This window comes from Musa acuminata, chromosome BXJ2-1 (genome assembly GCF_036884655.1).
Source record: "Musa acuminata AAA Group cultivar baxijiao chromosome BXJ2-1, Cavendish_Baxijiao_AAA, whole genome shotgun sequence".
Taxonomy (NCBI): domain Eukaryota; kingdom Viridiplantae; phylum Streptophyta; class Magnoliopsida; order Zingiberales; family Musaceae; genus Musa; species Musa acuminata.
Genome location: NC_088338.1, coordinates 3,331,913 through 3,399,345, shown reverse-complemented (window position 1 = coordinate 3,399,345; position 67,433 = coordinate 3,331,913). Strand labels below are relative to the sequence as shown.

At 42.6% G+C, this 67,433-nt stretch overlaps 11 protein-coding genes across 14 annotated transcripts; 6 read left to right on the top strand and 5 right to left on the bottom strand.

Moving 5' to 3' along the window:
- The first annotated feature begins 726 nt into the window (after positions 1-726).
- Positions 727-7,757, top strand: LOC135585527 (ABC transporter G family member 36-like). 2 transcript variants are annotated; one of them, XM_065092285.1, is made up of 24 exons: positions 727-1,149; positions 1,257-1,377; positions 1,465-1,553; positions 1,645-1,729; positions 1,809-1,968; positions 2,062-2,138; positions 2,286-2,339; positions 2,471-2,561; positions 2,689-2,990; positions 3,080-3,361; positions 3,438-3,754; positions 3,838-3,998; positions 4,113-4,216; positions 4,305-4,461; positions 4,565-4,690; positions 4,766-4,911; positions 5,003-5,335; positions 5,422-5,712; positions 5,812-5,895; positions 5,974-6,107; positions 6,190-6,417; positions 6,533-6,704; positions 6,836-7,090; positions 7,179-7,757. In XM_065092285.1, exons 1-24 carry the CDS (start codon positions 824-826, stop codon positions 7,452-7,454), a joined length of 4,371 nt encoding a protein of 1,456 aa, XP_064948357.1. In that variant the 5' UTR covers positions 727-823; the 3' UTR covers positions 7,455-7,757. The 2 variants fall into 2 exon arrangements, with proteins under 2 accessions (XP_064948357.1, XP_064948356.1); XM_065092284.1 differs by having other exon boundaries at positions 4,565-4,911.
- A 1,792-nt stretch (positions 7,758-9,549) lies between these two features.
- LOC135598464 (photosynthetic NDH subunit of subcomplex B 3, chloroplastic-like) lies at positions 9,550-12,884 on the bottom strand. 2 transcript variants are annotated; one of them, XM_065092282.1, is made up of 6 exons: positions 12,340-12,884; positions 12,135-12,248; positions 11,990-12,043; positions 11,488-11,550; positions 11,256-11,321; positions 9,550-9,787 (listed from the first exon to the last, which is right to left on the bottom strand). In XM_065092282.1, exons 1-6 carry the CDS (start codon positions 12,550-12,552, stop codon positions 9,752-9,754), a joined length of 546 nt encoding a protein of 181 aa, XP_064948354.1. In that variant the 5' UTR covers positions 12,553-12,884; the 3' UTR covers positions 9,550-9,751. The 2 variants fall into 2 exon arrangements, with proteins under 2 accessions (XP_064948354.1, XP_064948355.1); XM_065092283.1 differs by having other exon boundaries at positions 11,256-11,318; positions 12,340-12,882.
- Positions 12,885-14,250: 1,366 nt separating this feature from the next.
- Positions 14,251-16,348, bottom strand: LOC135598014 (myricetin 3-O-glucosyl 1,2-rhamnoside 6'-O-caffeoyltransferase AT2-like). The gene is made up of 2 exons (XM_065091540.1): positions 15,729-16,348; positions 14,251-15,249 (listed from the first exon to the last, which is right to left on the bottom strand). The coding sequence occupies exons 1-2, from the start codon at positions 16,140-16,142 to the stop codon at positions 14,377-14,379; spliced, it is 1,287 nt and encodes a 428-aa protein (XP_064947612.1). The 5' UTR covers positions 16,143-16,348; the 3' UTR covers positions 14,251-14,376.
- Positions 16,349-16,904: 556 nt separating this feature from the next.
- On the bottom strand, positions 16,905-18,080 carry LOC103985755 (protein SODIUM POTASSIUM ROOT DEFECTIVE 2-like). Its single transcript, XM_018823784.2, has 3 exons — positions 17,726-18,080; positions 17,573-17,648; positions 16,905-17,499 (listed from the first exon to the last, which is right to left on the bottom strand). The coding sequence occupies exons 1-3, from the start codon at positions 17,933-17,935 to the stop codon at positions 17,378-17,380; spliced, it is 408 nt and encodes a 135-aa protein (XP_018679329.1). The 5' UTR covers positions 17,936-18,080; the 3' UTR covers positions 16,905-17,377.
- Positions 18,081-22,100: 4,020 nt separating this feature from the next.
- LOC135598463 (uncharacterized) lies at positions 22,101-27,463 on the top strand. 2 transcript variants are annotated; one of them, XM_065092280.1, is made up of 3 exons: positions 22,101-22,531; positions 24,737-24,817; positions 26,709-27,463. In XM_065092280.1, the coding sequence occupies exons 1-3, from the start codon at positions 22,373-22,375 to the stop codon at positions 27,105-27,107; spliced, it is 639 nt and encodes a 212-aa protein (XP_064948352.1). In that variant the 5' UTR covers positions 22,101-22,372; the 3' UTR covers positions 27,108-27,463. The 2 variants fall into 2 exon arrangements, with proteins under 2 accessions (XP_064948352.1, XP_064948353.1); XM_065092281.1 differs by lacking the exon at positions 24,737-24,817.
- A 7,968-nt stretch (positions 27,464-35,431) lies between these two features.
- LOC135598461 (protein QUIRKY-like) lies at positions 35,432-39,143 on the top strand. The gene has a single exon (XM_065092278.1). The coding sequence runs from the start codon at positions 35,790-35,792 to the stop codon at positions 38,844-38,846; it is 3,057 nt and encodes a 1,018-aa protein (XP_064948350.1). The 5' UTR covers positions 35,432-35,789; the 3' UTR covers positions 38,847-39,143.
- Positions 39,008-44,589, bottom strand: LOC135598462 (ATP-dependent Clp protease proteolytic subunit-related protein 1, chloroplastic-like). The gene is made up of 7 exons (XM_065092279.1): positions 44,240-44,589; positions 40,655-41,665; positions 40,382-40,558; positions 40,237-40,276; positions 40,037-40,093; positions 39,283-39,373; positions 39,008-39,195 (listed from the first exon to the last, which is right to left on the bottom strand). The coding sequence occupies exons 4-7, from the start codon at positions 40,240-40,242 to the stop codon at positions 39,110-39,112; spliced, it is 240 nt and encodes a 79-aa protein (XP_064948351.1). The 5' UTR covers positions 40,243-40,276; positions 40,382-40,558; positions 40,655-41,665; positions 44,240-44,589; the 3' UTR covers positions 39,008-39,109.
- A 1,127-nt stretch (positions 44,590-45,716) lies between these two features.
- Positions 45,717-47,741, top strand: LOC103985790 (histone deacetylase 19-like). The gene is made up of 4 exons (XM_009403627.2): positions 45,717-46,262; positions 46,565-47,005; positions 47,089-47,319; positions 47,700-47,741. Exons 1-4 carry the CDS (start codon positions 45,717-45,719, stop codon positions 47,739-47,741), a joined length of 1,260 nt encoding a protein of 419 aa, XP_009401902.2.
- A 3,651-nt stretch (positions 47,742-51,392) lies between these two features.
- Positions 51,393-57,808, bottom strand: LOC135598460 (glycine dehydrogenase (decarboxylating), mitochondrial-like). Its single transcript, XM_065092277.1, has 14 exons — positions 56,220-57,808; positions 55,884-56,129; positions 55,690-55,767; positions 55,316-55,612; positions 55,123-55,248; positions 54,835-55,020; positions 54,365-54,478; positions 53,776-53,928; positions 52,820-53,008; positions 52,485-52,562; positions 52,274-52,399; positions 52,107-52,205; positions 51,822-51,939; positions 51,393-51,728 (listed from the first exon to the last, which is right to left on the bottom strand). The coding sequence occupies exons 1-14, from the start codon at positions 57,414-57,416 to the stop codon at positions 51,634-51,636; spliced, it is 3,102 nt and encodes a 1,033-aa protein (XP_064948349.1). The 5' UTR covers positions 57,417-57,808; the 3' UTR covers positions 51,393-51,633.
- A 1,425-nt stretch (positions 57,809-59,233) lies between these two features.
- LOC103985807 (thioredoxin-like 2, chloroplastic) lies at positions 59,234-63,450 on the top strand. The gene is made up of 4 exons (XM_009403651.3): positions 59,234-59,590; positions 60,553-60,735; positions 62,617-62,781; positions 62,996-63,450. The coding sequence occupies exons 1-4, from the start codon at positions 59,429-59,431 to the stop codon at positions 63,131-63,133; spliced, it is 648 nt and encodes a 215-aa protein (XP_009401926.2). The 5' UTR covers positions 59,234-59,428; the 3' UTR covers positions 63,134-63,450.
- A 703-nt stretch (positions 63,451-64,153) lies between these two features.
- On the top strand, positions 64,154-65,704 carry LOC103985818 (phospholipase A1-II 5). Its single transcript, XM_009403663.3, has one exon. It carries the CDS (start codon positions 64,257-64,259, stop codon positions 65,604-65,606), a length of 1,350 nt encoding a protein of 449 aa, XP_009401938.3. The 5' UTR covers positions 64,154-64,256; the 3' UTR covers positions 65,607-65,704.
- Positions 65,705-67,433: the final 1,729 nt, after the last annotated feature.

Here is a 67,433-nt window from a genome sequence, read left to right as displayed (position 1 = left end):
CTCATGACCTTTGACGCCAACACCCAATTCCTCAGCTCGAAGCTTCCTTCTTCTTTGTTTGTTTCTTTGATTATTTTAATATAAGTAGTCTGTGAGAACATGAGATGGTTGATGTGCGTGTCTTTAAATTAATGGGCAAATATCCGGAGAAGGACGTAAGTGTATAATTGGAAGTTGATTCTTTAGTCAAACCTGTCGATCAAATGCCCAATTTGTACTTGAAGCACACCCAAATTTTCTATTACGTAAAATCACTATAATCAAACCGGTTTTACTGAATTGGATGGGCTGATATGCAAAGAATTACTCTGTAATTCCACACTTATTATGAAAAATAAGAGGTTTAATCTAAAAAAATAATAATAAAAAATTCCGAGGTTCTCTAAGAGTTAAATCGCTGGTGGATTTTTTGGGGGCACAGAATCTTCTTAATCACAATAAAGTTAATGGCGTACAGCACGCGATACGAATGACGTCAGCCGATCCTTCCTGCCTTAGCGGGCATCATTTCTAGAACCACATGCGGTTGTTCGTGAGTGCGAGCGCGCGCCACGGAGAGGAAGGCGACGAGGTGGCGGCGATGCCTCTAATAATTCAAACTCTTAACCTAACCCATTCAAATACTTCGGTCTCATGACAGCGACGCCATGATGCCCCACGTGACCCACCTCATCATCTCTATATAACGTCCCTCTCTCCAACGGAACCGAAGGACTTCAGACACCGCCTTCTTATCTGGTCTCTGCCTTCCCTCCCTCGCGTGTTCTTGTTGTCGTTCCGTCACCAACAGAAGAGAAGCTTAAACGAGAGAGAGAGAAAGAGAATGGAGGCGACGGAGGTGAACAGGATCGGGAGCATGAGAAGGAATAGTTCGATTTGGAGAAGGGGCAACGAGAGCATCTTCTCCGCGTCGTCACGGGAGGAGGACGACGAGGAGGCCCTCAAATGGGCGGCCCTGGAGAAGCTGCCTACCTTCGACCGCCTGCGACGTGGCATCTTGGCGCTCCCCGAGGGAAGTCAACGCCTGCAGGAGGTCGACGTCCAGCAGCTCGGTTTCCGGGAGAGGAAGGCCCTCCTCGAGCGCCTCGTCCGCGTCACCGACGAGGACAACGAGCGTTTCTTGCTCAAGCTCAAGGACCGGGTCGACCGGTGAGGACATGACCGCCTTCATCTCCAACTCCTCCTCCAATTCCCTTGCCGTGCCCTAACATCTTGTTTCTGCTTCGGGGTCTTCGTTTGGTTGTGTTCAATTGTAGAGTTGGGATCGATCTGCCCACCATTGAAGTGCGGTTCGAGCACCTCAACATCCAAGCAGAGGCCCATGTCGGCAGCAGAGGACTGCCTACCATTCTCAATTCCGCTCTTAACACGCTGGAGGTACAGTCCATCTTTACTTTCAAGATTTGAGTTGTCCAAGGGGCAAACTAAGATTATGCTTATATACTACAACGAAAAATGAAACAGAGCATCGCGAATTACTTGCATATACTACCGAGTAGGAAGAGGCCTTTGTCCATCCTTCATGATGTCAGTGGAATCATCAAACCTCGCAGGTAGGAGGCTCCCTTTTCCTCTTTGAACGACCCAATCTGGTTTTGAGTACTGCATCTGACCAGATACTAAAGCCTTCAACTTGATCACCAGGATGACTTTGCTCTTAGGCCCTCCTGGATCCGGCAAAACTACGCTGTTGTTGGCTTTGGCTGGAAAACTGAGCTCCGATCTCAAGGTAAAGGGAGACTCTTTGTTGTCCCTCATTTCCACTCACGATTCGTGGATCTGATTCGTGTATCTGGAAACAATCACAGGCCACCGGAAAAACGACCTACAACGGCCACGAAATGAACGAATTTGTGCCGCAGCGAACAGCGGCATATATCAGCCAGCATGACCTTCACATCGGGGAGATGACAGTCCGGGAAACGCTAGCTTTCTCAGCGAGGTGCCAAGGAGTTGGTACTCGTTATGGTAAGCATGATCATGAAAGGCTTGCTATATTTTGCTACTTTGCACAAGCTGTCAATTGATCCCAAATGAATTGGTTTTATGAATGCAACACAGAGATGTTGACTGAGCTAGCAAGGAGAGAAAAGGAAGCAAACATCAAGCCAGATCCTGACATAGATGTCTTCATGAAGGTGAAATCAATCTCTGTACTTGCTTTTCCTTTGTTCCCCTTTCCCCCCACATACTCGGCCTACTGATTCCAGCTAAAAGTTTGGTGCAAGATCAGAACAATTGTTTGTTACGATAATATTTAACTCTGTTTTCTTAATCTCTGACAGGCAGCATCCATGGGAGGACAAGAATCCAATCTGATCACGGATTATGTACTTAAGGTACTCTCCATCAGCATAATCATATGCATGAAGATGTTTGTAGATTGATCAAACCTAGTCTTTTGAGCAATCAGGACAATTCACTGGGAAGCAATAGACTGATCTCTTGTTTCTTCTTCAACCTGTCGCAGATCCTAGGACTGGAAGTCTGTTCTGACACCATGGTAGGGGATGAAATGTTGAGAGGTATCTCTGGTGGACAAAAGAAGCGTGTCACAACAGGTATATGATAACCGAGGATATTATCGATGACCACAAACTTTTTCATTTGATGCCTTGTGTATCATGTTTCTCGTGTCCTATTGCCTGACTCCGCTTGCTTCTGGTTCCACTTTTTCGCTTGATATAGGTGAAATGCTTGTTGGACCTGCAAGAGCCCTATTCATGGACGAGATATCAACTGGTCTGGACAGCTCAACAACTTTCCAGATAGTAAACTCACTCAGGCAGTCAGTTCACATTCTTGGTGGAACGGCTGTTATTTCCCTTCTGCAGCCTGCGCCAGAGACTTATGAACTTTTCGACGACATTATTCTTCTATCTGATGGCCAGGTTGTGTATCAAGGCCCTCGCGAAAATGTGCTCGAGTTCTTCGAGTCTATGGGCTTCAAGTGCCCAGAGAGGAAGGGTGTTGCGGACTTCCTGCAAGAAGTAGGTTATCCACAAAATGCTCCTACTATTTCCTGTTGTTAACTTTAATTCCTTTGGTATGATACTGAGTCTTGATTTGGGTTCAAAAGGTAACTTCGAGGAAGGATCAGCAACAGTACTGGACACGCCATGATGAACCTTATAGATATGTGCCCGTAAGAGAATTTGCCGACGCATTTCAGTCATTCCATGTTGGTCGGGCTATAGGAGATGAACTTTCTGTCCCATATGATAAGAGCAAGAGCCATCCTGCTGCTCTTACAACTTCTAGATATGGGGTCAGCAAGAAGGAACTATTGAAGGCTAACATTGACAGAGAACTGTTGCTGATGAAGAGGAACTCATTTGTCTACATCTTCAAGGCTACTCAAGTAAGTTAGCTCTACTTTGATCAATTGTTTTTATACCCTAAGCAGTGTTTTATGGATTGCAATTCTTTCTCTACAGCTCACCATCATGGCGCTCATTGCAATGACCGTCTTCCTACGTACTAATATGCACCGGGACTCTGTCACTGAGGGGGGCTTATACATGGGTGCCCTCTTCTTTGGAGTAGTCATGGTCATGTTTAACGGTTTCTCTGAAACTGCCATGACCATTTTAAAACTTCCTGTTTTCTTCAAGCAAAGAGATCTCCTTTTCTATCCTGCATGGTCATATGCAATACCATCATGGATTCTTAAAATTCCAATTTCATTCGCTGAAGTTGCAGTGTGGGTTTTCACAACTTATTATGTCATTGGGTTTGATCCAAATGTTGGAAGGTAAGAATGATTGAATTGACAATTCTTACAAAAATGAACTGTTTGATCCATGATGTAAAATCTCATTCTCATTTCACAAACAGGCTGTTTAAGCAATACATGCTGCTGCTGCTGATAAATCAGATGGCATCTTCACTCTTCCGTTTCATTGGGGCAGTAGGTAGGAACATGATAGTTGCAAATACCTTTGGATCTTTCGCACTTCTCATCCTTCTTGTTCTGGGTGGCTTCATTCTTTCACGAGGTAAGTAATGATTCCTTGCTTTGCTTCACATTAGACTTGGAAACAAGCCTCTACATATCAACAGCTCATTTATTGTGACAATTATGGAATAAATGAAATGTCCTTCTCTGGCAGATCAAGTGAAGAAATGGTGGATTTGGGGATACTGGATCTCACCCCTGATGTACGCACAGAATTCCATATCAGTAAATGAATTTTTAGGTCACAGCTGGCAACATGTGAGGACATTACTTTTGCAGAGATGAAGAAAGTGCTATTTCTCAAGCAAAAAGTAGTTTAACATTTTTGATGATTCTTCTGCTGCAGAGTCTTCCAAATTCAAGTGAGCCACTGGGAGTGTCAGTCTTGAAGTCACGAGGAGTCTTTCCTGAAGCAAAATGGTATTGGATTGGATTTGGGGCATTGATTGGTTATATATTGCTGTTCAATGCTCTTTTCTCTGTGGCTCTTACTTATCTCAAACGTGAGTATACTTTTCCATCATCTTAGCAAGAGACATCTAGTATTTTGTGACTTCAGTTTCTGAATTGAGAGCTAAGTTCTGATCATCTATGTTATAATTACAGCATTTGGTAAGTCCCAGCCACCTGTATCTGAAGAGTCGTTGAAGGAAAAACATGCCAATCTGACTGGAGAAGTGTCTGAGCAATCATCCAGAGGGAGGAACTCTGTTGATCATTCTCAATCCAAGAGTAAGGCCTATCAACATGTTAGTCTTATGCTGCATTTTCCTGGACAATCTCATCATGTTGAAGCTTTATCTGCAGAAGGTGCTGATGGATTGAGGAGGGATGGTACCTCATCAGGTTCCATGAATGTGGCTATTGATCAGAACAAAAAGGGAATGGTCCTTCCATTCACTCCACTATCCATTACCTTTGACAATATACGATACTCTGTGGACATGCCACAGGTAACTTTTCTGACATCACGTACCATATCTTTTATATGTTATAGGCACATCTGACTCCATGCGCTCCTTTTACAATATGATGGACATTTAGGAAATGAAAGATCAAGGTGTGGTTGAAGACCGTTTGGAACTCCTGAAGGGGATAAGTGGATCTTTCAGGCCAGGGGTGCTTACAGCTCTAATGGGTGTAAGTGGAGCTGGTAAAACAACACTGATGGACGTATTGGCTGGGAGAAAAACGGGTGGATACATAGAAGGAAACATTACAATATCTGGCTACCCCAAGAAGCAGGAGACTTTTGCTCGTGTATCAGGCTACTGTGAGCAGAATGATATCCACTCTCCTCACGTGACAGTCTATGAGTCTCTCGTCTATTCTGCATGGCTTCGGTTGCCTGCTGAGGTCAACTCTGCAACAAGGAAGGTCTGTTGGAAGGATACATTGACCGATTCATATATTCTTCAAGATTGGTCCTTGCAAAGTCTGATTTAAATAACTATTTCTTGCAGATGTTCGTTGATGAGGTCATGGAGCTTGTAGAGCTGACACCACTGAGGGATGCACTCGTTGGATTGCCAGGAGTAAATGGGCTATCGACCGAGCAACGAAAGAGACTGACCATTGCTGTGGAGCTTGTTGCTAACCCATCTATCATATTCATGGATGAACCAACATCTGGACTTGACGCAAGGGCTGCGGCCATCGTTATGAGAACTGTGAGGAACACAGTGGACACCGGGAGGACTGTGGTGTGTACTATTCACCAGCCTAGCATTGACATTTTTGAAGCGTTTGATGAGGTGAGAAAAACTTTCGGGTTAATTATCTTGCAAAATTTTGGTATATTTCATGTGTAAATAATTTGTGGTTTTAAAATTTTCTTTTCTGTTTGCTTGTAGCTCTTCCTAATGAAGCGAGGTGGAGAAGAGATATATGTCGGTCCACTCGGTCACAATTCTTGCCATCTGATAAATTATTTTGAGGTGAGAATACAGAATGTTACTATTTATACAATTCAGTTGAACAGTACAACTGATCATTTCACCAACTGTGTTCTCTAGGGTATCAATGGTGTCAGTAAGATAAAAGATGGATATAACCCTGCAACATGGATGTTGGAAGTGAGTTCACAGGCACAAGAAGACATTCTGGGGGTGAACTTCAGTGAAATATACAAGAATTCTGAGCTTTATCAGTGAGTGTCCTACTTGTCCCTCTAATGTTCCTTCAAGTTCATTTTGCTTGCATGTCTGATATAAGTGCATTCTGCAATATAGGAGAAACAAGGATTTGATAAAGGAACTAAGTACACCTCCTCCCGGATCAAGTGACCTTTACTTCCCAACCCAGTATTCTCAATCTATCCTTGTACAATGCATGGCGTGCCTATGGAAACAGCACTTGTCATACTGGCGGAATCCTCCATACACTGCAGTGAGGTTTTTCTTCACATTGATCATCGCTTTGCTGTTTGGAACTATTTTCTGGGACCTTGGAACCAAAAGGTACATCCTTCTTGAAGTTCTACAAGTACAAAAATATCTTTCTTCATACCTGAACTTTGAAATATACTTGATCAAAGTGATTCGAAAAGAATTCTAATGGAACCTCAAACTGCAGGGACACAAAACAAGACTTGTTGAATGCAATGGGTTCAATGTATGCTGCTGTCTTATTCATTGGGGTACAAAACTCTTCATCTGTTCAGCCAGTTGTGGCAATTGAACGTACTGTCTTCTACAGGGAGAGAGCTGCTGGAATGTATTCAGCTGTGCCATACGCGTTCGGACAAGTAATTTTCTCAAATCTACCTAACTGCAAGAAAAAGAAAAAAAAACTCATAGTTGTAGAAAATACATAATTCTCTTGAGCAAGCACATATACGTTTATATATTTTGTCTAATTACAATGTTCCATCGGCAGGTTGCAATTGAAATTCCCTATATATTGGTCCAGGCGTTGTTATATGGTGTGATTGTGTATGCAATGATCGGATTTGAATGGACTGCTGCTAAATTCTTCTGGTACATGTTCTTCATGTACTTCACACTCCTCTACTTCACATTTTACGGGATGATGGCAGTCGGTTTGACTCCCAACTACAACATCGCGTCAATTGTCTCTGCCGCCTTCTATGCCATATGGAACCTTTTCTCTGGGTTCATTATTCCAAGACCTGTAAGTTAAAAACTCCATTACTTGATCTTTGAAGAATTGCTTGCTTATTGCAAGACATCCTCTTATAATCAGCTTGGCTTGTCTACAGAGAATCCCGGTGTGGTGGAGATGGTATTACTGGATATGCCCCGTGGCCTGGACCTTGTATGGATTGGTTGCTTCACAGTTTGGTGATATACAGACTCGATTTGCTTCCGACGAGTCCGGTGAGCCTGGTGAGATTGTGGCCGATTTTGTGAGGAACTATTTTGGATTCAAACATAGCTTCTTGGGGGTGGTTGCCGTGGTAGTGGTCGCATTCCCGGTGCTTTTCGCTTTCCTCTTCGCCTTTTCGATAAAGACACTCAACTTCCAAAAGAGATGAAGATGGATCAGGAGAGAGAACAAAAACCTGCTTTCTCAATCAAACCAAATTATTTGTCGGTGTGGTGTGTGATGATTCAGGAGGATAAAACTACAGCCTTACTCAAAACCTGCACATTTGCATCACAATTCGACTATTTGCCTTTTGTACTTGCGAGATATTCGTTCTTGTGTTATGAAATTTTCTTTTTTTCTTTCACGAAAAATGTAAAACATATTGAATTTATTATTTGTTTATGTAGTGAATATGGCTTACTAATGAAAAAAAGTCATGTTATGACTTTGTGAGTTGATTTACCATAAAGACTTCAGACCGTCCAAATGTGCAGCAGGCCATCATAGTTCGACAGCCCCTTCCATATAGAGCAATTCTCCTGTCAGGAAAACAAACAGCTTCAGCGATGCTACTAAAAGCCACTCTGTTTGCAGCTTAGAAGAGCCAATCTACTGAAATATCAAATTAAATTTTATTATTGGATTAGAGATTGATGATGCATTGAAGGTTTTAGTTTGAGCGTCTCTGTCTTCCCCTCTGTCATTCTTCTCTATGATTAACATCATCTTCTCAAATAATTTTCTAACACAAGAGGCAAAGAGATTAACATTAACAATCAACTGATTTAGTTAAATATTTTCATTTAAACTAAATTTCTCAAAAAAATAACCATATGATTTATCTAAACCAAGTATTATATTACTTACATTTAAATAAAAAAAAACTAAGATTTATATGAATCTATGAATGAAGAATGATCGGAGCCACTGCACGACACTTTCGCTCGTAATAAAAAGTATTCGATTTGGTTAGGGAGGGGTACGAAGCTATCTCTCGTCATCCATCATTTGCCATTGTGCAAAACAAGAGGGATAATAGTTGTTTGCTCCATCTCTCACCTATCTTTGTTGCTGCTACCAACCTCCTATGCATTAAGAAGCGATGAGATTATAGTTTGATCATCTATCTGTGGTGGAAAATCATACTTGATATTGATATGAAATATCCTGTTAGTTAATTACCATCCGACACATAATCGTCATGTGATGTCTAGAAAACGAGGATAAGACGAAGGTCAACCCATGGATGAAGATCCAAAGCAAATAATCATAATTTTCTTTCTTACCCTTTGATGAAAAAAAGATAATCATAAACTTCCTTTTTATCTTTTATGATCATGAATATTCATCTTTAACATTATAAAATGAAACAAACTTATTATATTTTTTAGGAGATATTTTTTTTAGAAGGCTATGTGTTTGTACTTATACACCTCATATTACTAACTTGCGCGTTGTAAGGATCGACTCGAGAAACCTCTCTCGATCTTGATCTTCGTAGATAACACCTTAGAAGCTCGATGTTTCTACCTTGAAGACACCTTATATAACCCTATGGATACGGGTCCATATCATGTTGGGCTGATTAAAATGTCAACAACATTCTCTCTTAACATATATGATTTTTTTTTATAAAAAATATTGTAAAAACTCTTAGAATAAGTGAGGTGAATCCTACCGAGTTAGTCAAAGCTGAGCTAGAAGAATTTACGATGATGCCTAAAAAAAAGCTTCAAATTAGGAAACCAATAAAAAAAAAAGTGTCAAGAATATGCTCGATGGAGTCCTTCGTTTAGTAGGTTGACTGTTTCCTCTTCCTCGTTGTCCTGTCTCTTTTAAGACCTTGGTTCTCCTTTGGTTTCAAAAGCAAATTTAGTTTGTATACACCATAAATCGTAGTTCTCCTTTGTCAATTGAGGGATTTGTGTTGGGAACACACTTGAGGAAGCCATGGGTTAACTTGACTTTAATACCAATTGAATGAATAAAAAGAAAAACTAAGAACAAGATAATTTGGACAAGGGAAGAGGGGTTTCTCTATCAAAATGTATTCACTTGATACAACTCAATTGTCTTCACCACATAGTCTAAGACTCACAATACAGTGTCTCACATTTAATCACTTAGGAGTGAAATCCAAATTAGATTATTCCCATCTCTTGAACCAAATTCTGATTTGACTTGTTTACTATCATACCATGAACTTCTTGTGGATGTGAACAAGTTTAACACTCCAACATTACTAACAACACCTGCAAGGATTGGCTGAAAAATTCTTTGACTGAGAGAGAGAGAGAGAGAGAGAGAGAGAGAAACAAACACAACCTCCTCAAACATTTGTTCAAGTTGCGGGAAGAAGATGATCTTAAGTATCCTATCTTGGTGAATAGGATTCAGAATATGTACAAACAATGACAACAATGATACTGAGATTTCTGTCATCTCTGTTTCAGGAGTAATGAATCATGTCTTCCACTGAGGCGTCCGTTGAACAACAACCTGCAAAAGCCAGATTAAACGAATATAAGATGATGATGATGATGATGATCTTAAAACAAGTTGCCAAGCAGACACTTGTAGGATCTTAAAACAAGAGAATTCTTGGTGTATACAATGAAAAGTTCAGTAAATAGGATTCATCTATAATGTTGTATTCTCACCAAGACAAAATGTCTGCAATTTACATGCCATCATCATCTTAATTATCGCTAATGGCAATCTTATTTGATGGTTAACAGCTGAATCATGTTATAATATCAAGTGCATACACCATGCAATCAGTGTCTAGTATAAAGAAAATATTGGATGATATCCACTGACATGAAAATGCATCACTCGTATGATTACTGGAGAAACTCTAATACCAATTTTCTTCATGAAGAAAACAAGTTGTGGCGAGAAAGTTTCAGTGTCGCGCAATGTTTTTTGCAATATTATGGTTTGCACTTTCACTTATTGGTAATTATATTCACATTCTCCTTGTGGCTAACACTATTATATTCCCTTTTGATTGTTTGAATAGGTCCATGTACAGCCACAAAATGCTCTTACATTTCATATTACAAAAAAGTATGTTCACTTCAACACAAAATTATAATTTCCTACTCCACATGCCACTCTTGTTTATTGTCTCTTCTGCATCTCTACCTCTGCCCCAAACTATCTTCTTCCACATCTGGGAGGAGTCTGCCCTTCTCCCCTCCTTTTCCCTCTTTTTAAGCCCAACCATGTTCATAGTGAAGCACAACCTTACTGCCACTTGTTTCACAGTAAAGAGCTTTTGTGTTTAGTATAAATTAATACAAGAAGATAATTATCCGCTACAGAAATCATTTCGTGCTTTTAGCCTATAATAGAAGGATTTTCTATGATAAATAATAACAGAGATTTTAATTAACTAATAGTGACACAGTAACTCAAGGATGTTTTTATCAACCCATTGCTTAGGTCTGATTAACTAGGGGTTGACGGATGTAACGACAAGGGGCAAAATAAGATTACGTCGGGAAACACGGTGTGCAGTGTATGATAATCAATAAGGGAAAACATAGGGGACATACTGAAATTTTCTATGAGAAACAAATGTGTTTATAGCTCATACAGCCATATCAAATGGAGCAAGAGGACGCATATGCTTGAAAAAGGATACAGACATATCCAAGTTAAAGGACACTCTGAAAGCTAAGTAGAAAAAAATATCAAAGAAAAAGGAAAAAAATGGAACCTAATTGAAAATATAGAGGCACTAACCATTGATGTAAATGCAAATGCAAATGCAGGTAACATTGAAAGAACCAAAAAAATAGAGCTAAGTTTGTCAGGGCTGGTCATGACATAGGAAAAAGGGCAGAATGGATTGGAGACTCAGGCGGGCGTATGTAGTGCTAAAGAAAAATTAACTATTTAGTATTTGATCACATTCTAATAAAAATTGAAGATTTTAAATGGAAGGATTTGTGCAGCTCACCTTGCCCGAGTTCTCCTTATTCCCGACAATAGTTTGACAGGCAAGCCTCCAAGATTCAGGCTTCTGCTGTTGTTAGGAGAAAATATCAATCCATTGTTTTCCAACAAAAGAAAAAGGTAACAAAAACACCAAACAAAATTTTCATTGTGCCAAAAGTCTCATAAGGCACCACAGATTATTATCTCTGTAATTTTCTCGCACACATCGGTGGAAGAGATACAAGAAGACTTGCCTTCTTCAGATACCGTTGCTCAGTTTTTGTTCTCTCATTAAGCAGGTCTTTGCCATCAACAATCTGCAGCATTGTACCAAAGCAAAATAGTAATGATAAAGTGGAGATTAACATGCTCAAGTATTCCAACACTGATGGAAGGCAAAATAACAAGGGGAATGACATACAATGATTCTGTTACCTTTGGTTAAATGTAGCTTAACTATGGTACTCCTTGACAAGCATGAAAATAATTGTTGGAATAGGATCGCCAGAGATGAACACCCAATGTGAATTCAAGGAACCAAAGAAGAAAAGGTTGCTTGATCATGTCAAGATGGACTAATTTCTTCTACTTGCTTTCTACAAGGCATTTCCTTAATGAATTTTGTTTTCTTTGAGTAAAAGTTCAACATTCACAATTAGCTTTTGTGAACAGAGCATTGAAGAACTCAAAGGCATGGAGAGCCCTATAAAAGCCAATCCGAATTCACATCAAGCGACAGTTTGGGGGCAGATGTACCTCGACAATGCAAGTACCGCAGCTTCCACCTCCTCCGCAGTTCATCACCTTGCCCTAGTGGAGGCATAGGCGGAAAGGAATCATAGTTAGAAGCGTTTCAGGGGAGGATACATACCGGGGAAAAGGGGTAGAGGAAGATACGTACGTAGGCGGCGTAGAGCTCAATCTTGTTGTCGAGCATAATGTTGCGGAGAAGCTTCTCGCCGCTGACCGCGGACGCCTTGTCCACCGGGTACGCCCCGTCGGCTCCAGCTTTCGGCTGCAGCGCACCAGCAAACAGGAGGAATAGCATGCAAGAATTCGAAGGACGAAACAGCACGAGCGGTAGAAAGAGAGGGGAGGGGTGTTACGCCAAGGAACTCGAGCTCGATCTGGGGCTTCGGTGGCTCTTCCGAAGTCGTAGGCGTGGGGTTCGAGGAGGAGGGAGCGGCGGCGTGGGGGATGGAGATGGAGAAGGATGGTTTTTTTCGCGAAGAAGGAGGGTGGACGGAGGAGAAGCGACATGATTGTTGGGAAGGGGCGGGTCGGGGGAATAGAGAGAAGAGAGAGGCCGCGGCAGTCATTTCTTGCCTGCTTCCTTTGTTGCTTCGTCGTCAAAAAATGTGGGCTAGGATATAAGAAGATGGGCTGCGGCGGCACCACCACAGGCCGGCGACGATGCTGCTGGAATTTGGACGCTTCACGCAGTCGCTTGCGTCATGCTCGTCTCGTTCGGCCGCGGGCGGCGAGGGTTCGCTGGTTCTTCACAGCAGCAGCAGCAGCAGCAGCAGCGGCAGAGGATCACCAGCTGTGGCGGAGGAGTGGCACACGTCCTCAGCAAACACTTGTGGCAGCCGTGTGGCGTGTGGCAGAAACGAGAGCCGCGCGTCCGTCACACCCATCCATGGTCGCCGTTTAGAAAAGAAAATACAAATGTGAATGGAGAGTTCCATGCATATTTAAAATATAAATTGATGTTTAATATTTATGTTATATTATAAATATTGATGTTATCTTAGTATTTGTGAGATGTTAATATAATTTTTAAAAATGTTCAAAATGTCTTATAAATTTATTTTAAATAATAAAATTATAATTATATAATAAAAAAAATTTAATCCTCATGTTTTTCAACTATTCTATCAGCATAATTAATTTGCAAGATCAAATGACACTATTTTATGACTTGATTAATTTGTATGATCAAAATAATCACCAATTTATGAGAAATTTATGACATGATTTAGTGAGAAATCATTTATGCCTTCAAATTTTTTTTCAATATTTTTTAATATTTATTTAGATAATTATATATATATATATATATTATATTTATTAGATCATACGAAATCTTTTTTAAGATTACATTTATCTATTTTTTTTTACTTATTTAATTTAAATAAAAATATATTTATTTTAATAATATTAGAATATTAAATTCATCATATAATATTCAATAGACTTTTTAAGGATATTACTGTTAGAGTTGTTTTTTTTTCTATTCACAACCCTTTTATTATTCATAATTCTCTTAAAAATAAATAAAATAATAATTTAATATTTATAATTCTCTCTAATTCTATTTTTACCCTATTTGCACTCTACTATTGCCAGCTCTCCCTACCATCTACATAGAAGTGATGTTTTTTGGGTTATTATAGAATATACATAATCTTAAAAAAATAAATTATTACAATAACTATATAAAAAAATCTCTTATCTCCTTCTCATTAATTTTCAATTTATCCCATTTCATCATTTTTTTTTCATTTTATGCTTAAGAGGAGGAGGAAAAGAAGAAGATAGAAAAAAAAAAAGTAGGTCGTAGATAAAGAGTGAAAATTTTTATTAAAATTAAATTATAAATCAAGAACATATATATTTATTTACAAAATGATAATTTATGAAATTTTAAAGTCCTCAACATATAAATAACAAAAAGGAGTTTACAAATAGCTACTCCCTTTAAAAATATAATTTTATTAAATAATATTTACCTCAATGTATATTTAAAATATATTTTTTATCTATTATTTATCAAGCACTCAAAATATTCTATAATTACATATTCACTCCAATCTTTTTCTCTGTATGTATATTAAAAATATAAATATATTTTCAAATGTAACCAAAGTTATTTTTTTTAACCACATGCCGAGTTCTATTGATTGAGAGTATATATATATATATATATATATATATATATATAGAGAGAGAGAGAGAGAGAGAGAGAGAGAGAGAGAGAGAGAGTTTATTTTGACATTAAAATTAAAATGTATTGGAAACATACATATTTTTTGTAAGATTTGCCGACATTATTACAAGAGCCAACACAGTTGTACCTATCATTCATATATATATATGACGACGATAACAACTGAGAGACAAGCAAACAATTCGCTTATTCGTCAAGAACTTTGGCAAAACTCCATAACTTGATCGGCGAAGGCCGCCAAGTGCTCCTTGACGACGCATCTCGTCCACAACCGCACGCCTTGCATCGGCGCAGGCGGCCTCAGAAATATGCACGTAGCAATGAAGTCATTGTCATCGTTCAATGGAGCTACGCCTACGGGATCTCCCCACCCGTAGTCCACCTCCGAGAAACCAATCCTGCTCCAGTCCGCTACCACGCACGTCCCGTATTCCACCGGCACTCGGTACGGATCCTCCTCTTCCTCCCCCGTCACCCACTCCAAGAACTTGGCGGCCAGCCGCTCCTTAGCGTCCCTTATCATGCTCACCACCTCCACGAGCGACGCGTTGACGATTCTCCCGCTGGTTGCTGCGACGCCCACCGGGAACACGCAGTTCCCGTAGTAGCCGCCTTCCTGGGGCAGAACTTGGTGCAGCAGGTGACGGATGTTGGCGGCGAAGCCGAGGCGGACGTGGTGGGCCGGCTCCAGGGTGGCAGCTCGCGTCCGGCACTGCCACAGCATTGCAGTCACCACGTCGAAGTTGGAACACTTGCGGCCAGTTTCTTGCATGCACCGGTTCTTGATCCGGTTGATGCTGTCCGCGGGGACATCCAGAGCGCAGGTCACGAAGGGGAAGGCGGTGAAGGATGGCAGAAGACCTTGTGGCGGTGACGGTGGTGGTGACGGGAGATTGGTGGGGCTGGGGATGAATTCTCTGCTCCAGATCGGCGCAACGGTGGGTGCGGGAAGACCCCTTGCGATCTCTGCGACGGCTTTCAAGAACTGGGCTGCCCCGAGACCGTCGAACACTGCGTGACTGAACCTGACGCCCACCACGAATCCGCCGCAGGCAAACTGAGTGACCTGAGCTCAGCTATGACGACTGAAGTAAGTCTTTGTGGAAGATTTTAGATTTCATTTGGAAACAAAAAACAAAAATAATTCAAACAAATAAAAAAAAAATTGTATTAATCTGAAGACCAAAATAATTGAGGAGAGAGAGAGAGTGAAAAAGAAGACTAAAAGGGATAATCGATATATATATATATATATATATATATATATATATATATATATATATATATATATATATATATATATATATATATATATATATATATATATATATATATATATAGTGTTGATATATAGTTTAACAAGTTTAATTTCTTTTAGATTGAATTGGTATGGACTCTAATGCATGCTAATCATGATAAGATTGACTAAAAATCGAATTCTAACAATAAATATAATTAAAATTAGTACTATTACAAAATAGTAATCATCTCTCGATGGATAACACAAGCAAACATGTTCTTAGTTCGTGGAGGAAGAAGCGTTACCTGTAGCAAGAGGATCAAGCTGTCCAAGTCCACTTGAGGCGGAGGTAACGGGAGGAGGTCATCCTTGGGCAGCAGGCGAGGGAGCTCGAGGTGGCGAACTTGTTCCAGAGTACAGTCAGCGGAAGCTTCGACGAACCACACGCCGTCTCCGGTGCAAGCCACGTCGAGCTCGCCCGGCTTGGACGACTCCACGATCCGGCCGGCCACGGGGTAGTAGACGACGAGGGCCTTGGACAGTGCGCCCTTCAGGAGCTTCGCGGGCTGGTCGCCGCGCTCGTAAAGCAGCAGCAGGTCTACCAAGACCCTGACGGCCGCCTTGCGATCGATGGAGGAGAGGGGAAGGTTGCGGCCGGAGGGCGTGGGCTGGGAGGGAGACACCAGCGCCGGAGGCGACTTGGTGACGGTGAAGCCCATTCTGAGAGTGCCTTTGACTGGCTGTGGAGTGGCGAGTGCTGGGAACAGCCATAGTGGGCTTTATCGTCGTCGTCGTCAACATCATCAGCCATGGTGATTATACGAGTAATGTGAACCCTAAAATAATCTTTTTGGCCGCAATCACCGATCACATCATTCGGAAAAACTACACCTTCAAAATACGAAAAACATGATGTTGAGATTACATTTTTGATCGTCCGTCTGAGACACATGAACGATTGCAGTCGATCTTATCTCTTCCTGGTTTGAAACAGACTGCGTAATCAATCCTGGGCGAGAAGAGGCGGATCTTCTGCAACTGAGTGTAATAAAGTTGGTGTAGAAAACAGAGGGATGTCGTCGATTTAATTGGACTACCTCGCGATTCTTCATCCATCCTCTTAACATATCATCAACAAGGGAAGAACAATCTAAGATTACTTTGTTTTCTAACATATATGATTGGCGATCATGGAGATTAGTGCATGTCTTTCACATGATCGTGTTCGCACCTTATCATGTATATATTATTTAAGGTTTTTTTTTTTGTCTGCGGACAGGTACGAAGTCACTCTCGTCTTCTTGCTTTGGTGTTGATGGGTGGTATATATATATATATATATATATATATATATATATATATATATATATATATATATATATATATATATATATATATATATTAAACATGCAGTTGGATCAGTTCAACCAGTTAGATCCGTGATCCAAAACATGATCGGATTGACATATGATCCGATATCGATAATTATATCTGGCAAAAACCATCAGTAGATTTGCTGCGTTAGAGACGTTTACCCAACTTAGCATGATCTGCGATGGGTGGATTCTGACAAGATCCCAATGGGGGTGATGGGATAAGATGAACAACCAGCTTAGCACACGGCACTGCGGTACTGTCCCACTTAGAGCCACCCACCCTCGCTCTCGTTCGACTCTGCAAACAAAACCACATGCTTTGGCCCCCAGCGGCTGTGAACATGTGGTCGACATGGATGGACTTTTGCTGCCACTGCCAATCCTTCAGCATTGATTGAACCATGAAACCATGTTTTCATAGTCAATGAATCATCACCAACGACGATGACAACACCCACCACCATGTCTTTAGCTCTTTCGGTGCTTTTCCCCCCACATACAGTACAAAATGAAGAGGAAAAAGGAAAATGTAGAGAAGATCTTAGGCCAAATATCTTGCTGGATTTTGATGACCGTGTTCAGGTCAGCCACAGCTCTGCAAACTTGACCTTAGACACGCTTTTCAGGACTTCGAAGGGAGTGATGTCTCCCACCACCACCACCTTCTTGTTCGCCAAGTCCACTTGGAAGGAGGTCACTCCTGCGGATAGAATTGTGCAGTTGGCGTCAAAGATGGTTGAGACTAGAAGAAGAATGGGAAAGAAGCTACCTACCTTCCATCTTTGATATGTGCTTCTCAACCTTTCTCGCGCAACCATTGCAGTGCATCGACACCCTCAGCACTACGGTCTGCAAATTAACAGAGACGAGTTCCGAAATCTGATATCTCTATCACGTACGCGACTAAATGCGAGAAGAATTCCTACCTTGGGCTCCAGATGAAAAGCCAGCGTCGTCTTCCCCCCGTCAAGAACGTCTTTGATCTTCAAAACCTGCTCCACATGGCTTTTGATCAGTGACTTCTCCTCAAAGCCATCCTCCTCTTCCTCCTCCCAAGTGTTCATGCAAACACAAGAACCCGGGGAGACCGCGAGCGACAAACAATCCAGCACCCTCACAAGAGCTGATCTCCCCATCCGGCCTCGTCACGTACGGTCGCTGCAAAGCTACCAGCGATCGACTCTGTAAGAGCCAGCTGAAGCTTTCAAGAAACAGCCTCCCTTGTTTCATTTGCTTCCAAGATACCCTCCATTGAGAGTGATAGTGAGAGAGAGAGAGAGAGAGAGAGTTGGGGGGGGGAGGGAGAGCTCGACTTATAAGCATTTACCTCAACTTCAATAACAATCATTGAATCGAAGTGGGTTCCCATCACTCCTGGTATCCTAATTTTGCTGAATTAGATACAGTAGAAATATCTCTATCAACTCTTTTCATTCGGTGCATCAATTGGGACAGCTCACATGATCTAATGGTGACTTGAGAAACATAGACAAGCTTAATGTGGGGAATCTCTTGCCGGGGGGGAGGCATGTGGAGGTTGGCCAAAGGAAACAAATGGTTACAGGTGGGTTTGGGTAAGAATGCTGTGAGCGGGGAATGGAGGCCACATTGAAGTCATGCCGCAGATAACAATGGTGGAATATGCTGGAACAGGTATTGCATGTGTTCATCTACTTTTAGTCGTAGCTTTGTGCTTGCATCATAATGCCATCCTAACCATGTCACACACCCAGTCTCTGGTCACCTTATTTAATAGATCTCTGCTTTTGGTTTGTTCTGCCGGCCACCACAACGTGGATGCTGAAGGCTTTGGTAATGGTGGTGGTGTTGAAGAAGAAGAAGATGATGATGATGAGAAGCAATGGATTTCAGGAATGTGACAGGTTTGTATTGGTTGAACTAAAAAGGAAATGACTTGTCCATTCATATAGGCCATGGATTGCAAAGCTGTCAAGAAGGAAATGAAGTTCCAAGATGCAGCACACTGTACCAGTTTGGACACTAAAAGGAGACAAGGCACAGGGAAGAAAATAAAAGTTCCTTAATGGAGGAACCATCATGGAGAAAGAAGGAGGTCACAGACATGTTGCTATGATGCTTCAATGAGCTACTAATCAACATAATGGAAACAAAAAATCATGCTCAGCCTCAGCCATATGAAATCTCAAAAGTTGCATCTAAAGCACATTGGGGAGATGAATTTTCTTTAAAGAAAGATCCTTCTTTCAATTAAGGAACAGCTGCAATATTACAAAACTCAGTAGTACGATCTCAATTGTGTGAAACCCCACCAACTCTTGCAATGTTAGCAAGCTCTCAAGACATCTTACAAAGATTTCTCTGTTGCTATGAACAAGACATCGTGGCTTTGTTTGCAATCAGATGTTGCGTGGACTTTCCTGTTTGGCTCTCTTGAAGCCATTGCTCCACATTCGCTTCCTCTTTCTAATTCAAAGGCAGCAAGGTAAAAGGATGCAGCTATAAACCTACAAGAACAGGAAAACAATAAATCAGAAGCATGGAACAAGCCACACCGGAATTCGCTTATGTACTATCAATGTGATCTATAAAAATTACAAACTTTCTGTAAAAGTAAAAGACGGATGGTTAGTATCCTAATAAATTTTCGAGGTTATCATCTTTTTCTTTAAGCAACTAAGAAACATAGTAGGACTCTCCTTGTTTTGGAATAAAATTATGTAGGATCATAGTCTACTCTTGGTTACCTTCATCGGTCAATAGTTCTTCAATTTTCAAAGACAAATATATCATAATATGACTATCTAAAGCATGATCAAACAATAGGAATTAGGTAAATGAACAGAAATATAATTGTACTGGACAAGTACTATGAACAAGTTCAAGACATTTAGTGCAGCCCAAGCACTTACCAAGATCAACTTAGGTTTTGTATGTCCACTTAAATTCCTATAATTTAGAAGAAAATATACATTTTTTTTCACTAGAAAACAAAATTGGGAAGATTTTAACATTGGAATAATGCAGATCCAAAACTATCCAATTTAAATGCGCAACCATTTTCTAGATGATAAGTCCATATCCAACATCATAAAAGCTTTCCAACAATACTATGCAGTTTAAGATGCTACTGAAGTAACTCTTTTAAGTGCTGCTGCCGACAACATAAAATATGATAAACTTAATAACATAACCTAGATGTGAGCTTGATGATTCTTTTCACAAAACCTAACTAATGGACGAATAAGAAGCAAAAATAATAACAAACAATAATGGAGCTTCAATGTACCACCATACAATAAGACAAGATGATATTAACAAAAAAAATCCAATTCTGTAAAGCCAATCAGGAACAGAAAATTTACTACATGGTTGATGCTTACTCTACCCACTTAAGTTTTCAGCAGAACCATCATCATTACCATCGACATCCTCCTCCTCCCTATCATTTGTATCTTTATCATGATCTTCCTGCCATTGTTCCCAGCTTAATTTTGCAATATCCAGTTGTGCCTTTTCCAGAATCTACCTTCTCAGCAGCTATACATTCCTTTTGGAACTCCTTCCTCATCCTTTCCAGCTCTGCCATCTGCTGCCTCTTGTGATTCTGCATCTTCTCATAGATCTCATCAAACTTCTGAATTGACTCACATAGTATCTTAAAAGAAGAATCCAAACTCCCTGAGACATTCTCTATCTTCTGTGGGAGCCCATCAGAGTCATCCTCCTCATCACCATCATCCCCAGTTCTGCTATCTTCTGGACTGTCCCTTATCTCATTATTTCCATTACAACAATTCTGATAGAAGCTGGAGCTAGCAACGGCATACTTCCCCAAGTCAACGCTAAAGTTACTTGTTTGTTTTTGCATAAAGATCATGACTTCCAAAAAGAAGATAACAGCCCCTTTTTAGGGGTTTATTTGCGCTGCTAAAATAATGAAGGAAAGAAGAGGAGCACACAAAATCCCATCCTTGGGACAGATGAGAAGTTTAATGTTTTCTTTTCAACATGGGTTCTGCTGTGCTTCAGAAACCACTTACATCGTCAATCGAAAATATTGTGTCAATCAGTGGATATATCAACTTATTGTCCAAGATAAATCATGGCATGTTCACCACAAAAGAAAATATCATCCCAACCACTGAAATCATAAACATAATACCATCCTATTTGAATCCAAATACTGCCACTATCGCCTGTTCACTATCTGAATCCGGGTATATAGACAAGTGTCACGAATAATCCAAATACTGCCTTCTAAAATATCAGATCTTAGTATTCCTACTGCAGTTTCACTTGCAGAGTTGTAAGTAATAGCACTTAAAACAGCCTTTATGAGTGAATCATAGTAGGGATTTTGTCATCATTTACTGTAACATATTCAAGTTTTTCATCAAGAATGCGATCTACAATTAAGACCAAATGTACTATTCAAATCTTTTGAGGAAATGTGGCCTACTCTAAATTAACCTTCATAAAACTACAATATCAATCTGGAAAATAATCTATCACCTCTCCTCATGCTAAATCTTTTCTATTTCCCGTACAAATTCAGGTACTCACCGAGAAAACTATCACTCTTTATTTATGTCTTAAAGAAACTAAATTGGGCAGAAACTAAGTGCCTATCAATGCGAACAAAAGTGAAGCAAAGCCGAACAAGGTTCGAGCTTTTCTCAATTTCCTTCCCTGGTAAGACGCGGACCGTCTCAATGAGCTTCTCCGAGTCAGCGAACTAGGACCGCACCTTGACAGCCTGAAGAGGAAGAAAGGCAGGCTAAATGGTCGACAAGCTTCCGGGTGATGAGCCACTCGGTCACTCCTGCCCGCTCGCCTGCTCGAACACGATGTTGGGGACCCTCCGGCCTTCCTCTTATTGGCCGCATCGTTCTTTCCAGCCGCAGCGCGAGGATCCGCAATGGCCGTCTCCACGTGCTTCGAGTCGTGGTACGAAATCCTCCAGGTACTCGAGATGGTCCAGCGCCTCCTCCTATGGGGTAATCGCCGCCACTGCCGAATGCGAGAAGGAGCGATGGTGGAGGAGGCTGAGCCTTAGGGTTTCGTGCAAGCGGCGGAGAAACAACTTGCCCGCCTTGGGATTATGGAGATCGGTAGAGCCGATACGGAAGGCGGCGAGGAAAGCGTTGGCTTTTGGAGGGAGGGAATGGAACCGCGAGCTTTTCCTATTGAAGTTGTTTCTTGGCCGTTTGATCTCCATCATGGTGGTGAGATCAAACCATCAAGATGTTGCGCTTCTTCGAAGGTAAAATTGGAGGGTCCCAACCAGACGGTGGAGAGGGTAATCTATATAAGACGAGGGCAGCCCAATCCAGACGACCGTGGAACAGCAGGAAATCGCAGACGCCGAAGACGCGTCTCTACGATCCGTCGATTGTTTTGGTTCTTGTTCTTAATCGACAGGCACAATCTCTCTATCGATTCTTTTGTTCTTGTGGTTCTTGTTCTTTGCTTCTCCTTGGCGTTCGGGTTTGGATTTGGATTTGCATCGGAGAAACAGGTCGGGGTATCGTGAAGGATTGGGTTTCGTTTCCCTCTCTGGTCGATATCTGTCTTGCCCCTTGGTTCTATTGATGGCGAGGAAGCGGAAATCGGAGGCGATGGGCCTCGATGAGGCGGATCGAACGCTGTACTCCACCTTCTGCGCTGCCGCCAATTCGCTGTCGCAGGTTTACACACAGGCCATGAACCAGCAGAAGATCTCCTTCCAGGCCGGCGAGCGCCATGCGCTGGTTAGCTCCTCTCTCTCCCAATTCAGCATCTGTTAATCTGTCCCCACTTCACCGTATCTCTTTTTCCCATCCTTCATGGGTTCCTTCTAGTAGATCGTCGTTTTGTGAGCTTTAGGTTCTCAGATAGAATCGCCGTCTACGTTAGAAAGGTTTTCTTTGATGGAATTTGGCTACTCTTTTTTACCTTTCTATCGATGATACAGCGATGTTTCTACTCTATTAAATCCCTTTCTGGTGGTCAAATTCCCGCTGTTGTGTTTCCATTGGGTGGTTTGCTCAAATTTTCCTTTAGGCTTGTTCATATTAATTGTTTGCATTTGAAGAATACTCTTTGTGAACTCTTCAGTGGTTCGATTGAAGGGGATCTTTCATGTTGGTTGACTTCAAATCTTTTATTTGGAACACTTGGGAGGATCTGTCTCTGAAAATTAATATTTTGTTCTTGCTTGCAATTTGGAAAAGAAGGCAGCAGTTTATGCCTCCTAAGATTTGCAAATTTAATGTTGCTGATGAATTCATCCATGAAGGATTAGTTGACATGACTTTATATGATTAAGGCTTTAAATGAGGAAAATAATCTATTAGTGATATGAGAAGGAAGGAGACCTATGGCCAATATTTGAAGTTTTCATCAGAGTTCGCCCAATTTCAGCTACTGGCAAACTTGAAACACTTAAATCCTATACGGTTAGCTTCCTCGTTCATACTGGGTGATGCGGTTTATCCTCACACATAGGATGTAATTCTTGTCAGAAACTTATCAAAGGAGAATATGACTGACACTTGGCATTTGAATTCCTTAATAGATTAGTTGCTAAAATGGTAGATTCTCATAGATGTGGGTCGTAGATGTATTTTAATGTTTCGGAAAACAATTCTTCTATTGGCGAACAAACAGTTCAATGAGAGAAAAAGATCAACCATTAATGTCTTCTGCAGATTGTCTTCAATTTGACTATTGTCTTTACTAGTAAGGTGATCATCTTTTCCCTTTTTGGCAAGTAGAAAGAAGCATTTATTGCAATGGACTTTTTTCTCTTTGAAAGTTGATTGCTCGATTATTGCATACTGTGTGTGAATAATGAGATGGTGCTGCAAGCATCAAATAAACGAAATAATTAGATTTACATATGATGAATCTAGCTATCCCTATAATACTCTGCATTTACTTTGCTTTGTTGACTTAACTTTTCACAGACCTGGCTAAGCAAGGAATTATCTTGTATTCTATCTACATTTTAATTACCAGCCCAATCAAGGACTAGTTCTTAACATGTAGGTCAGTACCAATCAGTATTTATATTTTATATTTTATATTTTATATTTACTTTTTTGTGATACCAGACTGCGTGGGTTGGCATAATACTCTGGTTAATCATGGACTAGTTGTTAACACGTAGGTCAGTACCAATCAGTATTTATATTTTATATTTTATATTTACTTTTTGGTGATACCAGACTGTGTGGGTTGGCATAATACTCTGGTTATTGTTATGGTACCTATTTGATGTGTCATGATCTGACCTAGTAGGATAACTGACACATAAATTGATCAACCAATACCACCGGTTCAAAAATGCTTAAATCCAACTTACTGCCAGTTTGCTCATATAGCCTTATAAACAAATTCAATTTTCCTTGTACATCTGATGTGAGACTAAATGAAAATATAAACTGACTAAGACTAACTTATAATTCAAGAATATTTTACTAGGTTATTGGTTGATCAGCATACTCAACTGTGTCTCTTAATTAGATAAGTATATGGGAATTCTTTTGAGAAAGTTTGAATATGTAATAAGATTCCTCTATTAAACAAATAGTGCCAATTAAGGAAGTTATTAGGCACTTAATAAGTGCATGCATCTACCACAAATGGGTTACCACTTACCATTATCTTTTATTTCTTCTTTATCCTTGTCTTGATGTGTTTTTGCTATTCCCTCTTGTTTTCCACATTTGTGCTTATAATAATCTATGGTGATTCTCTGCTGTTGGTAAAAATTTAGTTATAATATTTATATATCCAGTTTCTAGGCAATGGCCTGTCAGTAGATGGTTGCTCTGCTAGCAAATCAGAGTCATGATTGAATGTTTCTCAATGACTGATATTTTCTTCTATAGTTAAAGATTTTTGCAATTGGTGCTTTTCAAAATATGATATTTCTTAGTTACGATGCTCTCCTTCATTATATGTTTGTGCAGGAGAAACTTTATCAATGGATTGTGAGAAACCACGAGGAAGGGTCAAGGGTTACCATAGCTGATATAGTTACACATATTCAGGTTTTACTAAGTTGGTTGTTCGTTTGCTTTTTTGTCATGTTCTAGAGTTTCAATTTTTCATGTTTTTGTTGTCTATTTAGTCTTATGTACTTTTATCACTAACAATTGTGATATTCTAGGCTAGACTCTCATCGAGTGTGGGCTGTAGTATATTAATTGCCACCCATTCCAAAGAGGAACATCTGAGTACTCCATTTAAGGTTTGGCCCGTGATTTTTTGGGCTTGGATTTGTCAAAATATACTGTTAAAGCAACCACTGAGTGTGTGTGTGGACCACATTAAGAACTACTCGACATCTTGGTGAATCAGCGGTCGTGGCGATGTGAACCATGCGTAGTGGCAACAGCATGATGAGTGATATTGCCTCTGAAATCTTATGCCATATGTGGATATCCTGGTAATCCATATGGGTTTTTTGTATGATATGTGTAGACAGAAAGGTATATAAGTGGGGGATAATATTATTCTACATAGAGAGTTTCACACTAGATGCAATCTGTGACTTAGTATATGAATCGCTAGACCCTACTTATCCTCATGTAGCACCTTCTTAGTGTTTCTTTTGGGGAGATTGATCCATGTGACTATGAGTTGAGACAGTGACAACATTTAATATGATTGTTCTGTTTCCTTCTTGTTTTTAGTTTATCTGATAATCTATAGTAATGCTGAACTTAAATAATTAGTTGTAGACTAACTCTTTCCTAGTAATTGGATTTGGACATGCATCATTATTCTCATGTAGCACGATGTGATAAGCTCTCTCAATTCATTTCTATATGCTAGATGGAAATGCATCATTTTGTTATTTGAAACTGTCTATATCAATTTTGTCTGGCCATAGCTGACTTGGCTTTTTGCAGAGAAAATTAGAGTTTTATCTTTTAATGGCTATCTAAATGAGCTTATGCCTGTGACTTTATACTAGAAAATGTTGTGTTGCATACAAATATTTGGCTGTTTATGCTTTTCACTGTCATGTATAGTAATAGCCATCTATTGTGATTGCCAAAGATGCACCTGTGCCTTATTAGTAATAACATGATAATTTTGTAAGGTGTTCTGCAAGGTATCAATTATTGTCGTTCTGGCTCCCTCTGATTGCTGTTGTTGATTGGAAAAGAAATGATTAACTCTTACAGAGTTCCATGATTTGTTCAATATTAAACAATACAAAAATGGTTCAGAATGCTATAAATTGGAACATTGGTCAGCAACATTTTGGTGGGTGCGGAAGATTGAATTAATATGCTACCGAAGGTTTCATATTGGTGATAAGTATCAGGTTTAACCCAAGTCATCGTAGGTGGACCTTCATCGACCCTTAATTAACTATGTAAATTTCTTTGAAATCCCCGTTAGCTAACCATGATAAATGTGAAACTTCCAACATTTGCAAGGACAGATGAGAGACACAGTGTCAAGGTGTTCAAACAACAACCCCAGTCATTTTCTTGGTGTTAAATAAAGTCCTGCTTAGAATGTTTTCCCTAATGAAATATGTGAAAATTGGATGAAGGTATGGTGCTGATTTTTACTGCCCTATTTTGCATGTGTAATTAATTCAACATGTTCGTTTGTTAGGATCTATTTTTGTCGAAGAAGTACGAGGTCAGATTTGGCTTTTTATGATTGAAGTGTTCTTTATACCTACATTACTAATCGACGTAGGTTTCGGGGAGTCCACTCATTTGGTGCATCTAGCAATAACTTTTTTCTTTTTGGTCTTTGATTGTATTTTGTTGTAAGCAGTACCCTCTTTCTCTTTTATTTCATGATCTACGGAAAGTCTATATTTTTAGCAGTAGTGTGTGTACATCATGTCTAGCAATATAAATATGAACAATATATCATTTCTAGAATTTGTTTACCGGATACTTCTTTTCACAGAATGAGATGGATTATGCCGGAGAAGGTTCATTAGTCTCCCCAAGGTCACCATTCCAACATCAGCACCACCAAACAACAATTCACTTAACAAACGCAGGCATCCAACCTGCATCTGGTTTGTTCGGACAGCCAACAGTCGGACTTGCCTCTCGAAGCGGTCACTCTGATCAAGCAAAGAACTCGGTTTTCTCAAATGCTCTTTCCAGCCCAGTGTGCAGAAGCCTTCAGCCATATCACCTTGCTCAGGGGAGTGGACTTTATGCAAATGCTGTCATACCAACTGGAACTGCAGGAGCAAGGAACCATGATCCAAATCAAAACCGGGATACTAATTCTCTCAGTTCCAATGATTCATCTATGGATATTCACACAGATAGCCCGCCTCATGAAGCATATTGACAAATCTCTCTGCTTTACATTTGTATATAGTTCAAGAACCTTAACTAATGAAGCCTCAAATCTCAGCTCTGCCACTTAAAGAGTTAGGTGGATATCAGAAAGGCTAGAAGAAAAGGTTTGAACCAAAACTTTCTTATCCACTCATGCTAAGTGATGCATGTGGTAACTCATGCAAGCCATAATTAGTGTGTGCTTTAATTTTCTTGTCAGTGTTGAATGTCTCATCTAAGTGCTCTTACTGCATTATGGACAAATATTTATAGTCTATGTGGTATAACCTTTTGTATCCGGTAATAGCTTTGTACATGTATATTTGAATAATATAAATGTATAATAATACATAGGCTTAAGTCTCACATTGGAAACCAATGAATATTTGAATAAATTTATGAGGGTTACACAGGAGACTAATTACATATTACCTCCTATAGTTAGTTACTTTTAGTATTTTTATTTTTATATTTTAAAAAATTATATTGGTATTCTTATAGGTACAAAGGTGAAATATTTAGGTCTCTTTACTTTAACCACGTCAGTTTTATTAAAAAAATATAAAAATAAAGAGTAAGAAAGATAATTTTAATGTTCGGTGGTGGATGACATTGGTGGTGGTCAACGATAAGGTTTGCTCTCATCGTGACCTCAGTCACCTCCATGAGGAGCGCATCATCAATCTTATTGTTGCTCGTCTCATGTCGTTCTGCATCTGCGTCGATGCTAACGCGATTGTCGAGCAGCAACTGCATTAGCAATGACGTAGATAGTAGTGGTCATCACAACGTCTATGGGGAAGATGGTGGTTGCCTCGTTGTTGACCTATTGAGTGAATCTTAGCCTCGGTTCGAAGCTGGGGTCGTTGGAGCTCCTATTGCTTCCTTCGCTACTGTGTCAATTCCGACATCACCTATTGTCGAGTGGCTCTTTTGTCGCTCAACAATTGCGTTAACAACGACGTAGATGCAGAGCAGTGAAAGGGTTGCTCGGCAAGAGGTGGTGTCAAAATTGATGCAATAGCAGGGGGGAGCAATAAGAGCTCCGGTGACTTCTACTTCCAATTGAGGCTAAGATTTGCCCAATGGGTTAGCAACAAGGTGGCCGCCATCTTTGTTGTAGACGTCGCAGTGGCTACCACCATTTGCGTCAACACAAATATCAAGCGACATGGGGTGAGCAATAATAAGATCGACGATGCGCTCCTCTTGGAAGCGGGTGATGGCGTGATAAAAGTGAATCTTATCATTGTCAGAGGCAACTAAATAACTATGTCAAAGTTGATGCTAACGGCATCGTCATCTGCTACCACCAACGGCATCGTCATCTGCTACCATCTTTGTTGTAGACGTCGCAATGGCTACCACCATTTGCGTCAACACAAATATAAAGCGACGTGGTGACACGGACTTAGCTGGTTTTGCCTAAGTCGTGCGGCACCCTTGCGTGTCCGTCCGCAAAGGTCAGCCTCCCCGAAGCCTCCCATTGTCCCTTAGGACCATCAAAAGAGAGAACGGGTTAGAGAGAACGCCTCAAACGGGATCCACAAGCAAACATGTCCGAAAAACACTTCATAGACCATGCAAATTACAAACAGACTTTACAAGCTCTGAACAGTGGCACAACAAAGGGTAAGATGGTCCATTACAGACCGAAAAGCTCTCGCACGTGTCCACATGACACAACCTTTATTTACAAGCCTAAAGAGGCCACCACCCAACTAAAATGGGACTTATAAGCCTTCGGCCGCCCCTTTACATTCTCTACAGGGCATGAACATGCCAAAAGACACGGACACACATAAGCATTACATCCAACATCTTGTTGAGAAGTTTGTCCGTGACATTCTCCCCCACTTATCCCTTCGACGTCCTCGTCGAAGCCTTTGTGAACACTGCAACTCTTCACCTTTGCTGAGTCTTCAATCTTCCGCTCCAGCTGCAATGCGCCTCCTGGCTCCCAGCTGCTCTCCGCTGCTGTTTTTGAGTAGTCGAACTTTGATCCGCCATGCTGCTTCAACTCACCAATGACTCTGACTGTGGTGTGGGGTTGGCTGAGTTGTGTTGATCCTTGTTGATTCCTGCAGATCTCCCAGATGAAGGAAAAGACCATCTTTACTACGCCAGTCCCTCAAAATTCCCACATGCTGCTTGAACTGGGTGGATGCTTGTTGGAGCTTTAACGAGCATCGCCTCGCAAACTTCTGAAGTTTTGGGTCCTTCCTCCACAAAATCTGCTCATTGACTCTTCTTTCAGTTAGTTGCCACATCCAAGTAGGTTCGCATCACTTCCGCTTTCGATTGGCATTTCGTTGGGAAATGAGGCGGACAATCTACTCTCAGTAGCACTGATCACCGTTGGTGAGGATTTGACAACTGTTGTCCTTCATTATCTTCGAAGGGTCTTTGAACTTGTGCAGAGCTCCTCTACTGGATAGATAAGAGAATTGGGGTACTCGGTTTCGCCCATTCTCTTAAGAGTTGAGAAGGCAAAGGTTACTTGACTTCGCCCGCCTCCTCGAGGTTGTACTTCATGCATCGAGCTGGTTACTGGTCTTCGCCTGCTCTTTGCTCACACTTCTGAAGCACTTGAAGTGTTTGCACTCCTTGCATTGAGTTAGTTACTGTGATTCACCTTCTCAATGCCATCGAACTTCTGGAATGCGGGAAGTTTTCACCCCAACTTGGAGTAATTCTCTGATAGATGAGGTCGCCTCTGGGATTGTACCGTCTTCTCCATCAACCCTGCCGCCTACTCACTGAGTAGCAAAGGTATAGCACCGCGTACTGCTTGCTTCGTTCCTTGGTCGTGCACTCTTGCATGACCCGAAGTCCTTCACTTATGGCTATCTTGATGAGAAGCACACTGACACCGGTCTTACGAAGTTCCTCGGCCTCTGCCCTTCAGCCTTGTCCCGGTACTTGGAGATTGCCTCTGCATGCTCCACCTCCTCGGCCCCTTTCACGACCAAACGCTCTCCCTCCGTGAGAGCAAGGGATCAATGACTTTGACGGAAGTCCCGCCTCTGCGGTACCATGGCGCTGCCATGCCCATGGCCCTACTATCCGTCGCCTCGCATCTGAATCCCTTTTCTTCACGATCAGTAGAGATGTCTCCGTGGCACTCCTCTGAGTCCACCTCCATTCTAACTGATTGCTTGACTATGGGTAGCTAAGTCCCTCTGGACTCATCGTCGCTTCCTCGCCCCTTTCGACCCCCTGCTCCAACACCTCCGTGTTCTCCAAGCAGTCTGTTTGGTCGATGGAAAGACAGACTGCAACTCCCATGCATGGCCTCTGCCATCGCATTGTAGGGTTTGCACCGATTCTGTTCTCCATAGCTTCCTTGGTAGCAACGTTCGCTTACTCGGCCTTGTCCTCTGACTTGCCGGGCTCCCTTAAGCGAATATGAGCTCTGGAGCAGTCCAACTCTCCAGCTGCTTCGATCATACCTCTGCATGATCAAGTCCCTCCCATGGGACTCCCTGGTACTTGCATACGAACTTTTCCCTTGGTGGAACCCAGCCCCCATATGCTGATGACCAAGGTTTTCATCCGATGCAAAATTCGGTGCACGCCCGGAAGACCCGCCTCTGCGGTACCATGGCCTTCACTCCTTGAATCCATAGCCCTTCTTGCCGTCGTGTTGTTCACCAAAGCGGAGCTCCCAGTAGCTCCCGATCATACCTCCATATGATCTCATCCCTCACGGGACGCGTCGTGTGTATCGCATTGCCACGAACTGTTCCACCACGATCCGCTGCACCATGTCGCCTCCTGGTGACATCTCCATTGCATTCTGATCCTTGTGGAATAAACTCGAATTGTGAACCCTCCATGTGTGGCCTCTGCCAATACATCGCCAGGTCTCATCCACCTTCGATTTTGTTCGCTCCTTTGGCAATCGACCTTCATCCACCCACTCCCGGGTCACACCTAGATGAAGCACCGCTCTAGGACAGTCCGTCGCCTAGTAGCTCCTGAAGTCCCCCGACTTCACTGTAATTGGTGCACCATTGCCTGGATCCTGGGCCTCTGCCCCTACCAGCACAATCTCCGCTGCGCACCGCTTCCTTCATAGCAACTTGAATGGCAACACTGTGGCATATTCTTCAAGAGTACTCGCCCCTGCGTCCTCTTGCCCCGTGCTAAGGCCTTCTGAACCCAACTTCGCCTCCGCAAATTGAGTCGCCTTAGTTCCTCCCCCAAATGCTTCTCCGAGATAAGGTGCATGTGCCCCGAAGCTCCCTTCGTCTTTGGCACCATGCAAGATGAGTCCGCTCCGTCGGAATGAAGGACCCATGGAACAACATGATCCTGCTCTTGCCTCTGCAAGAGTTCATGTCCTTGACCTCTGTCTAAGGAAAGCACTGTGCCTCTGCTCCATGTTCCAACTTCTCTGCTGGCTCCCTTCATGCGGCTTGGGTACTTCGCCAAGTTACACCCAAGTTGCTCCGCTCCTCGTTTTCGCATTGAGTTGATGGTGGCCCTCGTGCCCACCATTCCACGGGTCAGCCCTCCCTTGAGTCCGATCTCATATCGACTCCAAGTGTGCCTTCAATTGTGTTGCTCCCCCACTTGATCTCGCAATGCATCCACCAATGCATTCTCTCGAGCGAGATCATGCGGCAACTCCTCGCTGCTTGCTCGGTCCATTGAGCTTCGTGGAGTTGTTGTTTGTGAGGTACTCCTCCTCAACATGTGAAGTCCGTCTCACATGATTCTCCCTCTGGAGTGCCGAGACTTATCCCTCCTGGATAACTATCCCGTTGGAGCAACATCTCTCTTCGTTTCGGAGACCACCATCCCCTTGGACTACTTCGATCTGCTAAACAAACTGTGCATTGTTCTGCCTCCTGCAAACGCACTTGCTAGATTGCGACTCCCCGTCAATACAGCCCCCACTGCACCCCTCAAGGTCTAGCAACATGCTGAACTCATTGCACACTTCAGCCGCCTACGGACGTATCCTTCACATGCCGAAGAGAAAGTTTCAATGCTCCATGGTGCCGAGTCTCGGCCGCCTTGGGATGGCCACGAACATTCCGTCGTCCGCATACAAGCCCATGCATGAGTACCAAAATCTTCGAGTTAGCAATTCCCCTCACCTCCGTGAGCTTTGCATAACTCTTTTGGTCGTTGAGCAACTCTTTCCACCTTGCATGGTCTCATTCTAGCCAAGCGCCTCGCTTGCCTAGAGCACCATCAAGTATAGTTGTCAACGTTGAGCCGTAGCTCAAACTCAGCCATCCCAACCTTTGTGCGCTCCAAATTCTTCCAAGCTTACCTGTTCTCGTGGTGCCTCTTGCGCGAAGGGTTGGCCATTCCTCTGAATGCCAATCTCGGATGCCCGCTCCTCTGAGCGACTCCTTTCCCTACATCTCCATGCCCGTTTTCCCTCAAACGGTCGCGCGTGTGCTGACTGCCCTCAACGCAGCCCCTCTAGGTCCCCCACGTTTGCATGTCAAGTGTTTCTATGAGTGCTTGTCCCGCTCTGATACCATATGACACGGACTTAGCTGGTTTTGCCTAAGTCGTGCAGCACCCTTGCGTGTCCGTCCGCAAAGGTCAGCCTCCCCGAAGCCTCCCATTGTCCCTTAGGACCATCAAAAGAGAGAACGGGTTAGAGAGAACGCCTCAAACGGGATCCACAAGCAAACATGTCCGAAAAACACTTCATAGACCATGCAAATTACAAACAGACTTTACAAGCTCTGAACAGTGGCACAACAAAGGGTAAGATGGTCCATTACAGACCGAAAAGCTCTCGCACGTGTCCACATGACACAACCTTTATTTACAAGCCTAAAGAGGCCACCACCCAACTAAAATGGGACTTATAAGCCTTCAGCCGCCCCTTTACATTCTCTACAGGGCATGAACATGCCAAAAGACACGGACACACATAAGCATTACATCCAACATCTTGTTGAGAAGTTTGTCCGTGACAGTGGGGCGAGCAACAATAAGATCGACGATGTGCTCCTCTTGGAGGCGGGTGATGGCGTGATAAAAGTGAATCTTATCATTGTCAGAGGCAACTAGATAACTTTGTCATTGAACGTTAAATTTTTTTTTTTTTACGTTTTGTTTTTGTGTTTTCGTTAGTAAAATTGATTTTATTAGGATAAATAGACATAGATATTTCATCTTCATAATCATGTCAATTTAACTTTTTAAAGTTTAAAGATGAAGACACTAAAGATAACTAAGTATTCTATAATTAGCCCATACGTCGAAGGATCTATTAAAATTCATTTACTATCCACCGTCATTATGCAAATAGCTATAAAATATTCCCCATATCAGCTGTCAGCTGCCGCTCAATCGAAACTTGTCGAAGGAAGAAAAACTCCAAAATAAAGACACACAAATGATTCGTGAGTGTAGATTTCAATAACATTTTAAGTTTTAGTGATTGACCATTCCTTTTGGATGCTACAACCCAAAGAATAGTCTTTTATCTCCAACAACACTCGCATGACCTTAAAAGTGTGAAGATAGATCAGATTCGCCCGAAGCTTCATAAAAAAAAGGACAGTGTTATTTGTCTTCTGTCAAAAGCTTTGGAAAGATGAGCAACTACGAAAAGCTTCATGGTGGTTGCAAAGCGTGTGTGGAAAAGGGTTGCTTTGATCCGCCGGAGGACTTCGGTTCATCTCGGTTAGTCGTGGCAAAGGAAGTGTTGGGGAGTCGTCACGGACGCTTCACGGTAGGCATCAAAGATCACACACCCTTTTACTTTTGTCTGTTGACTTCTTGTGAAAGATTTCTGGCCGATGAGCTGCTTATATTCCTACAGATCTTGACGTGGTAGACCTTTACTTTTCCTCCAACACATAGTGGATATCCACATCAGGCCATCTTGGACAAATCTTTTATGTAATAGAATGTTTCAGGTGATTATTGGCGTTGGGAGATGAAGATTTCTTGGACTAATCTTTCATGTAATAGCATCTTTTATTTTTTAAAAAAATTAAAAAATCAGAATAAACGATTCCAAATCGAAATCGCTTAAACTCGATTCAGTTCTAGTTTTAAATTTTATAAAATTAAAATCATCAATTCTTTAACCAACATTATGTGATGAAATTATAATATTATGTGATGAAATATGATATATGATGTGATGAAATATTATAAAATTATAATTTTATAATATAAAATTATATGATGTGATGAAATATTATAATTTTATAATATAATATTATAATATTATAATATTATATGAAATATTATAATAGAATCATCAATTCTTTAACCAATATTATAAAATTATAATATTATGTGATGAAATATGATGGTTATATATATATATGGCTTGGCGAAAATAGACAATATTTTTGTTAAGCCAAATTTTTACCTTTGCTAAGTCGGGTCTAGAAAGACATTGGCCTTTATACAGGATTCTATCGAGAAATCAAATTTCACATCGAGATCGACCTAAGACTTCCTTGAATAAGTTGGCGTTACATGAAGACCACATCGAAGCCACTTTCGTCGAAATCAAGCATTTCACATCGAGATCGACCTAAGACTTCCTTGAATAAGTTGGCGTTACATGAAGACCACATTGAAGCCACTTTCGTCGAGATCAAGCCGGGCTGACTCAATCGTCAACGACACATCTCCTCGACACATATGAATCAAATCATTTTTTTTAAATATAAAAATAATTTTTAGAATTAAGAGTTTGTTGCTTTATAAATATTATAGGTAAGGTAAGAATACATACTTTGCATATTCGTAGACTTTTTCTAGAGGGACTGAGTAGAAAAATAAATTATTTTCTATGAAGTTTACATTAGAGACGGTAAAGTTTGGACTAGAATTTGAATTAAAATTTTGCTTTTCTAATGAATGTCGACAAGAAATGCTAAACCACAAAAATCTTTTACTCAATATTTTAGTTTATGTTTTATTATTCTTTTGGTATCATACTCTTATACTTGTAGGTTTTTTCTTCTAAAAAGTCTGAATGAAAACTAAAAAATAATAATCCTTTGAGAGTTATGTGAAAAAAAATGTTGATTTGGACTTGTATTTGGATTAAATCTCTCTCTCTCTCTCTCTCTCTCTATAAATATAAATATATATATATATATATATGGATTAAATCTCTCTATCTCTCTCTATATATATATACAATATATACATATACACATACATATATACATATATATATTCGGTAGGCAAGAAATAAAATTGTGTTATTATTAATTTTATTGTTCTTTTTAGCGTGTGTATCTAAAAAAATCCATTTCGTCATTATGGATGTTGATTCATCCGAAAGGTGTTGAGCTCGTAATGGAGAGTGGCAAATGGCGAGGAATCGCACTACATATGAACTTGACCTCATATGGTTAGGAACTTACACTTTAATTAACTACTTTAAAAGCACCAATTCTGTCCGGGAGAGCGCCGGAAGCAACGCAGCCGTCGACACACCGCCCCAAAGCGAAGTGACCGAGAAGCGAGGAATGGATGAAGAGACGGGTGGCGACGAGCGTCGTCACCGTCAAGCAACCCAGCCATCACCATGCCCAAGAATCCATCACCAAAAAGAAGATAAAGTAGAGAGAGAGAGAGAGAGAATCCTTCTCCCTCACCCTCCATCAAAAGCAAAAGCAGAGCCACCAAAGTGATCCATCCATCCTCTCCTCCTCCCATCGGCCTGGCTCGACATGAGACCATGACGAGCCCGCCGGCCCACACCGTCAGCAAACTCGCCGTCGAGGTCATCGACGCCCGCGACCTCGTCCCCAAGGACGGCCATGGCACCTCCAGCCCGTTCGTCATCGTCGAATTCGACGGCCAGCGGAAGCGAACCCACACCGTCGCCCGCGACCTCAACCCGCAGTGGAACGAGCGCCTCGAGTTCGTCGTGGCTAACCCCGCTTCCATGGTCGCCCAGGAGCTCGATGTCGAGGTCTACAACGACAAGAGGATGGGCAGCCCCAGCGGCGCTCGTAAGAACCACTTCCTCGGCCGTGTTCGTATCTGCGGCTCCCAGTTCGCTCGCCGCGGCGAGGAGGCGCTGATCTACTTCCCCCTCGAAAGGCGGAGCCTCCTCAGCTGGATCCGCGGTGAGATCGGCCTCAAGGTGTACTATTACGACGAACCGCTCTCGGACGAGACGAAACCCGTCGGATCGGATCCCAACCAGGCCCCTGCTCCCCCTCCGAGTACCGAGGAGCCCAAGGATGTGCCTCCGGATGTCCCGGCGCCCACGGAGGCCGCCATCGACACGCAGTCCCCGCCACTGGTGTCCGTCGTCGTGGTGGAGAAAACGCCGGTCCAGACTGCGCACGTGAATGCCAACGTGGTATCACCGCCATCGCCTGACCCGACAACGGTGGAGGCGTACCCGCCAGAGGTGCGGAAGATGCAGACGCCGGCCTGCACGGAGAGGGACCGGGTGTTTTCCAAGAGATTCATCGGCGGCGCCTGCGGCCCGAGGGTTATCTCGGGCCGGTTCGTCGACTGCAACGAGCTCGTCGACCGGCCCCCGCTGGCGACGTACGACCTGGTGGAGCCGATGCAATACCTCTTTGTCCGTGTCGTGAAGGCTCGGGGCCTCCGCCCGTGCGAGAGCCCGCACGTGAAGATCCAGGCGGGGCCGCACACCCGCCGTTCCTTGCCGGGGCGGGACGGCGGCGCCGGCAGCCCGGAGTGGAACCAGGTGTTCGCGCTGAACCAGTGCAAGCCGGACTCGAGGCTGGAGATCTCGGTGCGGGGAGGCGGGCCCGACGAAGCTTTTCTGGGCGGCGTGTGCTTCGACCTGACGGACGTGCCGGTCCGCGACCAGCCGGACGGCCCCCTGGCCCCCCAGTGGTACCGGCTCGAGGGCGGCAGGGACGATGCGCCGATGACAGGGGATATCATGGTGGCAGTCTGGATTGGGACCCAGGCGGACGAGTCGTTTCCGGAGGCCTGGAACTCGGACGCCACGTACGTGAGCTACACCTACACCCGGTCCAAAGTCTACCAGTCGCCCAAGATGTGGTACCTGCGGGCCACCGTCATCGAAGCGCAGGACCTGCGCCTCGCGGCAGCGACGCGGCCGTACGACGTCCGCGTCAAGATCCTACTGGGGATCCAGGCCCTGTGTACCCGGCGGCCCACCGCGGTCAGCAGCAGTGCGTCGTCCATCTCGTGGATGGAGGACCTCATGTTCGTGGCGTCCGAGCCGTTCAGTAACCACGAGATGATCGTGCAGGTGGAGGACCGGTCCACCAAGGAGCCGGTGGTGCTGGGGCACGCAGTGGTGCCGGTGGCGTTGGCGGAGCAGCGGTTGGACGAGCGGCAGGCGGTGGCGTCTCGGTGGTTCAGCCTGGAGGAGGCGGCGGCGTTCGCGGGGTGCCGCTGCGGAGGGGGGCCTGGCGGCGGCTACTACGGCCGGTTGAACCTCCGGTTGTGCCTGGAGGGCGGGTACCACGTGATGGACGAGGCGGCGCACGTGTGCAGCGACTTCCGGCCGACGGCGAAGCAGCTGTGGAAGCCGGCGGTGGGAGTGCTGGAGCTGGGAATCCTGGGGGCCCGCGGCCTGCCGATCAAGGGCGGCGAAGAGGCGGCCAAGAGCTCCACCAACGCCTACTGCGTCGCCAAGTACGGCAAGAAGTGGGTGCGAACGCGGACCGTGGCCGACTGCTTCGACCCGCGTTGGAACGAGCAGTACACGTGGCAGGTGTACGACCCGTGCACGGTCCTTACCGTCGGAGTGTTCGACAACTGCCGCATGTTCGACGCGGCGGGCGACCGGCAGGACTACCGGATCGGCAAGGTTCGGATCCGGGTGTCGACCCTGGAAAGCAACCGCGTGTACACCACCTGGTACCCGATGCTGCAGCTGCAGCCGTCCGGCGTCATGAAGATGGGCGAGGTGCAGCTGGCCGTCCGCTTCGCGTGCTCGGCGCCGTTCCCGGACACCTGGGCTATGTACGCGCAGCCGATGCTCCCCCGGATGCACTACCTTCGGCCAATCGCTGTGTGGAAGCAGGAGGTGCTGCGGGCGTGGGCGATCAGGATGGTGGCCGAGTGGCTCGAGCGGTCGGAGCCGCCGCTGGGGCAGGAGGTGGTGCACTACATGCTCGACGTCGACACGCAGTCATGGAGCATCCGGCGGAGCAGGGCCAACTGGTTCAGGGTCCTGTGCGTCCTCGCCTGGGCCTTCGGGCTGGCGAGGTGGGTCGACGACATCCGGCGGTGGAGGAATCCCACCACTACGGTGCTGGTGCACGTGCTCTACCTGGTGCTGGTGTGGTACCCGGAGCTGGTCGTCCCCACCGCGTCGCTGTACATGTCCCTCATCGGGATATGGTACTGCCGGTTCCGGCCGCGGGTACCCGCGGGGATGGACATGGGGCTGTCGCAGGCGAACATGGTGGCGGCGGACGATCTGGACGAAGAGTTCGACCCAGTGCCGAGCGCCAAGCCGGCGGAGGTGGTAAGGGCGCGGTACGACCGGCTGCGGAAGATGGCGGCGCAGGCGCAGAGGCTGCTGGGGGACTTCGCGGCGCAGGGGGAGCGAGTGCAGGCGCTGGTGAGCTGGAGAGATCCCCGGGCGACGAGGCTCTTCATCGTGGCGTGCCTGGTGGTGGCGGTGGTGCTCTACGTGGTGCCCCACAAGATGGTGGCGGTGGGGCTCGGCTTCTACTTCCTCCGCCATCCCATGTTCCGAGATCCGATGCCACCGGCCAGCTTGAACTTTTTTCGGCGGCTTCCCAGTTTAACCGATCGTATGTTGTAGTTGTCTCAGCATCAGATCATGAGAGAAAGAAGCAACAGTCGACGAGGAATCCCTGTGACAGGAAGACGTGATATTTGTTGGGTTGACATAGTTTGATTCTCAGGAACAAAAGGCAAATAAGAGAGACGCTACTTGGCAGTTCTCAGGTGTTCCTTCAAGAATAAAAGAATTATTGTCTTTGGCATTAGAATCAACATGAATGTTTCAGCTAGAAAAATATACAATACAACCAAAGTTATTGCTTATGTACTAATCAGTTCTATCTACCTAAACCCATATGGCGTTGCTTGTGGACCAGTTCCAGCTGCCTTTCTCATGGCTTTGGACTGTGCAAGCATCTCGTCTCGTTCTGCTCAAAAGATTTCTTTCATGTGAGGATTGCAATCTAAAAACACCAAAACATTCTATATGAGCAAATAAACCACTCCAGTCTTACCATATCGTGAATCGATGATCTCGTCGGCTGTTCCATAGGCAATAGCTTCTTGAGCTTGGAAATATTTCGGAAGCTGGATGTCCTTTGCAATCTGCAACAATCGGTGTTGGCATCAAAGATCCTTTGCCTGGGAGATGACAGCAACATAAAGATAGCAAAGAGACATGGTAGAATCAGTATGCAGTACTGATGGAAAATTTGAGAGTATCAGACAAGAAACATTATTGTAGAATCAGTATATTATCTTCAGATACATGTTGATATTAAAGACATTGGAAATAAAGTATAAATAAATGAGACTTAAAAAGACAACACTTATAAGGGGATTAATTTATGTATCGGATCCGGGTAGAATCTAAACTGACTTAACCAATAAGGAATAATCTGCAAAATAAACTTTACGCACATAAAACTCATAGGTCGCATCACTATGCAAGTTCAGACAGTCAAATCGTGTTGATATGTAGTAAGTAGAAATCAAATAAGTTGATCATTGAACGCTATAGGCATCATAAAAAGTGCATCAGAAATAATAAGCACAATAAATTCCATGGTGAATGCGAAGATACATAAGGCAAGCATTTGCTAGAAGTGTATGACATAAGAAATATGAAAATATAAAGATTTCTCAACTAAGCTATAGTGAAACTGCATATGCCTTATAGCAGTAGCAACTGTTAATAATATGATTCATTTCAATGTTCCTTGAGATTAACTGATCCTTGGATATCTGAACTAGTTTACTTACAGCTACCTTGTCAGCAATTGCATAAGCCTCGGTTTCAGATCCAACACTTTCCATCTTCTCATTCTGGAAATCATGTAATCAAAATCAGCATATACACAAATTACTGATATTCTAAATCAATTGTTACAGAAAAATATATAATAAATGACATTTTCTTTCCCTGAGGTATGTACGCATGATAATTATTTGTTTTGAGCAGTACTTACTTGCATCCCAGATAAATAGTTCAGTGTCAGGTGGAACTATCTGTAAAAGAAAAGGGCATAATAGCACATATACATAAGACTGATATATGAAAAATATCCAGTCCATGAAATTTGCATGCTATATTGACCTAATAGAATATCTTACAGGCATGCCAAGATACACAATCCAAGCATCTAAGAGTATAGAAGGTAAATCTGGAGGAACAGTTCTTGGCCTTCCATATCCTCGAGCACATACACGATACATACTCACACCCTTTCATGCCTGTTAAACTGTGCATCCCTCCATTGTCAAGGTATTTCTTGCAGAAGAAATGATTTCCTGAAATCACACCCAAAAAGGCACAAAATTGAACCCCATTTTCCGTCTTCGAACAGAAAATGACTTTGAAAAAAAGGAAAATTGGTTCTCAGTTACCTCTCTAACTTTTCTGCATGCTGCCTGACAGGGTTATCTTCGGACACGAACATGTCCATTTGTGAAGCAGTAAGGTCATATATGTATTTAGGAACATTTTTAAAATCGTCCACCACTGTTAACCATTGAAGATAGAACTTGATTTAAAACACTGTCCAAATCTGTATCCATTTTTTCTAAACATGTATGATTTGTGGTGCCAAAACAATGTGCATGTGATTTACCACAAACATGCAACTGTGTTTCTATAGTTTGAGAGTAAATCTCAACTTTCATGGAGGTAATTAAAGTCTTCATTAGTTCTAGAAGTGAATACTCAATAAGTAAGAAGGTCATGTCAATCTCAAGCCAGAAAAAAAGATATCTATTACTACTTACATGTACTAAATTAATTTATTCAGAAAGATAGAAATTTGCATCTGAGACATTAAGATGTTAACAAATGTCATTATCTTTTTGCCTGAACCTTCACAAATAGTTTGGGCAATGGTAGAACATAGATGAAAAGCCTACAATGATTCAGTTCAATAAAAGAACAATTTATCAATTTTGGGGTATCATAAATTTGTTTATTCATCCAGTCTATAGCCTTTAATTATTGAGTAGGCAATGGTAAATCTTACAAACATGTGCAGCTAGTATCTACCCTTAAAGGCCCTTACCGATGTTCTCTAAATTTACCATGAAAAAACTCAATCAAAGCATTAGCTGGATACCAACATTAGACCCATTGTGATCCTCCATAGCCATGCTCTCTACGTCATACACCCCAGGTGGCTAGCATTATTTCAAGCTATGCACCTCCATGTCGTTCATAAGAAGATTGAGAAGAAGGTACCTCATATTTCACCCTTATGTCAGTGCTTGGACGCATGCCTAGGTCACACCCAATTGAGGGCACCTGCCCGGACCTGACCTGTTACTGACCACTTGGGCCTCGCCTCGCATAGGCTCCTAGGTGAGCACCTGAGCCCTTGATGGCTTCATTGCTTGATGTAGCAACTAACCAATCTGAAGGAATGATGATAACAGTGTTTAATGTTTATCTTATATAGAATCTCACAAGGATTGAATGAGAACTACAAGTCCAAACATATTTAAAATAGTAAGATTATGTGCACAAATAGAGAGGAAGACTCCAAAAGTTGACATTTTTTATCAAGATTAGATGTTCACATATTCACAATAATAGGATGAACATAATACTGTGGGACCAATTTAATTTATTTCTTATTTGAATAAATTTGATTAGTTTAGAGTATTTTGAGTATGTCATAAGTTGTCACATAACATCTACAATATTTTTAATTTCTTAGATTGATTCTGAGGATCAACAATAAAATTAACGAATAAATAAAGGAAAAAATCATCTAGCTTAAGAATGGATGACTTTGTATTTTCTACTTTATTATTATTTTTTCTTTTCTTCTTCTTGGGATGGAGCTAGAAGATTATAATAACATAGGAGAATGGATTAAAAATTGAGTTTGTTTCCCACATTATGTGTAAGTGGTACAAGAACATAAATCTGTTTTCAATGGAATGATTCTATCATCCACGTATATGAGAGGTCTTGATTGTGAGAGTATTCTCCTTGAGCACAAGTGAGTCTGATAGCTATTTATTTCATTTCTCATTGTCTTTTTGTTATTATATTTCTTCTTCTTCTCTTATCTTCTTTATTCTCAAACAAAAAAAATATTTTATTATTCGTCCAAATTGATTTGAATTTAAGGTTTTGGTTTAACCAAAATGTACTATCATCATGTTTCAATTTTATAAACTCAAGTTGAGTTACTAGGCAACGAGCATGTATGAATTGATGCCGACCTTATTTTTTTATTTGAATAAATTTGGTTAGTTCAAAGTTATTCCAAGCAAGGATTACAATTTCGATCCATACCGATGTACCGAGCCTTATTCAGTATAGTACATACCGAGGCGTACCACTGATACGTCCAAAATCATCAAAAATATCTTCAAAAATATCTAAAAAATAGAAGGAAAAAATATATTAGGGTTTTTAAGTTAGAAATAAATATAAGTTTAGTGCAATTTTAGCAAAAATAATGTTAAGTAGGAAAGAATAGTGTCACATATCTTTTTTAGGCTTTAAGGAGTAGTTTTGTGGTATGTTCCGGATCGTCTTTCCGTTAATATTGAATTATTTACAAAGAAATTATTTGAATTGCTAGATTATGCTTTATGCAACTTAAACCTTAAAATTCAAATGAATTAAGTAATCAATCGATGGATATACATGGTTCTACCACTAAAAGGAATGACGAGACTCCACGGGCGATGGATCGAGGGCCTCATTCCTATGTATCTATATATCAATATGATATGCTTGTCAGACCCAATCCTAAAATTGATCCCACAAAATAGTGTATTGATACACCGTATACCATTGGTGCATCAATGTAGTCATGGTCGTAGTTTGATCATCGTGAACCACATGTGTCCGAGGCGACTCTTGAGGCAAGGACGAATGTAGCATGTATTGGTGCGAAGCATAGAGAATGTCAAAACTTCTGCTTTTGCTACTGATCTGTTGCTCCGTATCATAAGATCGATCATCGTGGTGTTGCTCGAAGAAGTATGACCAACTATCACTGTATTGTTGTTGGTTGCAAAATTCTTTATAATACGACGGCTGTGAATACAATGAGCTTCGCTCTGTGTTTACGTCGTGTAGGCCCTGTCGCATTTGCTCAAATTATAGCTTTGTTGAGTTTAATAAAGTGAAAATATAAGAATAAGAGATATGCGAGTAAAAAAGAGTTTAAGAGATTGAGAGAGTGAAATGAATTAAAAGAGGGTGAATGAAAGAGTTTAAAACCCTTTTCTAAGTCTCAAACGGTCAAATTGATCATTTGAAATAGAATAATTTCAGCTCTTGATTGGTATGGTCGAAATCCGATCATTACCAATGGGTACAAGTCGCTAATGGTCGGATTTTGGCTAATACCGCCCGGTACAGACCTCGTATTGCCCAATACGAGGTCAAGTAACCGATACCACTCGATAAAGGCGATCCGCGTACCGGTATCCTGTCGGATCGATGCATACCGCCCAATATGTCACAAGTAGTTAGATGGTAACATTTAAAATATTGCTAATTTTATGAAAAATATTGATTATGAAAATAAAGGATGGAAATAAATGAAGAAAAATACAAAAAAAAAGTATAAGGAATACTATCAACACCAAGAAAAATGCTTACTTAACAAAAATTGAAAACTTATCTTAAAAAAAAAAGGGAAGAAACTAACTTATTTGGTTAGTTGTGTTTTCATGCTTATTATTATTTTTTTCCTTTTATTATTCTACTTGTGGTCTATAAAAAGGGGGTTAGAACATTAATTTCAATGTTAAAGTGTGGGACATGAAAAATCGCAAGGCTCTCTGGTAATTGTTGTTTTTCTATTATCTTTATGTGATTATTCTATCTCAATCACTCCTTCATTTTCAAGTAAAAAGTTACAATTCGTCCTATATCACAGTACTCGCAAAATCAACATATATGCAAGCAGAAATTATAATTCTTAATGAAATAGCTAAAAGAAAACAAGAGGCGCTTACCTCCCTCTTTGAGATTTTCCTCCCGAAATTGCTTGGGTGCATGCTCATAGCTGCTAGAAGAGCGTGAGTCGCATGTTCAGGAAGCATTTTATCTCGAAGCAGCGGCAAGCGAGCGGGGGGGGGGGGTGTGGGGCGTTACCGATAACTTGGAGGGGCCGAAGAAGGGTTTCTTGGGGATACCACACCCAAAACCTAGTTAGCAACTGGTTCCTCTTCCGGGAGCGAAAGGGGAGGCATCATCGCAGGGAAAAGAAACGGAGGCGGCTGAGACGGACAGGGATCACACTGCAACCGCCATGGATTTGATTGGAGGAGAAACCGATAAGACCCGCCATTCCGAGGCGAGGAGAAAATGAACCCTCAACCATTATGCGATATATATATATATATATATATATATATATATATATATATATATATATATATATATATATATATATATATATATATATATATATATATATATATATATATATATATATATAAGTGCTTCTTGGCAAGTGTTATATGAAATTGTGATTTATAAGTATCAGAAGACTTGTATGTTAATATAAAATTATGATTTAATTATTCTATAAATTTCAATCATCTTTAGTTCATGATAAGAATGATGTGAGGAAACACATTAAATACTTGTAGGATTTCTCACTAGTAAACCTAAGAGTGATAAAAAATTTTAAGATTTAGGTGAGAGGATATACAATAAGATCCATACTTGAATTAGGTTAACTTAGTTTAAATTTTTCTTTGTGTTTGATTGTTGCTTTTCTGGATTTTCTATCATGTTTCAGAAGTGTTATCCTAATTTATCTATTTTTTTTCTGAATAGAGTATGATGATATGTTGTTCAATTTTGAATAATGTTGACAATATGTGGGTGGAATTTGCCAATGCTAAAGTATGACATTTTAGATCCTTGGAAATTTGAGTTCTCTTCTAAAATGAGGTGGGCAATATGGTAGATGGTTGGAGGAAAGAGTGAAGTGTTGGAATTACTCTTAGGAGATATATATGTATCCAACATCTTAATTGTATGATATCAAGGATCTGAAACCTTGTTTCAAATTATTTTGCAAAGGACAATTAAGCCCTTGGAATGTTCTGAGTGTAATTAAAGATACTTTGTTTTTGTTGACTAATTTTGATGCCTACTTCATCAATCATATGTGTAGAGAAAGTATTAAAGTGGTCAATTAGTTGACCAAACTTGAAAGGTCAACCACATGTAATTATTTTTGGAGGGGGGAGTGACCCTCTAAGTAGTCAATGTTAACCTCCTTTGGCAAGATGGGGGGATGTTTGTAATATTCAGTAATTAATTAGTTTCCTTTTTGACAAAGAAAATTATTAGGGATCCTTCAAAAATAATTATGTATAACAAAGGGCGTTCGCCTTCTCGTTCACGATTCACTTTCTTCTTCGCTAAGCGTTTGTCGACCTCGTCGAGTACCGAGCATTAAGGGCAGCGAACGGCGACATGGACGTGGCCGGCACCAGCGGAGGCGGTAGCTCGCTGCCGTCGGTGGGGACGGACGCAACGAAGCGGAAGGTGTGCTACTTCTACCACCCGACGATGGGCAACTTCTACTACGGAAATGGACACCCGATGAAGCCCCACCGGGTGCGGATGACACATGCCCTCCTTGAGAAGTACGGGCTCCTTAGGCACATGCGTGTCCTCCGACCCATCCCCGCCCACGAGCGCGACTTCTGCCGCTTCCACGCCGATGACTACATCGCGTTCCTTCGCACCGCCGATTCCTCGGTCGAGAACGACCCGGCCACCTTACGCCGCTTCAACATCGACGACGTCGAGTGCCCCATCTTCCATGGCCTCTACAAGTTCTGCCAGCTCTACGCCGGCGCCTCCATCAGCGCCGCCAGGCAGGTCAACCTCGACCACTACGACATAGTCATCAACTGGTCCGGCGGCCTTCACCACGCCAAGAAGAGCATGGCCTCGGGCTTCTGCTACGTCAATGATGTCGTCCTCGCCATCCTTAGTCTCCTCGAGACCCGCGACGTGGGCCCCTTCCTCTTCTTGCTCTTGATTCTGCACCATCGTCTTTGCATCTTTCTTTTAGATTCGGGTTCTCATAAAGAAATCTGTGAACTGTTTCTTGCTGCTGCTTGGCAAATTGAACTGATTGATTCCATGTCATTCTAATGTTCTTTTTTGGTTTCTTTTCCGGGAAGCTATTTATTATCATGTCTCAAAAGTTGCTTCGTATAAAGCGTTATCTTAATTATCTTCTTTCTTTTTTGTATTTTGCAAATAGTTTATGGTGATATATATACATATGTTTATTTGTTATCTGCATGCAGCGTGTTCTCTACGTAGACATTGATATCCACCATGGAGATGGAGTAGAGGAAGCCTTCTACACAACTGATAGGGTAATGACGGTCTCATTCCACAAGTTCGGAGGCTATTTTCCTGGAACTGGGCATATAGATGATATCGGATGTGATGGAGGAAAATATTACGCAGTGAATGTTCCATTAGATGACGGAATAGACGACGAGAGCTACCTCTATATCTTCAAACCTGTCGTAGCAAAAGCCATGGAAGTCTTCAGGCCAAACGCCATCGTCCTTCAGTGCGGTGCTGACTCCTTATCTGGAGACAGGTTGGGCTGCTTCAACCTTTCTGTGCGTGGCCATGGAGAGTGTGTCAAGTATATTAGATCTTTTAACGTGCCACTGATGCTGCTTGGCGGCGGTGGCTACACCTTGCATAATGTTGCTCGCTGTTGGTGCTACGAGGTATGATTGACGTCCTTTCGTTTTCTTCTTCTTCGAGTAATTCTCATCTTATATGTTTCTAATCACACTGAACTGTGGAGAAGACCGGGGTGGCCCTTGGAATCGAGGTGAACAATAAGATTCCTGATCACCAATACAGCGAGTATTTTGCCCCACTCTACAGAATCCACCTTCCAACAACGAACATGACAAACAAGAACTCACGCAAGTCATTGGATGATACCATAGCGAAGGTACTGGCTAACCTTTCCAAGCTCCAAGCAGCCCCCAGTGTCCAATTCAAGGAACGGTCGTCTCCTATGGATCTCGATGAGGTACTTACTACTATGCCTTCCTTTGTTACCAGCTTTCTTTTCTAGGAACGTCGACTACTTCATGCTGAAATATTACACTCTGCATTATCTTATCGCTTTTGATTTTAGACATACTATTACTGGAACAAAGTAAATCGTTAACCAAACTATGTCTACTGTGGTACTCAGCAAAATCTTATAAATGGTGTTATCCTTGTAGTCTTCTTGTGTAAGGCTGTCGATGTTTCTATGAATTCAGAAACACCGAAATGTGCATCGTCACATGTTGAGTGGTTCACATCGTTTATTCTTATTATTTGTCATGATGGAAAATGCTCGCAAAATCACTGACTGCATAACTTTTTGTTTCTCGTCGTCGTCGTCGTTGTTGTGACGTCCAGATTGACGAGGATGAAGAGGACGCGAGCGAAAGTGATGAATAGCGGACGGACCATGGCAGTCGTGCTCCCTCTCCCGTATCGTGGATGCTTGTTCTCGATCAGCACAAACACCGGTGTCTTAATGTCTTTTCCTCGCATTTCTATCAAAATGACATTTGCTGTGAGATCTTCGTCCTTTCTTTGATTAAGGAATGTATTACTTAAGCACTGTGTTGTTGCCACCATGCTGTTCTGACATCATTTGGTATCCCCGCGTGTGAATGCAACTTTGTGTTTAAGTGACAGTAATCTGTGGTTAGATTTGTCTTCATTCGCTGCAAGCGTTCGGTTAATTTCTTGTGCAGGATTTGTACACGGTTCTTCCGCACTCTTCTTTTTTGAGTTAAGGTGTTCTTGGTGATTGGGCACATTATAGATCATCCTACGAAGACCTGACTCCGCCATGTCAGCCCGAGCATGAGACCTCGGAGGGAGATGGAGCCACGACAGACGTGCCGCCAATAATCCAGGCAGCAACGGTCACCTCCTCGCGTCGTTCGGCATCGCACCAACCAGTCCCGCCTAAGCAAGGACCGTGCCGGGAAGCCCGGGACGACGTCGCATGGTGTTGTCCCACACATCCCGGACAGTGAACACCCATAGGTACATTCGCCGCTAACAAGGGTCGGTCATACGAACAACCCTCGTGAGTCACAATAAAAACCTCCCGCCAACATCTGACGAGAGGCATGAGAACACAAGTGGACTACTGACCCAAGCTTCGAAGGGGCCCAAGTTGGGATCACCCCCATCCCGACCTAGGCCTGTGTGCAGGAATCCAGGCACAACAAAGGTGAACGAGTTCGAGAAAGAAGTGCATCGCCACCGAATCCAATCACGACCCGGCCACCCGAGATCTTCGCCCTCAAGACGATCCTGGACGTTGCTGGTTGGACCAAGCCATGTCAGCAACATGGTCACGGCCCGAGGTTCGTGGAACATTTTGGCGCTGGCCGAGCTGTTCGGCTTGGGCACCGGATGGACTAATTGGATGAGATGTCGCCTGTGCGACTGCTGGCCGAGTTACGTGACTCAGGCAAAGACTGATCCTGTCGTCCGAGCTGTTCGACTCGGGCACTAGATGGACTGATTGGATGAGACGTTGCTAGTGCGACTACTAGTCGAGTTGCGTGACACGACCAACAGTTGCACAGGCAGCGTCTCGTCCAATCAGTCCATCCGGTGCCCAAGCCGAATAGCTCGGCCAACAGGATCAGTCTTTGCCCGAGTCACGCAACGCGACCAGCAGTCACACGAGTAGCGTCTCATCCAATTAGTCCATCCAGTGCTCGAGCCGAACAGCTCGGCCAACAGGATCAGTCTTTGCCCGAGTCGAATAGCTCGGCCAGCAGGATCAGTCTTTGCCCGAGTCATGCAGCTCGACCAGCAGTCGCACGAGCAGCGTCTCGTCCAATCAGTCCATCCAGTGCCCGAGCCGAACAGCTCGGCCAGCAGGATTAGTGTTTGCTCGAGTCATGCAACTCGATCAGTAGTCGCACGAGCAGCACCTCATCCAATCAATCCATCCAGTGCTCGAGTTGAACAGCTCGGACGATAGGATCAGTCTTTGCCCGAGTCACGCAACTCGGTCAGCAGTCGCACGAGCAGCATCTTGTCCAATCAGTCCATCCAGTACCTGAGTCGAACAGATCGACCAATAGGATCAATCTTTGCCCGAGTCACATGACTCAGCCAGTAGTCTCACGAACAGCGTCTCATCCAATCAGTCCATCCAGTGCCGAAGTCGAACAAGCTCGGCCGATAGGATCAGTCTTTGCCCGAGTCACGTAACTCGGCCAGCAATCACATGAGCAGTGTCTCATCCAATTAGTCCATCCAGTGCCTGAGTCGAACTGCCCGACTGGTAGGATCAGTCTTTGCCCGAGTCACACAACTCGGCCAATAGTCGCACAGGCAGCATCTCGTCCAATCAGTCCATTTGGTGCCCAAGCCAAGCAGCTCGGCCAGCAGGATCAGTCTTTGCCCGAGTCACGCAACTTGGCCAACAATCGCATGAGTAGTGCCTCGTCCAATCAGTCCATCCAATGCCCGAGCCGAACAACTCGGCCAACAGGATCAATCTTAGCCCAAGTTAAACAGCTCGTCCAGTAGAATCAGCCTTTACCCAAGTCATGCAATTCGACCAAAGGACTCACAAGCGACGCCTCGCCAAGTCGCCACCTGACAGTTTCGGGAAACCCGGGATGACGCCGCATGACATCATCCCACACATCCCAGATAGCGAACACCCGAAGGTACATTCGTCGCTCATAGGGGTCGGCCATACGACCAACCCCCAGGAGTCACAATAAAAACCCCCTGCCAGCATCTGACGGGGGGCATGGGAATACAAGCAAACTATTGACCCAAGCTTCGAAGGGGCCCAAGTCGGGATCACCCCCATCCCGACCTTGTGTGCAGGAATCCCGACGCAACAAAGGTGAACGAGTTCGGGAAAGAAGCATGTCGCCACCGAATCCAATCTCGACCCGGTCACCCGAGATCTTCACCCTCGAGATGATCCTGGATGTCGTCGGACTAAGCCGTGTCAGCCACGTGGTCACGGCCCGAGGTACATTGAACACTTGGAAACGTAATCTTTCTGGGCATGTAATGCATGTGTAAAAGCTGGATTTTTGGCATTTTAATTGGAGTGTGCAGATCAAAACTCCTTGCCTCAAGAAAGTCCACTACCTCCTGCTCTCATGGCGCGTCTTGCCTTTAATCCACAAGCATTACAAAGAGACTGCACCATAGTTTCCATGCACATCAATATTAGCACAATCTATAGAAGATCAAACTATCTATATGTAACTTCTTTCTTAAAGACACATACATTGATAGAAAAGGTTTTGCATCAAAGGATGTATGGGTGGTAGAACAGCGGATCAGTAGATAGATCAGTACCTCAGGTCCCCGAGGGTCTCGTCTCCACAAAGGAGTCTTGGTTGCGTTGCAATCGGAGAACGTTCTGATGTTGATTGCGGAAGACAAAGCTGCATTGCTCGATTCATTTTCCAGGAAGAGACCAAGGGGCTCCGGTGAACGAACAAATAACTGAGAGATGAAGATCTCAGGATACCGAGGCATTAAGCTTACCACTGTGAATATGAATACAGACATGCCCGAGTTGTCGGAGTAAGAGCTTGGAGGCGGCTTCCATTTCGCTCACCCTCTTCGGTTGGAAGATGGAGACATGGAGATGACAGAGATCAAATAGACTATGTTGTTTGCGGATCCTAAATAGGGCGAGAAGCAAGAACAAAGAAGCACCCCTACCTGAGAGCCACATGAGATTGCACCAGAATTAAGTATGATTGGAGAAGAAAAGCTTGTTGCAGGATATCCTAAAACCTTATCCTGTTCATGCATGTAGAAAGAGAAATATAAAGAATGGATTTTGGGTTTTCTTATTGTTTTCTGACTGATCGATCTTTCACGTTCCGTAGAGAGTGAGTGTTCACCATATCACTTAATCCCGGTAACGGTGAGCACAGAGGTTCACAAGACATCCACCAGAAGTGCCAAAATAGCAGCATTACAGCAACCTTGCTGAGAACTCCAATTGGCTAAATTACTAAGGCATGAGTGGGGAATCAATCTCCTCATCTTTTCCTTCCTTCTATCAACACTTACTGCTAAAATGATGCAGGCTTCAATGAACAATCATCCATATTGGATTTTATTCAGATGCTTCATGACTAGCTTCAACTTGTAAATGAACAAAAATAGTCTAAAAAGAAGGGATTAAACTTAAAACAAATGTTGCTAAGCAACAAGTTTGAGAGCAGAAATGGTGGTGTTTTGGCAGCTGCAGCACTTCAATGATATAGATATATATGTACAATTTGAAGGAACATCAAAGATAATAATAAGGTGCAGAAGTATGATGGGTCTATGCAGTAGCAGCTGCAGCTTCTTCAGCCATTTGTGACACAGGAGGAAGGGTGCAGATGAGATTACGATCGCCGTACACATTGTCGATGCGCCCTGGTAAATAAATCAGACCAACACAACAGTAATCTCAGTGTTGTCCCTGTTGTTAAAAGTGAGATCATAGCAGCACATAGTAGTGATTGGTACCTGCAGTTGGCCAGAATTTGGCATCTCGGAGCCAAGAAACAGGGAAAGCTGCACACTCCCTGGAGTATGGTTTGTTCCATGCGTCTCCCATGAGCATAGATAGAGGATGAGGAGCACCCTACAGATGAGCTAAAAGTTAAACAAACAGAACTTTTCTGCAAATGCAATTACATGAATCACTAGTTGATTACATTATTCGTTCCGGTCTTAATTTTTGAGCAGAATTATCTTTTCTTGAAAGAAGACTTGTTAGAAGTGCAATGAAGAAAATTTGAATCCTCATACCTTCAGGACATTGTTGTTGATATCAGCTTTCCCACTCTCAATCTGTGCAATTTCTTCCCTTATAGAAATAAGAGCATCACAGAATCTATCTAGCTCTGCCTGAAAGGGAAATCAAACATGCTTCAATTGGTCTGCAGGAGACACTTCAGGAAATGGTAGCACAATACCTTGCTTTCGCTTTCCGTGGGTTCAATCATGAGTGTCCCTGGCACTGGCCAAGACATTGTTGGTCCATGGAATCCGTAATCCATTAGACGTTTGGCAACATCTTCAGGCTCTATACCAGCAGTCGCCTGCAGTAATTCAAATCTCAATAATTATCAGGATCAATAACATTCCGATACTGAATCAACGATGATAAGTGTGGCTTAAGCACACCTTAAACCCCCTCAAGTCTACTATGAATTCATGGGCGACAGTTCCATTGACTCCACGGAAAAGAATGGGGTAATAGTTCTGCAAGAAAGTAGAATCAAATGAAATCAGAAAGGGTCAAACAACTTCAAATATATCTATCTTTCATTTACAATTTTCCTTAATTTTTTTCCCTTTGATGATAAACTACAGTTGATAATAGCTAGTCAAACAAAACACTATTACCAGCTTAGCGACAAAATTCGAAGAAAAGGACTTATTCTTGAAGGAACTGAACATTCATATTTCTCGATGAAGCATAAAAGTTAAATTGACATTGCAATGGAAACTTAAATTACCTCTAAACGCTTTGCCATATAGTTTGCATTTAGTATAGCTGTCTTTGAAGCATTTGTTAACCCCTTAGAACCCATCATGGCTATGTATGTGTATGAAATTGTCAGAATAAGTGCAGATCCCCACGGTGCTGCAGAAATAGTACCAAGAGGCTGGGCATTCTCCGGGGGAGGTATTCCTCCAGTAGCCACCTACGGTTACAAAATGAAGCAACAATCTAAGTACCCCATCTGTCCAACATCAAACCAAATGGGCCATGATTTAGATCTCCAAATAAATACATTACTTACTTAGAGAATCATACAAAAACAGTCACACTGACTCTACTCAGAATTTTGTCTTGGAGAAAATTATATAGCGAAACAAAATTAAAGAAATCAGGCCCCTCATATTCGTAAATCATTATTTAAAAGGTGTGTCAGTTTGCACACTTGTTTACAACACTAGCTTGCCAACTATGATGATAACTCAACCATCTTAAATGATTGTCCAAATAGTAATCTTATACAGTGACGAGAAAGATTAATCAGCAATATGGCACCTCATATTAAAATGGTCCCGAAGATGAATCTAGATACAAGTTGATGACATAATTTGTTTACAATTTTGTACCAACAAATGAAGCCTTTAGTAACCAAAAAACAAAAGAGAAAAGGAGATACCAGAATGCCACAAAGTAATAGTTACTTATATTTATAAAGTATAATTGCAAATATATCAAAGTATGTATAAGATAAAAATTTAAAAATTAATTACCAGACAAGAACTAGTAAACAAAAAGCATATACGATCTTGTTAGTAAGATTACAACAGTGGAGCAATGCAAAGACTTTACAAGAAAAGAATAGCCTACATGTGTTTAGATAAGCGACGATAATTGTTATGAGATACTGGCAATGTGTTACATGCCATCATAAGTTCTACAACCTCAAATTTTACTCAATTGAGAGTGTCATACCACAGGATGTGATGGCAAGAATGGTGCCAAGTGCTTCTTCACACCAATGGGACCCATTCCAGGACCACCTCCACCATGTGGGATGCAGAATGTCTTGTGGAGGTTAAGATGACAGACATCTGCTCCGATAAAACCTGGACTTGTAAGGCCGACCTGGATAATACATCAAAGTCAATGTTAGACTGCTGAAGCAACCAAATTGATCAAAACTCAAGATAGAGGATTTAACTTTATGCAATGAGTAGATGGTCAAAAGATGTGTGACTCAAAACACGAATGTTTCATGCAAAATACTGCACTGTAGAAAATGTTTCAAAGAAAATCAGTAATCAACAACTCAGAAAGTAACCTAAGAAGAGTTTAGTGATAGATTGAACTAAGATACTTAATATACCACACCATCATCCCATACGTTTAGATATCAGGAACCCCAATTGTTTAATTTCTTGATAAACCATTTAGTTGACACAAGTAGCATCCAGTTTGCATACTACTGTGGTGTCACATTAACTTTCCATGCCCATAAACAAGACAACAAAAGCCATCAGTTACCATTAAATGGTTTCATTTAGGATATGCAACTACATACCTGTGCATTCATGTTAGCACCATCCATGTAAACTTGTCCTCCATTGTCATGAATAATCTTGCATATCTCATCGATGCCTTCTTCATAGACTCCATGAGTTGACGGGTATGTAACCTGAGCAGGCAGGGGTTAATCAATAATGAAGACAGTCAAACAATTCCATATCATGCCCTTACTATTTAAAGAGGAAATTCATCAGCAGCTTCTTTTATTAATCGAGCTGTGTAGGTTCAGCACTTTAAAACTTTATGTAAACTACCTTAAGAAGTTGGAAATCTGAACAAAGAAATGACTATCATATCGTCCTGCAAAGATGTCGATCTGCAGGGAAAAACTAGCTCGAACAACTTTTGCAAGTAAAGGAACATAAACTTTGGCGCAAATGTCAACAAAGATAAATGACTGTAGCACTAGTCCTCATGAATGCTAAATTGAGAATTCCATAATTTTTAAGGAGACACCATTCTTACCATCAGAGCAGACAAATTGTCCTTGTGTGCCTGAGCTGCTTTTCTTAGTTCTTCAATGTTAATGTTACCCTTGGAATCGGTTCCAACAGCAACAATCTTCATTCCGCACATGGCTGCACTTGCAGGATTTGTCCCATGAGCAGATACGGGTATGATGCAGACATTACGATGGCTATCTCCTCTTGACTACAAAATTTTCACCAAAAAGGCACGTGCGTCAATGACATAAATTCTAAATCTCAAAGACCAATCGCTTCACTTGACAACAACAGTGTCCGAATGACTTACTAGGTGGTAAGCACGAATAACCATGAGCCCAGCATATTCTCCAGCAGCACCAGCATTTGGTTGCAATGAGAAAGAATCAAATCCTGTGATGGTGCACAAAAGCTCACCCAAGTCTTTGAACATTTCCTGGTACCAATAAGAAGTCAGTTAAAACGCATAATTTCAACAGGTTAGAGAAAAGAAAAATTAGTACCTGATATCCTTGAGCCTGGTCAGCAGGCACAAATGGGTGAAGGTCAGCAAAGCTGGGCCAAGTCACAGGCATCATCTCCACAGTAGCATTCAGTTTCATCGTGCAAGATCCAAGAGGAATCATGCTGTGGCATAAGGAGAGATCTCTGGATTGTAACTTGTGGATATACCGCAGCAGTTCATGCTCTGTGTGGTACGAGTTGAAGATTGGGTGCGTCAAATATGAGCTATATCTGACTAGGCCTTTTGGGATTACCATCTGGACTTCAGGAGCTAGAGATTCTGCAGTAAAGTTGACCTGAGGATTTCAACTAACATCAGATGCTTCATATCAGCGAAGGAATCTGCAAATAGTCTGTCACCACAAGTACTTACAGCCTTGCCACAAGCAAAAACTTCAAACAACTTATCCACATCTTCAAGGGTTGTGGTCTCATCAAAGGACACAGTTATCTGAAATCATAGATAATGACAGCATGAGAACTGGTATCTGCAGCTGCAGAGTGTACGCTTACACATCTAGATGTCTGCTACCCATTATCAAGTAGAATTCTGATAAGATCACTCACCGTATCGGAGTCAACAACCCGAAGATTCATTTCATTCTTGCAGGCCTCGTCGGCAATTGCCTTTGCATTGGAACATTTTACTTTGACTGTGTCAAAGAACGGAAGATCTTGAAGGGTCACCGTCCCGAGCTTCTTCAGCCCGTGTGCAAAAGCACAAGAAAGACCGTGGACCCTCTCGGCAATTGCCTTGAGACCTTCAGGACCATGATACACGGCATACATTGCGGCCATGTTCGCAAGCAATGCCTGGAGGTTCCGGAGATGAAACAAGTGAATAAACACACCCAAAGCAGGGAACAAATGAACGGATATAAAGAATAAGCAGAGATCGCCGACCTGCGCGGTGCAGATGTTGCTGGTGGCCTTGTCCCTCCTGATGTGCTGCTCCCTGGTCTGCATCGCCATCCGTAGCCCAGGCTTACCGGTGGAATCAACGCTGACCCCGATGATTCTACCAGGCATCATCCTCTTGTACTCCTGCGACGTTGCCAGGAACGCAGCGTGCGGACCGCCGTAGCCCATGGGCACCCCGAACCTCTGAGCAGATCCCACCACGATGTCGGCCCCGAGCTCGCCCGGCGGCTTGAGCACCGTCAGCGCCAGTAGGTCGGTCGCCATCACGACCTTGACGCCATGGGCATGAGCATTCTTGATGAACTCCCCGTAGTCCAAGATCTCACCATCGGTGCCGGGGTACTGGACCAGGACTCCGCAAACATCGTTGGACTTGTAATCGAAGTCCTTGAGGTCGGCGACGACGACCTTGATATCGAACCCGTCGGCCCTGGTCTTGCAGACGTCGATGGTCTGGGGATGGCAATTGGAGGCGACCAAGAAGGTCTTCTTTTTGCCTTTCTGGATGTTGTTGCACATGGCCATGGCCTCTGCGGCGGCGGTGCCCTCGTCGAGGAGGGAAGCGTTGGACATGGGGAGGGCGGTGAGGTCGGAGATCATGGTCTGGAAGTTGAGGAGGGACTCGAGGCGGCCTTGTGCGATCTCGGCCTGGTACGGAGTGTACTGGGTGTACCACGCCGGGTTCTCCATGATGTTGCGGAGGATGACGCCGGGGACGAGAGTGTTGTAGTAGCCCATCCCGATGAAGGACTTAAAGACCTTGTTCTTGGCGGCCAGGCGGCTCATGTGCGCGATCATCTCCGACTCGGTAAGGCCGGCGTCGAACTTGGGGAGCCTTATGTCGGAGATACGGATGGTCTTGGGGACGGTAGCGTCGATGAGGGCGTCGAGGGAGGAGAAGCCACAGGAGGCGGCCATGGTGAACTGCTCCTCGGGCGTGGCGGAGTTGTGGCGGCGGGGGAAGGTGTCGGAGGGGCGGAGGGCATCGACGGAGATGGAGCGAGTCTGGCCATTGCGAAGCATGGATTCGGCGAGCACGGACGGACGAAAGAGGGAGTTGGTGGCCGGGAACAGGGAGGAGACGCGGCGGGTGGCGGCGGGCATAGACGGGGACGGCCTCGTCCGGGAGATCAGGCGGCGGAGGATCGCCTGGCTCGCCAGTTTTCGAGCGCGCTCCATCGGAGACCCAAACAACCAACAAAGATCTCTGCTTTGAACCAAACACGTAGTAAAGATCGGAACTTTCTTCCAAAGGAGCACTAAAAATTCACTTCCTTATTTGTCTTTCACTTTCCCATAAATTCCGATTCCAATCAGGAGGCGAGGTAAAGGGAAGAGCAGAGGAATATAAACGAACACGGCTGTTCCTCCGCCTCCGCCTCCACCGCCTCCTCCGCCTGCTATTGTTTCGCAAACACTACGGTTTGTGGCATGCAAACAGTGAGAAGTTTCAGATCCAGATCTGAGGAGCAGAGGAGAGGGCGGGGTGGCGAGCACGATTAATTAGACAGCTAGAGGGAGTCCAATTGGGTAGAAGCGGACGGTGAAGGCTGACGGGGAGCGAGATGATGTGTGTGCGTGTACTAGGATCAATTGCAATTGGGGAGTCTGTGTCGTGTTTGGTCGCACCCACCTGAGACGGGCTTCGAGGGGAGATACAAGAAAGAAACAGGAGGGGTACGGCTCTCCTATCCTGTCCGCCCCAGGGTACAGCCGTTATCTTGCACGGGGTCGGAAGGCAACTACGGACCCACCATGTCTGCCGCAGCTGATACGGCTGGAAGGATGAAGCGTCTATGATGACGGGGACGGGATCCGGTCATGGGGCAGGTGTGGCTCACCAACCGTGCAAAGAGAGAGAATCTATGGTGGATGCAATGTCGTATTTGGTGGTTGGAGATCTTATTAAATGACATAAAATGAAAGAAACTTATGGCTGCGGTCGGTAGAACAGTGCTCGCGAACGAAGCAATTACTAATTATTTTGTAATAAATAACTCATTAATGTGCGTGTAATTAATGATGATAGAGGACTCCTACCACCAATCAAACAAGTGACTGCACTTTCCCGTATTGGTACGTAAGTCAAACGTAAAGTATCATCCCACGTATGTCGGCGTCTCAACGGAGGACCTTTGGCTCGGTTCATTATCGAGCTCGTACCTCTACACGTCTCAACTTATTGTCACGACTAATCAATCGATTTCGTTTAATTTAATTAAAATATTTAAATTAAAATTAAAAATAATTAATATATTTATTATATTTAATTTTAATTTTATCACCTCATATCAATATTCAATATAGTCCAAATCAAATCCTAACAGAATGCGTGTGTGAGACATAGTTTAATGATGACTATCTTAGTTTCCTTATCGTTTTCATTAAGAATCAAATTTATAAGCTCATCCCTTTTTTTTAATATTATTATATTTTCATTATATTTTGACTAGTCTAATGCTTTTACCATTTTGACCCTAATCCTAATCCCAACCCTATCCTTAAGCGCAACCCAAAATCTAATCCCAACCCTAAACGTTTCCCAAAACAGATTTCTAACCGCAATAAAAAAAATATACTGCTATTTGTTTTATTTATTAATTGTGATGGAGATAATATCCATCGAATCATTTTCCATCGGAACTTACCAAATGAATCCTTACATCCCTTCTCAAAAAGAGATTCCACAATGATCACATCTTTCACATGTCGATAGAGACACGAAGCGGGCCATCGGTTCGCGTAACCAAGCGGCCCAATCTCGGCCCAAATCCTAATCCGCAATATTCCATCCTCTGGCAAATAAATAATAAATAAATATAATATAAAGATAAAAATAAGTCGGTTCGCTTCATCGCGGAAACGAGTGGCGCTCGTTGAGCGCAAAACCGCCGCCGGCCGACCCGTGATTGGACCGCTCCCAACCGGTTTGCGCCGGCCCATTTCCCCACACGAAATCTGAGCCACTCAACCCGCTTAGTCTATCACCAGTCGTTTTCGTGCTCTCTCTCTCTCTCTCTCTTCCTCTCTCCCCGACCCCTTCTCCTCAGTGACGAACAGGGACGGAGGTAAAGCAGGAGGTCATTGAGCAACCGAAGAGAGGCGGGGAAGGGTCGGAGGAGCCGCGTGGACGAAAGAAGAATTACAAAGAGCGATCGTTCTTTTGGCGCGTCGTCCTCTTGTGTCTTTAAATGGCGGATGCGTGCTTCCGCCTCTCCCTCGTCGCTCCTCCTCCTACCCCTCTTCTCCCGCCTCGCCCACACTCGCCTCGGCTAAAGGTCTCCCCCCATCCTCGCCTCGGTGCCGCTTCTGCCGCCCTCGCCTTCCTTCCCAGGCGATTGGCTCGCTTCAAGGTAGGGGTCATGAAAACCCCTCTCTCGTTTCTTCTTCCTCTTCTGTTGTTCAAATTTTATGTTAGTGCTGCAATCTGGTTAGTTCTGTTGAATTGACGTAGTTGCAGTGGCAGATGGATGTAAATTCGGTCATTTGGTGAACGTTCCTGGTGAAGTACACACAACATGGAATTTATTAGAGATTAATAGGTTTTCATGCGGAATACCTTAGTGTAACAGCCGTAGTTTAATCCCATAAAGAATCGAGTTGGATTATCAAAGTTTGATGAGGGTACCATTATCAACCTGAGCAAAAGCATTAGACTCATTAAAACTTAGTTATTCCAAAGGTCAGGTCATGACAAATGATGGAAAATCGATGTAGTAACACGCATGGTCAGAGATTGGTGAAGAAAGAGATTCTCCCCGAATGAGACTAGCGGCACATCACTGCCATCACTTGACTGAGTCTCACGTTGACCATGCTACTACCATGTCAGGGTTTGATTATGCTTTATGTTAGGTCCCTGACAAAAATGTGAAGCCCTAAATAGGAAGGATTATAACACCCCTAGCATAGTCCCACGTTGAAAGCGAGGAAAAATTGAATTGGATTGTAAGAGTTTGATGAGTGTCCCATGGTTAACCTGTTCTTAAGCATTATAGGCCAACGGTTGAGACTTAACATAAGTTAGTAGTTATCTAGTCAAGTCGGGTTGTGGCAATGCACTACTTTAATTGTCGTACATTGATCCTCCCCAAACCCCACATTGGTGGGAGCCTCGTGTACTTGGTACGCCCTTATGTTTGAGAGGTTTAAATGCATACTAACTTGAGGATAATTTAAGCTTCTTAATGTTATTTATCTGCAAAGTTCTTATATTTTTTTGTATTCATACTGGTGGTTGATTAATAATTATTCATTCTACTATATTGTGCAATGTTACACACTATACTGGTCGTGCGAGGGCCATTGATTTCAGGTTCATGCAGTTGTTGCTGAGGATGAGAGGCCAAAGTGGTGGGAGAAAAGTGCAGGTCCAAATATGATCGATGTTCATTCAACTGAAGAGTTTATACATGGACTAAGTGAAGCTGGTGATAAGCTTGTGATAGTTGAGTTTTACGGCACATGGTGTGCTTCTTGTCGAGCCTTGTACCCAAAGGTGACTTCTATTATCTCTTGGCTATTCTTTCAATGTTATGCTGATACTTCAAATTCTTTGAAATAGATTAATGCTTTTTTGCTACTCTTCTGGTTGAATTATTTTTGTGTTAAAGACTCAGTGCATGTAGTTCAATTGCTTTACATAGATAAAACACCAAGCTCTCTAATTTATTGAACACTTTAATTTATCTTGCTAAGATTTGATTTCTTGCATTAAAATCTTTTTTATTATTAAATATGATCCTCTTTAGTTCATCCATTTCAATGATAAAAAATTTCTGTATTTGTTCCTCATTTGCTCTATGCATTGCAATTAAGGGAAATTACATTTTGTGACGGCCAAGATATGGAATTAACAAGGAAGGCTTTAGAATGACCTTTCTGCTAAAACTGCATACCTAACCTATGTTAATGACTCTTCTTTTCAATATTATTCCAATTCTGAATGTGTCACGAAGAATATTTTATGAACCTTTCTCCAATCCCATTTTTTTGAGCAAATCGACGAGCATGATACCGTGTATACTGACTAGAATCGGCTAGAATCGAGATAGAGCTGTCGAGATAGAGCTCAGGCTAGAATCGGTTCTCTCCTAACCCATAGGTTGTATAAGCAACTTTTCTAATACTTTGGAGGTCTAACCTTGTTTATGATGTCCATAAATCAGATGACATCATCAAGGCACCTCCACTCATTCATAATTCTTCGTATCATATCAAACAATACGAATCTACTCCTTTTTACCCTGAAATCTGGAGTAAAATAAGGGAAGTAGCCAAACCCAAGTGGTTAGTTCTAATTTGGGTGCTTGGAGGCTCTCATCAAAGTTCTATGAAACTGCTCATCCTTAAATGGTGAAAGGTAAATTCCCTCCATTTTTATTGTCTCTTGAAAATCAGTCACGATAACAGACTGGTTTAACTATCTTTATGATCTTCCTTGTCAAAGACTGGGATCATATTATTGTTTTCATGGTCAAAGGAATATAGATAATAAATCTACTTCTGAAATATATTATATAAGTTGGAAAATTAGGAAGTCCTGATTTAGGGGATGCGGAGAACAGATCTGCTTTTGGATTATATTATTAAGTTGGGAAATAGGTGCAACTGATCTCTGTTATTTATACTGTATGGTTCCCAACATCATGTATAATTGCTTGCTGTAGTCATACAACACCACATAGTGTAGTGGAGTAGTGTTTTTCACTTTGGATAGATGGATGTAGGTTTGACTCCAACTGCATTCCTAAAGTAATTGGGACCTTATAACTTGTTGTCATAGGTCCCTTTCCTCATGTTCTGTTTCCCTCAGATTCTACTGTTTCCTGTACAATACCTAGATTTCCGGGAATTTTTATCAGAATTATGTTCCACATAAGTACTGGATTGTTCACTATATCCGGCATTTATTGACAAGCATCTTTAAAGTATTTGTGTATCCCATTCTTTTTAAGGTATCTACTAGACTATTTGCTTAGCGGTTTCTATATTTTTTTACATGTATATTGTTGTTGATTTTAGATTGCTTATTCATGATTCTCAAAGTGAACAGAACCAAATATCATTGTTAATACTATGCGAGTCTTATAGACATGGAAACATGTTCCCATTTTGGAGCCTTTAACATACTATGGATTAGACTTATATTCACTTTTCTAGGAAAGCTTTTATGAGAATTTTTTGAACACTAACTACGATGAACTGCATGCACGGTCGCATTGGATATCATAAATTGATTAGGGATATCATGTGATCTTTCCATTAATTTTAAATTGACTATTTACAGAATTGATTTTAAACAATTTAACACTTGCTTTGATTAAATACTCTTAGAATTGTTTCATTTATATCTAAACTTCTCTCAAATGTACTTCAGCTTTGCAGAACAGTAGAAGAACATCCTAACATACTATTTATCAAGGTAAATTTTGACGAGAACAAGCCCATGTGCAAAAGACTGAATGTTAGAGTTCTTCCTTATTTCCATTTCTACCGAGGTGCAGATGGGCTGTTGGAATCTTTTTCATGTTCCTTGGCAAAGGTGAGCAATCTCTTTATAGAATATTTTTAGTTTGTCTTAATGACTGCAGATCAGCTCCTTTGTTGTTAGCTTCACATATGTGGAAGGACAGCTGTGGAAAATTATTAATTAATTACCTATTATTCCACAAGCAGGGCAAAGTCATTTTCTACGGCTTTGCATGCTTCATTGAAGATGGAATTGTTGACTGATTGTCTTCTTTAAATTTCTTCAGTTTCAGAAGATAAAGGATGCCATTGCGATGCACAACACTGATCGCTGTAGCATTGGACCACCTACTGGTGTCGGGGACATCGACCTCCTTGGCAGATCACCCTCTCAGGAAAAACCTGCAGAAGCTGCTTCAAGATAGTCATAATTCATCATCACCTAGATCATCAAAATAGTTCAACATATGCATTACAGCCTAAATATTGTTGTGTTACAGCAGTTTATTTCTTGAACATAAGCTGCAAATTTAGCATCATTCTTTTCCAACTCAGTATGTATAACAAGCGCAGCTCGCAACACGGGTTTCTTGTTTCAGATCGGATTGTATTATTGTGACTCGGCTAAAACCGTATTTCTATCCACTGATTACCTACTGCTGCTGAACTTTATTAATACCTTAAGTTGATCATGATATGTTCATCATGACAGCCTAGTCTATAAAGATTAATGTTAACCTGATGACCTTATTATGCCTTTTCCAAATGTGGATGTTTGTAGTTGTTTCATCTCCTAAATTATCTTGTAAATTTGGTTTCCTTGAACTTGGAGCACATCTAGTATGGTATATGTTTTTCTATGCTTTTAAACATAAGTTTTGTTGAAAATAATTGCCATTGATGATGTTTATTGTTTTTACATAAAGTAAACAACAAAGGTATCTTCTAATTACATAGTCTGACCTGAGTGGTCACATCATCAATTTTCTTTTTTGTGATACTTGGTGCACATTATTTTGTTGATGTGGTCTACTAGTCAAAAGATATGTTGATAATGGAATATATAATATAAGCTTTCAAGAAATTAAATCTGCTGAAATCCACTATCTAGAAGTGATGTGAGGCTGCCTTTTTAATTGAGACTGTGAAGGCAGGAGGGTTTCTTATGAAGCACTCTCTGATAGTGGCATGCTCATAGAATTACTAACTAAGCACATCTAATCCATGAAACTAAGATGGAGATTAAGATGGAGCAACGAGGGGTGCACACAGACAGGTAGGAGGACATAACAGCCTCATAATGGACATCATGTCCTCTATGTTGAAGTTGACAAGAAGAAGACAGCCATAAGATGTCCTTTTACTGGGTGAACTTTGTGTGTCTCCTTCACTCCAAAAGGTAACTCATTCTAAATGTTTAGATGATGATATTATATGCTTGACTTGGTGCTTTTGCCACCAACCGTTCCATATCCCCAAGCTAAGGATCGCCTCCATCGCCTCTCTCATCCGACCAACGCAAACCAAACCAGCTCACATCTGACACACATGGAGCAAAAAGCTGTCACCCGAAGCCCATCATGGCCGGAGCTCCTCGGATCCAAGCACTGGTCCGGCCTTCTTGACCCCCTCGACCTCTCCCTCCGCCGCCTCCTCCTCCAATGCGGCGACATGTGCCAGGTCACCTACGACTCCTTCGACAACGACCCGCACTCCAAGTACTGCGGCAGCTGCCGCTACGGCAGGCGCACCCTCCTCGACAAGGTGCTCTTCCCCTACGCCGCCAGCTACTCTGTTTCCGGTTACTTCTATGCCACCTCCCAGGTAGGCCTCCTCGACCACTTCTTCCTCTTCTCCTACGCCCGCGATGCCTGGAGCAAGGAGTCCAATTGGATGGGCTACGTCGCGGTCTCCACGGACGCCGCCGCCCGCGCCACCGGCCGGCGCGAGATCTATGTCGCGTGGCGCGGCACGATCCGGACGCTCGAGTGGGTCGACGTGCTCGAGCCTGAGCTGCTGCCCGTCGACTCCATTCTTTCTTCCAAGAAGGAAGCCACCGCCGAGGAAGAGAAGCCCAAGGTCATGAAAGGCTGGTTCGTCATCTATACCTCGAGCAACCCCAACTCTTCTTACAACACGCAGAGTGCGAGGGAGCAGTTGGTGGCTAAGATCAAAGAGCTCGTGGAGGTCTACAAGGACGAGAGCCTGAGCATAGTCTGCGTTGGCCATAGCTTGGGAGCCGCCCTTGCCATCTTAAGTGCTTTCGACATAGTGGAGAATGGACTGTCCAAGGTCGGAGACAAGGAGGAGTTCCCAGTCTGCGCCATGGTGTTCGGCAGCCCACAGATCGGGAACAAGGCCTTCAACGACAGGCTGGAGAAGCTGCCCAACCTTAGAGTTCTGCACGTGAGGAACAAGATCGACCTCATCCCACTCTACCCGAGCGGCCTGCTGGGCTTCGTCAACACCGGCACGGTGCTGGAGATAGACACGCGGAAGTCGCCCTACTTGAAGGACTCCAGGTTCCCCGGCGACTGGCACAACCTGCAGGGGATCCTGCACGTCGTGGCGGGGTGGAATGGGGACGAGGGCGAGTTCGAGTTGAAGGTGAAGCGGAGCGTCGGGTTGGTGAACAAGTCGTCGGAGTACCTCAAGGACGAGTACCTGGTGCCGGGGTCGTGGTGGGTGGAGAAGAACAAGGGAATGGTGCTTGAGGAGGACGGGGAGTGGGTGCTGGCAGCGCCGACGGACGAGGATGCTCCCGTCCCGCCTTCCCTGGAGGGCCAAGCTGGACGGCTCACCGACATGGCGGTTGCCGAGCGGCCTGTTGCAGTCAAGCAGAAGACGAGGTCAAGATCACGGCTCTCATTTACCTCCTGCTTTAAGGTCGTTGACTAGTTGGCTTGTGGTGGTGTGCATGGACTACATTGGACATGTTGGAGAGCTTGTGAATTCTTTAATCCTTTCACAGTAATTCATAAAATATATTATAACAAGATACATTGTAGTAACTAAGGCTAAAATCATAGTCATTATAAATATAAATATATATATATATATATATGATTTTTTTTTCATTGAAACTTATTATTCACATCTCTTTTTACTATTGACAACCATTTTAAATAATAATAATATTATTATTAATAATAATAATAAAGATAACAACTCAGTCCAAGGAGAAGATGGCCATATCAATTTTTGAGAAGCCTCCCAAAAAGGAAGACTAGGATACACAATCAAAAAGCCTCTCATCATAAAAGTTAGCTTTTTAGAGTTAGTAGAGGGTGTATATAATGTGCAATTCATGGTATGAACATTGGCTACTTGGGGACCCATTTAGAGTCAGTAGAGGGCATTGCCATCTAAGGGACAGAATGATGAACATTGGCTCCATGGTATGAATAAGCTTTTTAGAGTTAGTAGAGGGCATTGCCTTCCAAGGGATAGAATGATGAACATTGACTATTTGGGGATCCATTTAGTAGAGGTTGTATATATTGTGCAATTCATGGTAACATATTTAAAAATATTACAATATGAGCAGCTCAATGACTTTTAATCTTACTTCAACCTAATAGTATTGTCTTTAGCATAAGAAATATAAAGGATATTAGGAAAATCTAAAACAACTGAAATTTCAATACACACTTTTTACAAATTTAATACACTTATTTTTATATATCCATAAATAATAATTTTTCAATATCACTAGTAATATAGTTAGAGAATTTAGAAGTTCACGTTCATAAAGTCGATATTCTCTAGTTGAAAATCACATTCACAAAGTCGTAGGATAAAAAGTTTTGATCGAATATAACAAGGGCCAAATTCTAACATTTTATTAGATCCCAAATCAAGATATTAGTGGATAATATTCTATTTTGGATGTCATACTAGTTAGGCATTCATATGTGATGCTATGTTATCATAATATTAACGAAACATGATTAAATGAAATTATATCATTGCTAAGTTGATTAGACCATCATGACCTAATAGGGGGACACACGTTGGGCATTGATTGACTACGTATGATTTGAGTCGACTATAAATTTTAGTCATATCAATCGGATAACATACTCGAAGAATCTTGCAAAACTATAACCTGCAATTCCAATAAAGTTGACTTATATGTTAAAGACACACGTAGGTTATACCACTTTTTTACTATATCAACTAGGGTTTAGTTGACATCATGTCATCATATGTTGACTAGATCTTCACGAGTGATACGTTTTAACCAAGAATAGTTGTATATAGTTTGATTAAATATTGACTATCGATTTTATCCATATTATTTGAGGCATGTTTAAGTTAGCTACCCTTTCTCATCAATAGATAGCCCACAAAAATATAATTTTGTACCGACGCTTATTGTGTTTGTAAAAGAAGAGATAATTGTTTGTGTCGTAAATGTAAGTGTTGATCCGAGTTTGATGAGCTAATTAATTAATAATTTTATTTAGTTTAAATCACTTATCAAAATAGTTAGAGTTATCATAATATGTTTATCAAATTTAATCTTATTTTTTTTTATATTTATATCCGATGTGAGATCAATCGAGATGTCACAGGCTTAGTGTCAGCAGATTTAGGTGGTACCACATGCTAATTGTCGGCCACCTATGATTGACCTTAATGCTGCTGTACGTCAAAGTTGGATGGGTTAGACGATAAACTTGTGGTTCAGAGTGTTCTCCTTCTCATTGTGTAAGCAATTAT

Bases quoted from the DNA above. Each gene is read 5' to 3' on its own strand.
- LOC135585527 (XM_065092284.1), top strand. From the start codon at position 824: ATGGAGGCGACGGAGGTGAACAGGATCGGGAGCATGAGAAGGAATAGT. The intron at 4,217-4,304 runs GTGAGGACATTA...CTTCTGCTGCAG, and splicing joins TAGGTCACAGCTGGCAACAT to AGTCTTCCAAATTCAAGTGA. The intron at 4,912-5,002 runs GTAACTTTTCTG...ATGGACATTTAG, and splicing joins ACTCTGTGGACATGCCACAG to GAAATGAAAGATCAAGGTGT.
- LOC135598464 (XM_065092282.1), bottom strand. From the start codon at position 12,552: ATGACTGCCGCGGCCTCTCTCTTCTCTCTATTCCCCCGACCCGCCCCT. The intron at 12,249-12,339 runs GTAACACCCCTC...GGTGCGCTGCAG, and splicing joins TCGAGCTCGAGTTCCTTGGC to CCGAAAGCTGGAGCCGACGG. The intron at 11,322-11,487 runs GCAAGTCTTCTT...TCCTAACAACAG, and splicing joins AGCAACGGTATCTGAAGAAG to CAGAAGCCTGAATCTTGGAG.
- LOC135598014 (XM_065091540.1), bottom strand. From the start codon at position 16,142: ATGGGCTTCACCGTCACCAAGTCGCCTCCGGCGCTGGTGTCTCCCTCC. The intron at 15,250-15,728 runs GTAACGCTTCTT...AGCTGAGCTCAG, and splicing joins GCTTGATCCTCTTGCTACAG to GTCACTCAGTTTGCCTGCGG.
- LOC103985755 (XM_018823784.2), bottom strand. From the start codon at position 17,935: ATGGGGAGATCAGCTCTTGTGAGGGTGCTGGATTGTTTGTCGCTCGCG. The intron at 17,649-17,725 runs GTAGGAATTCTT...GTTAATTTGCAG, and splicing joins CTTTTCATCTGGAGCCCAAG to ACCGTAGTGCTGAGGGTGTC. The intron at 17,500-17,572 runs GTAGGTAGCTTC...TTCTATCCGCAG, and splicing joins GCACATATCAAAGATGGAAG to GAGTGACCTCCTTCCAAGTG.
- LOC135598463 (XM_065092280.1), top strand. From the start codon at position 22,373: ATGGCGAGGAAGCGGAAATCGGAGGCGATGGGCCTCGATGAGGCGGAT. The intron at 22,532-24,736 runs GTTAGCTCCTCT...ATGTTTGTGCAG, and splicing joins CCGGCGAGCGCCATGCGCTG to GAGAAACTTTATCAATGGAT. The intron at 24,818-26,708 runs GTTTTACTAAGT...TTCTTTTCACAG, and splicing joins ATATAGTTACACATATTCAG to AATGAGATGGATTATGCCGG.
- LOC135598461 (XM_065092278.1), top strand. From the start codon at position 35,790: ATGACGAGCCCGCCGGCCCACACCGTCAGCAAACTCGCCGTCGAGGTC.
- LOC135598462 (XM_065092279.1), bottom strand. The intron at 39,374-40,036 runs GTAGCTGTAAGT...CGATTGTTGCAG, and splicing joins CTTATGCAATTGCTGACAAG to ATTGCAAAGGACATCCAGCT. The intron at 39,196-39,282 runs GTAAGACTGGAG...TCTTTTGAGCAG, and splicing joins GATCATCGATTCACGATATG to AACGAGACGAGATGCTTGCA.
- LOC103985790 (XM_009403627.2), top strand. From the start codon at position 45,717: ATGGACGTGGCCGGCACCAGCGGAGGCGGTAGCTCGCTGCCGTCGGTG. The intron at 46,263-46,564 runs GTGGGCCCCTTC...ATCTGCATGCAG, and splicing joins GTCTCCTCGAGACCCGCGAC to CGTGTTCTCTACGTAGACAT. The intron at 47,006-47,088 runs GTATGATTGACG...ACTGTGGAGAAG, and splicing joins CTCGCTGTTGGTGCTACGAG to ACCGGGGTGGCCCTTGGAAT.
- LOC135598460 (XM_065092277.1), bottom strand. From the start codon at position 57,416: ATGGAGCGCGCTCGAAAACTGGCGAGCCAGGCGATCCTCCGCCGCCTG. The intron at 54,479-54,834 runs GTAAGAATGGTG...CTGCCTGCTCAG, and splicing joins ACAATTTGTCTGCTCTGATG to GTTACATACCCGTCAACTCA. The intron at 53,009-53,775 runs GTATGACACTCT...TTGTAACCGTAG, and splicing joins TCTTGCCATCACATCCTGTG to GTGGCTACTGGAGGAATACC.
- LOC103985807 (XM_009403651.3), top strand. From the start codon at position 59,429: ATGGCGGATGCGTGCTTCCGCCTCTCCCTCGTCGCTCCTCCTCCTACC. The intron at 59,591-60,552 runs GTAGGGGTCATG...CATTGATTTCAG, and splicing joins GGCGATTGGCTCGCTTCAAG to GTTCATGCAGTTGTTGCTGA. The intron at 60,736-62,616 runs GTGACTTCTATT...AATGTACTTCAG, and splicing joins GTCGAGCCTTGTACCCAAAG to CTTTGCAGAACAGTAGAAGA.
- LOC103985818 (XM_009403663.3), top strand. From the start codon at position 64,257: ATGGAGCAAAAAGCTGTCACCCGAAGCCCATCATGGCCGGAGCTCCTC.